Source organism: Lolium perenne, chromosome 2, assembly GCF_019359855.2.
Source record: "Lolium perenne isolate Kyuss_39 chromosome 2, Kyuss_2.0, whole genome shotgun sequence".
NCBI classification, from domain to species: domain Eukaryota; kingdom Viridiplantae; phylum Streptophyta; class Magnoliopsida; order Poales; family Poaceae; genus Lolium; species Lolium perenne.
Genome location: NC_067245.2, coordinates 311,440,350 through 311,512,438, shown reverse-complemented (window position 1 = coordinate 311,512,438; position 72,089 = coordinate 311,440,350). Strand labels below are relative to the sequence as shown.

Genomic DNA, 72,089 nt, shown 5'->3' with positions numbered 1-72,089 from the left:
CGCGTCGAGAAAGAAGGATCGTATCGTGTCGAAATTCCGATTTCGTCGGGATCGTCGGCGGTCGATTCCGATTTTTCAAGCTATACATTGTCAACCGAATCAGGAGAAGAAGAAACTTCATCGTCATGCTACATCAGCACCAGGGCAAGAGAAAAACTTGCCAAGATCTTTAGTGACATGTCGTTTGAGTCATCTGCGGACTCATATATAAGCGATGGCTCAAGCAGTGTCGACAGCTACAACTTCATCGACAAATCTACTACAATGGGCAAGGTCTTCACCAATCTCAACGATGGTGTCACCAAACCCAGCATAGATCTGAACACAAAATATCATCAGATTTATGTCATTGGAGAGCCAAGTCATGACCAAGAGGAAACATCTGAGGCTTTCGACGATCTGGGAAATCCATACGTCGATCCCTCCGATTTGCGGCGAGGCCTAGGCAATAAATACGTCGGGCAACAGCCGCGTCACAGAGTCCAACTCCCGCAAACAGCATGGGATAGAGCCGCGAGAGCTATGGATGGCACAGAGCCAATGGCCACCACAGCCACGCCAGAGGAGCTACAAGCATATCAATATAGACTCGCACGAGCCGCAAGAGAGTTGGAAAAACAGGCAGCTGAGTTAAACAGAAGAAAGGAGGTAGCCTCTGCATCCAGCAGAAGAAGGGCAGAGTTGAGTCGACAATCTAGAACTTCGGGTGATAGCCACAGGGAGGCTCGGAACAGAGCAAGATCAAGGTTACAACACATACCCGAAGGAGAAAGAGAGCACCTGGTCCAAAACCTCGACATGTCTTTTATGTCGATAGACACAAGAGGAAACATCATCCCTAAGACACCAGAGGCTGGGTATATGGCGACACAAGCTTTTATCCTCGCATCTAAACCACCTCCAGGAGATCCAAGGGAAACACTGTACAACATGGTGATAGCAGGAGTTGGAGCCATGGGGACGGCGTTTGTATCAACACCTTCCGAAGGAACAGCAAGGCAAAATAGTCCATGACCTGCGGCAGCAGCTCCTGAAGGACCAAGTGGAGCAAGGGACACGGCAGCACAAGCAAGAGTCGACAGAGCGCGACAAAGCAGAAGGGAACATCGGCAGTCCCCAGAGTTAAACAACGAGGATATGTGTGGTTTGCCGTGCTTCACGAGGAGAGTGCGGAAAACTCGAGTACCTTCGGGATTCAAGTTACCTGATAATTTCAAAAAATTCGATGGCCTTCAAGATCCAGAGGATTGGCTAGTGGATTACCTCGAGACAGTGAAGCTTATAGGAGGGACCAGAGCAACAGCTATGCAAAGCATCCAGGTGCATCTGAGTGGAGCCGCACGGTCCTGGATAAAGAAACTTCCTGCAAGATCTATCGATAGCTGGGAAAGCTTCGAGGACGTGTTCGTCAAGAACTTCAGGTCCACGTGCAAGAAACCTGCGTCGTTAGAGGAGTTGAGAGCATGCCGACAAAAGCCAGACGAGCCGATGAGAAAATATATCCAAAGGTGGAACATCATCAAAAACTCGGCAGAAAATATATCTGACGAAAGAGCGATAGATGCGTTTGTCGCAGGAATCAGGCATGGAGATTTTGTCGAGGACTTGGGGAGGACCAACCCAAAGACAGTATCCGCGTTAATGGAAATAGCAAACAGATGGGCAGATGGAGAAGATGTTGTTCACAACAAACGGCACAGGTCGCCAGAGGAGGACCGTGGTCGAAATTATCAACCGAGGCGACGATTTCCCCGGTAGTACCCGAGCTATGATGCTCCAGGACAAATTTCGGCAGGCTTTCGGGCAAACACAGGAGGAAACAACAGAGATGATTATCAGAAAAGCAATGAGCAGCGAGGCGATAATAGAGATGATTCTCGAAACAACAGGCAAAATAGCGGGCCTAGGTTCCCGAGGCCTTTCGTGTCTCCTGAAGAGATGATGAATGGGCCGTGTCAGATGCACTTTTTCCTCGACAGCAACGGAAAAAGACAGTCAGGACATCTGCAGAAAGACTGTCGCAATTTTCAGGCAATGTTAAGGTGGGCAGAACATGCTAATGCTCGGGCAGCACAGAGAAATCCTCGAGAACCCAGGAGTGAGATTCACTTGCCACCTCCTCCTGCGATTACGGAAGACAATCGACATCAGCTCAGAATAGCGGCAGCACCTCCACCACCACCTTACGTTGATCCTAACTCCAACGGAGCGGTGTCGATGATTCAGAAGGGAAGGCCATCCAATAGGGCTCAGAAAGTAATCTCGCGACAGGTGTTCATGGCAGAAAAAATGCCTCCACCAACAGTCGAGTATCTTAATTGGTCAGGGCAAGATATTGGTTTCACCATAGCAGATCATCCGCAGCAAGTTCCTCGACCAGGGTAGTCAGCACTTATCCTACCAGCAGTCATTGCGGGATTTGATGTCTCTCGAGTATTCATAGATGGTGGCAGCAGCCTAAACCTTATGTATGCAGATACATTGAGAAAGATGAACATATCCCTAGCAAACTTGAAGCCAACAGACACAAGGTTCCATGGTATCACACCGGAGAAACCAAGTTATCCACTGGGGAAGATTAATCTCGACGTTCAGTTTGGAACCCGAGAGAATTATAGAATCGAGAAGCTGGAGTTTGAAGTTGTGGATTTTCCGTCGCAGTATCACGCTTTGTTGGGACGACCAGCATATGCTAGATTTATGGCGGTACCACATTATACATACCTGTTGTGGAGGATGCCTGAACCTAAGGGACCAATCACAGTCAAAGGAAGCTTCGCCTTAGCCGATAAGTGCGATAAGGATTTTCATCGGATATCAGAAACTTTCGGGATGCAAGCTGAGTATTTGGCGTCAAGGAGTATGACTGACTACGACGTGCTGCCAGACGTTGGAAGGCCAAATAAAGAATCAACTTTCAATACTGAGAAAAATTCTAAGGAGGTGCAGATTCACCCGACAGACCCGAAAAAGACGACGTCCATCGCAAACGACATGGACCTCGCATAGGAAAGCGCGCTCGTCGAGTTCCTCCGTGAGAACTGGAAAATCTTCGCATGGTGTCCAGCTGACATGCCAGGAGTACCCAGGGAACTTGCCGAGCACCACCTAAACTTGGATCCACTAGCGAGACCAATCAAACAACCTTTGCGGCGTTTTTCGGAACCAAACCGCAAGGCTATCTTTGTCGTAAATAGATCGACTACGAGAAGCTGGTTTTATAAAGGAGCTGCATACAGAGGCCACATGGGTAGCAAATCCTGTGTTGGTGCCGAAGAAAAACACTAAGGTCCTTCGCATGTGCGTCGACTTTACGTGCCTCAATAAACATTGTCCAAAGGATCACTTTCCCCTCCCGAGGATCGATCAAATTATCGACTCCACGGCTGGATGTGAACGTCTTTCCTTCCTGGACGCATATTCTGGTTATAACCAGATCAGATTGAAAGAAGAAGATGAAGTAAAGACAGCGTTCATCACACCGTATGGCGTGTTTTGCTACAGAACAATGCCCTTTGGTCTGAAAAACGCGGGAGCAACATATCAGAGGATGATGCAGAAGTGTTTGGCGACACAGATTGGGAAAAACGTGCAAGTATACATCGACGATGTCATCATAACATCAAAAAAGGGGGCGACATTGATCGAGGATCTCAAGGAAACCTTTGACAACCTCGACAAATTCTGCCTCAAGCTGAACACGACGAAGTGCTCTTTTGGCGTCCCAGCAGGAGAACTTCTGGGGTTCCTAGTTTCAGCAAGAGGGATTGAAGCAAATCCCGACAAAATACAAGCTAACGTAACAATGAGGAAGCCAACGAAGTTGAAAGAAATACAGCAGCTAATTGGGCGAGTCGCAGCTTTGAGCAGATTCGTCGCCAGGCTGGGAGAAAAAGCGTTACCATTTTACGCTCTGATAAAGCAAGGGGAGAAATTCTAGTGGAACGAAGAGGCCGACAGAGCTTTCGAGGATCTGAAGCGCACAATCTCGACACCACCAATCTTGGTGGCACCGAAGGAAAAGGAACCTCTCCTGCTGTACATTGCAGCCACGCCCCAAGTGGTTAGCACGGTGCTAGTTGTTGAAAGAGAAGAAGAAGGAAAACTCCATGGAGTGCAAAGGCCAGTATATTTCATCAGTGAAGTTTTATCGCCTTCCAAACAGCGGTACCCGCAGTACCAGAAACTAGCATATGGAGTAATTGCAACGGCAAGGAAGTTGCGCCACTATTTTTTGGCACACCCGATAATAGTAGTAAACGAAGCACCACTTTCAAATATACTGAACAATCCAGAAGCTACAGGGCGTGTCTCCCTTTGGGGAATAGAACTTTCCCCTCAGGACATCACGTATGAAAAAAGAAAGGCAATCAAGTCGCAAGTTCTGCCAGATTTCATTGCAGAGTGGATGGAGCTGCATAACACGGTACCCCCAGATTTGTCGAGAACCTGGACCATGAACTTCGATGGGTCCAAGAGAGTAGAAGGAGCTGGCGCAGGAGTGGTACTTATATCACCTGAAGGCGACAAGTTAAAATACGTCCTCCGGATGACGTTCCCTAACGCATCCAACAATGAAGCAGAATATGAAGCCCTCATACACGGGATGAAGATGGCGAAAGCTTGTGGTGCAACTCGATTAAAAATCTTTGGCGACTCACAATTGGTGGCTCAGCAAGTTATGAACCAATGTGACGCAGTCAATGATAGCATGATGGCATACAAGGAGGTGTACAATGAGCTCGAGAAGCTGTTTGATGGGTGCGAGGTAAATCACATCAGTAGATTGAGTAATGATGAAGCCGACGTTCTCGCAAACATCGGGTCGCAGTGCCTCCCAATCCCACCAGGAGTATTTTGGGAAGAAATAGCGGAGAGATCTGATGTCTACGGGAGCTTCTATTCTTGTAGACAGTGTTGGGCCTCCAAGAGCAGAGGTTTGTAGAACAGCAGCAAGTTTCCCTTAAGTGGATCACCCAAGGTTTATCGATCTCAGGGAGGAAGAGGTCAAAGATATCCCTCTCATGCAACCCTGCAACCACAAAGCAAGAAGTCTCTTGTGTCCCCAACACACCTAATAGGTGCACTAGTTCGGCGAAGAGATAGTGAAATACAGGTGGTATGAATAAGCAGTAGCAACGGCACCAGAAAAGTGCTTTGCCCAAGACAGTAAACAAGCAGTAGTAACGCAGCAGTAGTAACGCAGTAAAACAGTAAACAAGCGAGATTCGATGCTTGGAAGCAAGGCCCAGGGATCCTGCTTTCACTAGTGGACACTCTCAACAATGATCACATAATAGGACTACTCTACACTCTTTTGTTGGATGATGAACACCATTGCGTAGGATTACACGGACCCTCAATGCCGGAGTTAACAAGCTCCACAATTCAATGTTCATATTTAAATAACCTTAGAGTGCATGAAAGATCAACACGACTAAACCAAGTACTAACATAGCATGCACACTGTCACCTTCACACTATGTAGGAGGAATAGATCACATCAATACCATCATAGCAATAGTTAACTTCATAATCTACAAGAGATCATAATCATAGCATACGCCAAGTACTAACACGGATGCACACACTGTCACCATTACACCGTGCAGGAGGAATAAAACTACTTTAATAACATCACTAGAGTAGCACATAGATGAATAGTGATACAAAACTCATATGAATCTCAATCATGTAAAGCAGCTCATGAGATTATTGTATTGAGGTACATGGGAGAGAGATGAACCACATAGCTACAGCGGAGCCCTCAGCCTCGGGGGTGGATTACTCCCTCCTCATCATGGAGGCAGCGATGGCGGTGAAGATGGCGGTGGAGACGGCGGTGGAGATGGCTCCGGGGGCAATTCCCCGTCTCGGCAGGGTGCCGGAACAGAGAGTTCTGTCCCCCGAATTGGAGTTTCGCGACGGTGGCGGCGCCCCTGGAGTCTTTCTGGAGTTTCTTCAATTGGTACTGCGTTTTTAGGTCGAAAGGGGTTTTATAGGCGAAGAGGCGGCGCAGGAGGGCTGACAGGGTGGCCTCACCCTAGGCCGGCACGGCCAGGGTTTGGCCCGCGCCGCCTTATGGTGTGGTGGCCCCCTGGCCCCTCTCCGACTCTTCTTCGGTGTTCTGGAGCCTTCCGGGAAAAATAGGAGGTTTGGCGTTGATTTCGTCCAATTCCGAGAATATTGCCCGAACAGCCTTTCTGGAACCAAAAACAGCGAGAAAAAGAATCGGCCTTTCGGCATCTCGTCAATAGGTTAGTTCCGGAAAACGCATAATAATGACATAAAGTGTGAACAAAACATGTCGGTATTGTCATAAAACAAGCATGGAACATCAGAAATTATAGATACGTTGGAGACGTATCAAGATCCACGAAGCCGAAAAAGGTGCAGAAAAAAGCAAAGGAAGAAAAAACTTCGGCGCCCCTCAAAGAAACTACGGAGGACGAAGAAGACCAAGAGCTTGTGATGATGGTAGAAGTTCCTTGGATGCAAGCATATATATCATATATCCTCAGGAAAGAAATACCCGACGATCTAGTTGAGGCAAGGCGAGTTATTCGACGATCCAAAGCTTTCACAGTGATCAAAGGGGAGTTATACAAGCGAAGTATTTCAGGCGTCCTGCAAAGGTGTGTCACACCCGAAGAAGGAAGAATAATTCTGAAGGATGTACACGAAGGAATATGTGGCCACCACGCAAGTAGTCGAGCTATTGCAGCCAAGGTTTTTCGGGCATGATTCTATTGGTTGACAGCAATCGAGGATGCCAAGGAAATAGTACGAACCTGCGACGCGTGTCAAAGATTTGCCGCAAAACCTCACTCTCCAGCGGCAGAATTAACACCAATACCATTGTCGTGGCCCTTTGCCCAATGGGGACTTGATATGGTGGGCAAGTTGCACAAAGCTTCGCCATGAGGATATGAGTACTTGCTGGTCGCTGTCGACAAATTCACCAAGTGGGTAGAAGCTAAGCCAATAAATTCACCAGATGCAGCGTCGGCAATAAAATTCGTGAAAGGGCTCGTTTTTCGGTTTGGAGTGCCTCATAGCATTGTCACAGATAACGGTTCAAACTTTACGTCCAAGGAATTCAAGGAATACTGCGCAGAAGTAGGCATTAAATTGCACTTTGCGTCAGTTGGGCACCCGCAAACCAACGGCCAAGTCGAGAAAGCCAATGGTATCATCTGCAACGGCCTCAAGAAGCGCCTGCTAGGACCACTTGAAAAAGCTCGACATACATGGCCAGAGGAATTGCCAAGTGTTTTGTGGAGTATCCGAACAACACCAAATACGGCGACACAAGAAACTCCGTTTTTTCTCGTCCACGGAGCCGAAGAAGTATTACCAATCGAAATAGAGCATGATTCTCCAAGAGTAACAGAGTATGACGAAGAAACATCACAAAAAGCTCGGGAGGATGATATGGACGCACTCGACGAAGCTCGAGACGAAGTACTTTCACGAGTCACCAAATACCAGCAGGACCTCAAAAACTACCACAGTCGACGGTTAAGGCCCAGGTCTTTCCAGGTCGGGGATTTGGTCCTACGGTTAAATAAAAAAAGTACTGAGAAGCTCGAATCACCATGGTTGGGGCCTTACGTCGTCACGGAAGTCCTCGACGGAGGAGCATACAGGATCAAGGACAAGAAGACAGGGGCTCCCGAGAAAAACCCCTGGAACGTGGCGCAGCTCAGGCGGTTCTACGCCTAGAGTTGAAATATAGTCCTCCTCTGTAAAAATACAATGTACTGAAACGCCCGCGAGTTTTCAGACGCACTCTTTTCCTTTTCGGGGCACCGAGTGGGGCCGGAAAGGTTTTTAATGAGGCGGGCTCGCGGTGCTGCAATATAATAAAGATAGTGGAGATATACTTCTTATTCTTCGACACACTCGGGGGCTCAACGCCTTCAAGTCTTAAAATACGTACAATATAGACAAACTAGACTTACCGAAATATTTCGCCTTGGTACGCTAATACCTCGCCAAATATAAACATCGGAAGCTAACAATTATAAATATAGTGTACACGTCAAAATCTTATTGCTTTGGTCCAAGAACCTCGCAACAAAAAATATAGAACTTCGACACTAAGATACTCGGGGGCTTGCAACCCATCAATGGGAAAAATAAAGACATTTTCTTACAACAAGAGGAAAAATCTTCGAGATAACAAAATAGTATAAACTCCAACCAAAGGCTCGGGGGCTCGGTGATCAAAAATAGAAAAATACAGAGTTGACAGCTTTACAATATAGATTGTGTTTACAAATACACAAAGATGTATCAATGATGGAAATATAGCAAGAAGAGGAAAAAGTTTTCAAGGGAAACCTAGCACATGGTCTATGGTTATTCGCTCAGTAGAAGGACGAGTACTATGCTCAGCATAGCTTCCCTTCACGAAGAACTCAGAATCCATCCGAAGAAGTTCATCCATCATATCTTCGGCAACAGGAGTCACCAAATCATCAATCTTACCCATATTTCTCTTTTTCTTTGCCATCTTCGCCAGGCAAGTAGGAACAATTTGATCTATGGGCAATTTCGGATGGCAAATTTTTATCATCATCATGGCAAATCTTGCGCCAGCAGAAAGTTGAGCCCGCACAAAGCCATGGATTCGAGGAGCATCCCGAAATTTTTCCATTAAAGTTGGAAGGGTCTCTGGCATCTTGTTCCGAGGGAACATGGTTCCATAAACTAAGAACAAAGTCTTCGTACAGAAGTCAAGGAAGTCACGGACCTGAGCCGCGCGATCTTGAAATCTGACGATTTGGCGGGTGCGCTCAGGAGTAACCCAAAAGTTCGATCCATGTTGCGCAGCCAGTCTCAGCAAAACAGTGGTTCGAGCTTCAACACGTTGGTCTTCGGCAGCAGTATCCAGAAATGAACCTGGCACAGCAAACAAAATATCAAGGAACGAATAGCAGAGAACAACATCCAACATGGTTATGAGCAGGAAACATACCTGTCATGTCCAAATTGGCGTCAGTCATTAGCTGAAGCATATAGTTCTCGCGAGAAGAAGTTTCAGCAGCCTCAGCAACAGCAGCGTCCTTCGCAGCGATGGCTTCTTTTGCTGTCGAAGTTCTTGCAAATCTTCCGACAAATGTTTGCTTGAAGAACCCTCGAGGGGGTTATCATCGATTAGCATTTTCTTCGAGAAGGAAGAAGCAGGCGAAGCATCGGCAGAGCAAGGATTGGTCGAATAGTTATCAAATATTAACTGGAAAAGAAAAGTCCTAGGATCAATGATAGTGCCAGGAGGAATTTCATTGATTTCTAGAAAATTTACATGGACATTACAAAAGAAGTTCTCCAAAAGGACTACCAGGATAATTGTCGCCACAGCTAAAGTGGCGACAAGGGCAAAAGAAACAGAGAAAGCAAAGAAAAGAAAAGAAAAAAAAGAGGCATGCAACTAGACCTCCGGCCTTGATGAGCTAGGAGTTGCAGATGGCTTGATCCCAAGATAGGCCAGGATTTTCTTCGTGTTGGGCTTGGCTGCCTTGATCAGCGACCGCCATTTTGTTTGCTCTATCTGCTCAGTGTCGCCAACCTTCATCCAGTCAACAGTTTGTTGGCTGTCAGCGACCAAGGCAACAATGTTCTCGACAGCAACCTTCATGTTCTCCTGGCGCATCTTCAGTCCAAGATCCTCCGGTGGGTTGAAGTCCTTGGCAAGGGCAAGGAAAGTCTTAGGCTTCTCTTTCTTCGAGAAGAAGTAGGGGAATAGCTTCGACAACCCTGCGTCAGCATTTACCACACCTTCGCGAATTTCTTGGCCATGAAACTCCAGATAAGAAAGTGCGTCAAGCAGAGGATCATTGGTGGGATTCTCAAGATCAAACTCTTGGCTTGTTTGACCTGCCATAGAAAATATATGTTAATCGACAGCAAGTAAAAACAAAAGAAAGCAAGTCCTAAGAAAAATAGAAGAGATCGACAAAGTTACCGAGGAAGCGCCGATTTTGCGTGTTCAAGTGCTTGAGGATTCCCTTTTCACGAGTAGCCTGCGCGGCCTTGTGCTCGTTTAAAGCAGCTTCGGCATCCTCAAGTATCTTCTGCAGTTCTTCGACATTAGCAGCTTTCGCCTTGGCCTCATCAGCCTCTGCGTTGGCTCGGCTAGCATCAAGTTCGGCTTTCTTGCGAGCCGTCTCACTTTGCTCCAGTTTCTGAGCAAGAGTGTCGGCAAGCTTGTTGGCCTCTGCAAGTTTCTCTGTCAAAATAGAAAAGAACCGTCAAAATTGCGACAAAAATAGGAGCAAGAAGTTAGAAACAATGGCAGCAAAAAAGTTATTACCTTCAATCCTACTGGCATACTCACGGTATCCAATGAATTGGGATCCGATGCGAACAAGCTCTTTGATCATGGGCTGTCAAAGAAGAACAAAGATAGAAAACATCGGTATGAGAAAAATGTGAAGGCATAAAGAAGCAAACAGAGGAAATGCAGATACTGGCAAGAAAATTAAAAAACTTACATCATCTAAGAGCGGATTAGAAGAGCTACCCAATTGAGGGGCAGGCTCAACGATTGTTTCAACCCTTGTCCTTTTTGGTGAAGGAGCAAGGGGGCTTGAAGGAGGAGTGGTGGTGACGACGTTTTGTTGAGGAGGCGAGGATTCTTCTCCCTCAACTGGCGTCTCCGAAACAATTAAAGTATGTGACGTGCTCGTCCGAGGAGCCACGTCACGAGTTGGTACTTCTTCCTCATCATCACTGTGATTAAAGATCGACAGCATAAAAAGCAAGATGAGACAAAAATCTTCGAGTACAGAAATAAGGGGAAATCAAGGTGACTTACGAGCTGACGAGGGATTCGAGATATGGATCATAAGTTGCCTTCTGACGTGAAGGATCAACTTCTTCGGCTTTGGAGGTGCCGGAATCTTCGACATCATTCCTCTTCCTTTTGTTCTTTGGAGAAACAGCAGGAGGAGGAGATAGTGCCGACGCAGTGCCTTCAGAGGCAGCATCTTTTCCAGAAGATCCCGCAGATTTTAGAGAATCCACGGGTTCATTCACAAAAGAGGGGGCCTCCTGGTTGTCATCAGTGACAATGGCCCTTTCCTCGACTTCTCCACCTTCAGGAAGAGGAGGAAGCGAGACAAGGTCTGGATGGTTCTGTGCAAAATAAAAATAAAGTTGGGGAAGATATCAGAAAAGGAGTTACAAAAAAGGATAGCAACGCAATAACAAAACAATCGACAAAGATTACCTTGGGAAGTGGATTGGCGGCGCTGAATGGTTTTACACGACAAGAAGAAGGGACAGGATCTTTTTTGCTGAGAGACGAGATTTTTCGGACAAGCTTTTCCAAGTCCTTGAGCTCCAAATCCACCGACAGCCGATCTGCGTCCTTCTCGCCAGCATATTTCCAGAGAGGATATTTGCGAGCCTGAAGTGGCTGCACTCTAGTCCTAAGAAAGTATGCAGTGATTTGGATACCCGATAACTCTTTGCCGCGAGTATTTTGCAACTCGTGAATGCGAGCCATCAAGGTTTCTATCGACGCCTTTTCTTCTTCGGTAGCCTCTGCGTCCCAGGAGCGGCGGCGAAAGATTTTCTCGGCGCCATCAAAAGGAGGGATATTGTCCTCAGCACATCCATGGTTCTCCTCCTGAATGTACAACCACTTCTTGCGCCACCCTTGAACAGAGTCAGGGAGTTTGACGTCGAAGTAGTCGACAGTGGGCCGAACAGAAATTACAACGCCGCCTATATTATAGGCGACATTGGGCGAGCCATTACGGCGGCAGAAGAAAATGCGCTTCTATAGCGCCCAGTTAGGCTGGACGCCAAGGAAGGCCTCGCAAAGAGTGATGAAAATGGAGATATGGAGGATCGAATTTGGCGTGAGGTGGTGGAGTTGCAGACCGTAGATAAAAAGCAGTCCGCGGAGAAAAGGATGAATGGGGTGGAAAGACCGCGGATGAGGTGGTCGACAAAACTTACCCGGTACCCCATTGGAGGGGTTGGGTAGCTCTCCTCACTGGGGAAGCATAGTGCCTTGGGTTTCTTGCTGATCCCCAGCTTCTTCAGCATGTTGATGTCCTGAGTGGAAATCTTTGATCTTTCCCACTCTGCCGTCCCCAGATCCACGGCGGCCATGGAGGATTCCGGCGTGCTGTGCCTTGTCAATCGACGCGGTGGCATCAACAATGGCGCAGGGTTTGCAGCTTGGAGACGAGGAGCTAAGGTGGTTGTGGGTCGCAGGAGGAAATTTGCAGATGAGAGCAGGAGAACGGCGCGAGCGGAAGTGCTCAAGGAGGAAGAAGATGATCTTATATAGGGGTGCGGTGAAACGACGAACCGTTGGATAAGGAAAATGTGTGGCAGATGGTAGCCACGTGGAAACGAGGGTAAAAAAGTAATTCAACATTGGAGAAGTTACGGTACGTGCGCCAGAAAAAGCGGAGGACGTGTGTCCCCCACTTGCACGACATGTCAAGATAGTGGATCAATTGGGCCCGCAAGGCAGTGGGAGAAGGCTTCTCGCGATTTTGGGTTCGCAATCGTGGCTATCGTCAGCAATAACATTACCTTGGCAGAGGAAAAAATTCGACTCTACAATTTCATAAAAGGCGACATGGAAAATAATGCTGAGCCTTTGATCAAATACAAGTTTTTGATCAAATGCTCGGGGGGCTACTTTGGAAAAAAGGAAAAGATCCAGAAGGACAAGATAGAAATGGCGTGAGCCTATGACCAAATACAAATATTTGTTCATAGCCTCAGGGGCTACTCCCATCGGGAGCGCTGTTCGCGCACCCGAGAAATTATAAAACTTCGGGAGATAAAAGAAAATATAGCGGCATAAGGCGTGGAGCCTACACCCAAGTACAAGTCCTTGGCTGTAGCCTCGGGGGCTACTCCCATCGGGAACGCTGCTCGCGTGCCCGATGAAATCATAAAAAAAAAGAGAGAGAAGAAGAAAGAAAAAAGAAAAAGAAAAATAGCAGAGGAAAAAAGTATATTTCGAGTTATAAATAACTCTGCATATACTCCCATCGGGAGAGCAATATAAGTCATCTTTGACTCGATAAAATGTGCCAATCCAACAGCCGAAAAAACACTCGACAATATATTCTCAGAACGCCAAAGTTGCGATCAATTTCTGAATGCCGCAAATTTGCGAAGGTAAGACCCCAGATCCATTCTGCTGGGCGTGGCATCGCCGAAGACTGCGCTCTACTACTTTTATCCGTATCAACAGATACGAAGAAAAATCCTAACGGACGCGTTAGGTACCCGATAAATTTTACTGGGACTCGACAGAATGGTAAGACCTTAAGCGGCACCTGTCGAAGTTTACACCAGTATCCCGAGATCATGTCCAGGGACGTGATCTTGAAGTAGGTTTTTGCGGATTGCCACTAGAGTAGTTAACTAGTACCTGATCCGTCAGATGAACTAGCCCCAATTACCATTATCCCTGTACAATATAGAAGTTTATGAGAAGAAATATAGAAAAGTTAAAGTTGTCGAATAAAAATAAACAGTGGAGATTTTCCTTGACCCTACGATTCAAGCAAAATCTCGGGGGCTACTGACATAGGCATCCCAAATGGGCCTGCCGAAGATAGTACCCGGGGTTTACTGAAGGTGAAGGAGATATGCCCTAGAGGCAATAATAAAGTGGTTATTATTTATATCTTTATGTTTATGATAAATGTTTATATATCATGCTATAATTGTATTAACCGAAACATTAGTACATGTGTGATATGTAGACAACAAGAAGTCCCTAGTATGCCTCTTAAACTAGCTTGTTGATTAATGGATGATTAGTTTCATAATCATGAACATTGGATGTTATTAATAACAAGGTTATATCATTATATGAATGATGTAATGGACACACCCAATTAAGCGTAGCATAAGATCTCGTCATTAAGTTATTTGCTATAAGCTTTCGATACATAGTTACCTAGTCCTTATGACCATGAGATCATGTAAATCACTTATACCGGAAAGGTACTTTGATTACATCAAATGCCACTGCGTAAATGGGTGGTTATAAAGGTGGGATTAAGTATCCGGAAAGTATGAGTTGAGGCATATGGATCAACAGTGGGATTTGTCCATCCCGATGACGGATAGATATACTCTGGGCCCTCTCGGTGGAATGTCGTCTAATGTCTTGCAAGCATATGAATAAGTTCATAAGAGACCACATACCACGGTACGAGTAAAGAGTACTTGTCAGGAGACGAGGTTGAACAAGGTATAGAGTGATACCGATGATCAAACCTCGGACAAGTAAAATATCGCGTGACAAAGGGAATTGGTATCGTATGTGAATGGTTCATTCGATCACTGAAGTCATCGTTGAATATGTGGGAGCCATTATGGATCTCCAGATCCCGCTATTGGTTATTGGTCGGAGTGAGTACTCAACCATGTCCGCATAGTTCACGAACCGTAGGGTGACACACTTAAAGTTGGATGTTGAAATGGTAGAACTTGAATATGGAATGGAGTTCGAATATTTGTTCGGAGTCCTGGATGAGAACCCGGACATCACGAGGAGTTCCGGAATGGTCCGGAGAATAAGATTCATATATAGGAAGTCATATTCCAAGTTTGGAAATGATCCGGTGCATTTATGGCAGGTTCTAGAAGGTTCTAGAAAAGTCCGGAAGAAATCACCATGGAAAGTAGAGTCCCGGAGGGACTCCACCTTGCATGGCCAGCCAACCCTAAAGGGGAGGAGTCCAAGGTGGACTCCCCTAGGGTGGCCGGCCAACCCCCCTCATGGAAGGGGGGAATCCCACCCCAAGTGGGATTCCCACCTTGGGTAGGTTTCCCTACATATGGGAGGTTTCATTGTTGGGGTCTTATTCGAAGACTTGGATACCAACACTTGGGGATTTCCACCTATATAATGAGGAGGAGAGGGAGGGGGCTGACCACTCTTTGGCTCAGCCTTGGCCGCACCCCTTAGAGGGCCGGTGCCCAACCCCCCTCTCTGCCCAAACCCTAGCTTCTTCTCCTCCTCCACTTCTCCCGCATATGCTTAGCGAAGCTCCGCCGGAGATCTCCACCGCCACCGCCACCACGCCGTCGTGCTGCCGGATTCAAGGAGGAGCTACTACTTCCGCTGCCCGCTGGAACGGGGAGAAGGACGTCGTCTTCATCAACAACCGAACGTGTGACCGAGTACGGAGGTGCTGCCCGTTCGTGGCGCCGGAACCGATCGTGATCAAGATCTTCTATGCGCTTTTGCAAGCGGCAAGTGAACGTCTACCGCAGCAACAAGAGCCTCCTCTTGTAGGCTTTGGAATCTCTTCAAGGGTGAGACTCGATAAACCCCTCGTTGCTACCGTCTTCTAGATTGCATCTTGGCTTGGATTGCGTGTTCGCGGTAGGAAATTTTTTGTTTTCTATGCAACGTTGTCCTACAGTGGTATCAGAGCCGTGTCTATGCATAGATGGTTGCACGAGTAGAACACAATGGTTTTGTGGGCGTTGATGCTCTTGTTATCTTTAGTTTGAGTACTTTGCATCTTTGTGGCATAGTGGGATGAAGCGGCCCGGACTAACTTTACATGACCGCGTTCATGAGACTTGTTCCTCGTTCGACATGCAACTTGTATTGCATAAGAGGCTTTGCGGGTGTCTGTCTCTCCTACTATAGTGAAGATTCAACTTACTCTTCTATTGAAAACATTAGTATCACCGTTGTGGTTCATGTTCGTAGGTAGATTAGATCTCTCTCGAAAACCCTAAACCACGTAAAATATGCAAACCAAATTAGAGACGTCTAACTTGTTTTTGCAGGGTTTGGTGATGTGATATGGCCATGATATGATGATGAATATGTATGAGATGATCATTATTGTATTGTGGCAACCGGCAGGAGCCTTATGGTTGTCTTTAATTTTCATGTTGAGTAGTATTTCAAAGTAGTTGTAATAGTTGCTACATGAGGTGAACAACCATGAAGACGGCGCCATGGACCTTGACGCTACGCCGACGATGATGGAGATCATGCCCGAAGATGATGGAGATCATGTCCGTGCTTTGGAGATGAAGATCAAAGGCGCAAAGACAAAAGGGCCATATCATATCACATATGAACTGCATGTGATGTCAATCCTTTTATGCATCTTATTTTGCTTAGATCGCGACGGTAGCATTATAAGATGATCCCTCACATTAATATCAAGATAATAAAGTGTTCTCCCCTCGTATGCACCGTTGTAACAGTTCGTCGTTTCGAAGCATCTCGTGATGATCGGATGTGATAGATTCAACGATTCACATACAACGGGTGTAAGCCATGTTGCACACGCGGAATACTTGGGTTTGCTTGACGAGCCTAGCATGTACAGACATGGCCTCGGGACAATGGAAACCGAAAGGTTGAACACGAGTCATATGGATGATATGATCAACATGTTGATGTTCACCATTGAAACTACATCATCTCACGTGATGATCGGTTTTGGTGTAGTGGATTTGGATCGTGTACCACTTTACAACTATGAGGGATGTTGTATTAAGTGGGAGTTCATTAGTAATTAGATTAAAACATGAACTAATTATCATAAACATAGTCTTAGTAGTATTTTGAATTAATTTTGTAGTATTGGCATCCGTTTACTACTATGCTCTAGTCTTATAATTGAGATAGAAATACTGTTAAAATCTGACAAGAAACTTTACGGATTGGTACCGTATTGTTAAAGAATCAAGAATTGATTAAGTCCTATTGCAAACTTTTAGTAAACCTCACATTATTGATTCAAAGAGCTATGGTTTCAATTAGTACCTAAAGTTATCTTGTCTCCGTGAAACTTGAAGTTCAAATCTGTTTGAAAAGTAAGGAGCTGAAAATTTAGTTTTCAGAAATAATCAAGGTATGCGATATATGTTATATCTAAGACCTTATTGCAAGATGATAGAATATAATTTGGTGAGACTACATGAACTCATAAGTTTTATGGGAATGTACGAAGGTTGAAGATGCAAGGCGTCACAATCCTCCAACTATTGGGGCACTAACGATATTCGCATATCCATGAAGTGACCATCCTTAATATGCACCGTTACTAAAACTCGTCGTTTCGAAGCATCACGTGATGATCGGGTGTGATAGATTCTACGTGTGCATACAACGGGTGCAAGCTAGATTTGCACATGCAAATACCAAGGTTAAAACTTTACAAGCCTAGCATGTACAGACATGGTCTCGGAAAGTCGTCATGATATGATGGATAAAATTATGAGTGAAATTGTTCATCATATTACAAAGTTACTAATAGTGAAATCTGGAACACTTGTCATATGATGATCAACTTCAAAGTAAGAACCTCAAGGTTATTGGTATTTGACCAACAAACCTAGAAGTTATTAATGTTGAAGTGTTTTTCTGAATAATGAGGAAAGCTAAAAGAGAAACTGCAAAAGATATTTTGGCAAAAAGAAAAGAAAAGACTAGAAAGTCTAGCTCAGGTGTATATAAATGATATACATGTTATGGTTGTATTCCTAGTTAAGTCACACAATGAAATTCTTGGGTATTAGTACCATATTGGTTGGTATGAAGTGTCATACAAAACAACGCAATACAAGAATACAATGGCCTAAGTGACTGACAAGGAATATGATAGAAATGCACGTCTGGAACAAAATAAAGTGTTATTATGTTCGTCGTTGGCATTCTATCTAGCCCTTAGAATTTATAATAAAGAACTTAATAATTGTTATTTTGCTCTGGTCAAATGAAAACAATGAGTTGTTTAAATTATGACATTACTCCATGTAAAATGGATAAGTTATTATAAATCTTAATGGTGAAACACACATACATAACACTGACGCTAAAAATGCCATAAGGCAAATGATTTGAATTCCACTTATTTGTGGAACCGCAATTTAGGTCAAGTTAGAAAGGATCGCATGAAGGAACTCCATGCAAATGGATTTTTGGAGTCATTCGATTTGTTGAATCGTTTGGCACTTGCAAAATCTTTTCTGAAAGGTAATGACTGAAATACCGTTCATAGGCCGAAGAGTTGAACGGGCAACTAACTTAGTGAAAACATACATAATGATATATGTGGTTCACTGGGAATAGTTGTGTGCGGAAGATTCTTCTACTTCATGAAAACTTTCAAACAATGAATTGAGTATATATGTGGATATATTCAATAAGGAAAAGTTTGAAACATTTGAATAGGATTCAAATAAATTTCAGCATGAAGTGGAAATCATCGTAATAGAAAAGTCAAATATCTATGCTTGGATCATGGTGAAAATATTTGAATTACGAGTTTTAGCGAACATCTAAGAAAGTTATGAAATTGTTCTACAACTTACGTTTCTTGGAGTATCATAGTGATGATGAAGTATCCAAGAGATATATCCAAACTTTGTTGGATCAATGATGAGATAAAATATTGATGCCATTATATTTTTGTGGATTATGCTTTAGTGACTACCGCTTTTACACTGAATAGAGCATCATCATGATCCGTTGAAATGACACCATACGAGTTATGGCATGGGTATGAAACCTGACAGTCTTTTCTTAAATTTTGGTATGCATAGCATAAGTAAATAAGTTTACAACCAAAATCGGATGAATGTCTTTGTTGGTTATCCCAGATATTTGATTGGGAATTCTTCCCACGAGACAAAGACAAAAGTGTTTGTCAATGTTTCTTATTTCCAAGAAATTGTTTCTAGTGAAGTATTTGAGTGGGAGGACAATAGAACTTGATAAGGTTTATGAACCTGAGCATAATGATCAGAGTAGCGCAGCATCGGAAACTGGTTCCGGAAGCGACCGCGACGATCATGGCTCCCATGACTACAAAGTGTTTTAGCCATGGAGATCGAAGTACATATTGAACCTTGTAGGTATGGTTTACTTTGTGATCAAATAAATGATTTGTGGACAAAGGATTGATTTTGAACAATGATAAACCAACTACAAACAAAGAAGTTATGATGGGCCCTGACTCCGTTAAAATGGCTATACGCCATGAAATCCAAGATAGATGAATACTTTTTGAAAGTAAATGGATCTATGAAATTGATGGACTTGGATGAAATATCCTTGAAGAAGCTCAACTTGTCGAAAAGTTGTTTACGACAAAGTTTAAAGAGTTGACTACGATAAGATTAGATCTTCCGTAGCAATGCTTATAGTCTATGTGGATTATTCTAGTAATCACTACATATTTCTTTTATGAGATATGTTAGTAGGATGGCAAAATACACTACTTAACAGAAGTGTGTATTAAAGGTGTATACTAGATACAAACCAAGAGTTTTGCTGGTCCGTGGAATACTAGATAGGTATACGAACTTCAATTGGATGAAGTAAGTATCGCGGAGTTAGAATCTTCACCAGATGAAATAGTCAAAGAGTTTTTGATTTCATCAGAGACGATGAAGAAACTTGCATTTGCAAGAAATTAAGTGGGAGCGCTAAGACATATTTATAATACTTTATGTAGGTGACATATAGTTGGTTATAAATAATGTAATTATATACTTGATTAAAAGGATTCATTGAGAAATTAACTTTAATGAAAGGATATGGACTGAAACAAATTTAGTGTCAAGATCTATGAAGATAGATTAAAACACATAAATAAGTTTAAGTCAAAGTACATAGAATAGATATTGAAATAGTTCAATATAGAAATATTAAGAAAATATTCTTATCATGTTAAAGTTTTAACAAGACTTGAGTGTATCTGACACTCAATGAGTAAAAACACATGAGTGATTATAGATCACAAATAATATGTACACAATCAGATATCATGTGCTATAAAGTGTTATGAGCATATACCAGAATGTTTCATATGATGATCATTGGACGACAGTAAGAATATCCTTGAGTACTTTAGAAGAACTAAGGATATATATATATATATTTTTGTATGAAGAAATGACAAACAAATCACTGTAAGGTGTTACACCGATATTGATTTTGTCACATATAAAATATAATTTCAATCTCAAATTAGACTAAGTATTGTTTAAAAGGTAGCACAATGAGCTAGAAGTTGTCTATGCTAAATTTAGAAGAGTTCTAAATATTGTGACGGATTCTACAAAAGAAGACAGAGTATGTCATTGTTTTGACAATGACAAAGAATGTTAAGTCAAGAGGTTCTTTGAGAACTTGGTGTAGTTCCGACAGAGTCAGAACCTTGAAGCTATATTGTGTGTGACAATATTAGTGACATATTTCAGACCGCGGAATTAAGGTTCCACCAGAAGACCAAACATAATTAATGCCAACTCATTTGGAAATGAATGATGCGTTGAGACGCAAATGAATTACAAAATACATACGTTTCTGAGCGCGTCAGATCCGTTGACTAAAAACCTCTCCCGTGAGCAATACATGATAAAGCACCGGAAGGCCAAGGTGTTATATCTTTACAAATGTAAACTAGATTATTGACTCTAGTGCAAGTGGGAGACTGAAGGAGATATGCCCTAGAGGCAATAATAAAGTGGTTATTATTTATATCTTTATGTTTATGATAAATGTTTATATATCATGCTATAATTGTATTAACCGAAACATTAGTACATGTGTGATATGTAGACAACAAGAAGTCCCTAGTATGCCTCTTAAACTAGCTTGTTGATTAATGGATGATTAGTTTCATAATCATGAACATTGGATGTTATTAATAACAAGGTTATATCATTATATGAATGATGTAATGGACACACCCAATTAAGCGTAGCATAAGATCTCGTCATTAAGTTATTTGCTATAAGCTTTCGATACATAGTTACCTAGTCCTTATGACCATGAGATCATGTAAATCACTTATACCGGAAAGGTACTTTGATTACATCAAACGCCACTGCGTAAATGGGTGATAAAGGTGGGATTAAGTATCCGGAAAGTATGAGTTGAGGCATATGGATCAACAGTGGGATTTGTCCATCCCGATGACGGATAGATATACTCTGGGCCCTCTCGGTGGAATGTCGTCTAATGTCTTGCAAGCATATGAATAAGTTCATAAGAGACCACATACCACGGTACGAGTAAAGAGTACTTGTCAGGAGACGAGGTTGAACAAGGTATAGAGTGATACCGATGATCAAACCTCGGACAAGTAAAATATCGCGTGACAAAGGGAATTGGTATCATATGTGAATGGTTCATTCGATCACTGAAGTCATCGTTGAATATGTGGGAGCCATTATGGATCTCCAGATCCCGCTATTGGTTATTGGTTGGAGTGAGTACTCAACCATGTCCGCATAGTTCACGAACCGTAGGGTGACACACTTAAAGTTGGATGTTGAAATGGTAGAACTTGAATATGGAATGGAGTTCGAATATTTGTTCGGAGTCCTGGATGAGATCCCGGACATCACGAGGAGTTCCGGAATGGTCCGGAGAATAAGATTCATATATAGGAAGTCATATTCCAAGTTTGGAAATGATCCGGTGCATTTATGGCAGGTTCTAGAAGGTTCTAGAAAAGTCCGGAAGAAATCACCATGGAAAGTAGAGTCCCGGAGGGACTCCACCTTGCATGGCCAGCCAACCCTAAAGGGGAGGAGTCCAAGGTGGACTCCCCTAGGGTGGCCGGCCAACCCCCCTCATGGAAGGGGGGAATCCCACCCCAAGTGGGATTCCCACCTTGGGTAGGTTTCCCTACATATGGGAGGTTTCATTGTTGGGGTCTTATTCGAAGACTTGGATACCAACACTTGGGGATTTCCACCTATATAATGAGGAGGAGAGGGAGGGGGCTGACCACTTGTCAACACCCGGATTTTTAAGTCCCGATGCCTATTATGCCGTACATCGCAATCCCAGGAATAATGTTTTTGCGAGACATAATAGTAAGTAGCATAGAGTCATCATTTATTACAACACATATTGTCTTACAACCATAGATCACATGATCCAATATTACACGAATATATTGTTCAACATCACAAATAGTAGCGGAAGCGAAGTAGTAGTGGACGATCTATTCCACAGGCAACGCTTGACGTTAGAAGACGATCCTAGTTATCGTAGACGTCCTGTTGTCCGTCATCCTGATACTGGTGCTCTCCTTCATAGTCTGGCATTTGAATAGCCAGGGCAAAGCCATGAGTACTTTTTAAAGTACTCGCAAACTAACTCTAAGATAAATACTCATTAAGTGAAAGGGGGTGCTAAGCTCTAGGTTTGTTTGCATAAAGCCAAGTTTTAGTTTCATAAATCTTTGGTAAAGCCTTATCATGTGCTAGACTAACTCAAGTGGGAACATTAGTGTCATTCCCACAACTCATTATGGATCACCATAATGTCACCTTTCAAGCCACCATTCATTTCTAGAATCAAAACATTTTAATGATAACGGAGATAGTATGGCCTTTCCAATCGTCCGTAACCGTGGACACGGCTATTCGAATAGGTTTAACACTCTGCAGAGGTTGTACTCTTGTGCCACAACTTTTGATTACATCCGTCGAGGGTAACCTCGAATCATCGTAACACAGTACGCGGATCATCAATCGAAACCTTTCACTTATATATGCTAGTATGAGCACCTCTCCCCATGAGCTTGGCCTCCCGGTGGAAACCGCAGTTAACCCGGGAACTGCACAGGGCTTGGGCCATACATTCACCTCATTTCAACATCAATCCACAAGTAACGGAGGCAGCCGCAGCGTAACCCCTATGATGTTTGTTCAGAGGGAACCCATACTAAAATACACAAGCTTCTAGTTAAGCCCTACCCATAATCAGGTATTGTGGGGGTACTTGTATAATTGGAAGGGGATCGCATTCAAACTCAATCATCTATTTTATCAAAAATCACCATCTCCTCAAGGTCACATTCACCTTCAAAATCTTTCACTTTAGTTCATTTCACAAATGTTCCCATCTAGAGTAGTCAATTTTAGTTCTTAGCGATAGCAACTAGTCATGAGGGGGTGCTATCTAGCTTTATTTGCTTAGGCTAACTTTGATACTCTTGTTCTATTCCAGACAAGTAAATCATAAATCAAAAAGTACTTTGAAATAAATAAGCAAAAGCAAAAGCAAGTAAAAACATGGGATAGGTAATATATAAAAGTAAAGGGTAAGGATGCCTTTGCTCTTGTAGAGCTAAGCACTTGTTTTCAGCAAGGGTTAGCTTGCCTTGAGCTGGGTAGTTATCGAAGTTCTCTTCTTCTTCCTGAGAGTAGCCCTCCTCCTCTTGGTACTCCTCGTTACTAGCGTCTATATACGAATACGAGGTATAAATACTAAACCAAGCTCACATACTAAACTAGAGGCACTCAAAATAGTTCACACACTAGTCCTATCATCAATCAAACATGGCATGGTGGATTATTGGATTTGTCTTTATTTGAAAGAAAAATAATTTCCTCTCATCATTCCTCAAAGTTAAATTTGGTAGGTAGGTCTTTAAAGAAATCATTTCTTTTCACTACCTCTTATTAAGATTTAATCTCTTCATATAATAATAAGGTATGAAATATAGGTTGACACAAAGTCAACATTTCATATCTATTATATGTGAGTTCAATTTAATTGAAGTGCTATACTTCACCTAGTTTTAAAACTTAACATTTAAATGAATTAAAATCTCTAAGTAGTAATTCTCAAGGGTTCATTAGCCTAAGTCATTCCCCCTGGTTATTAGTACTTAGGATCAAAATTTAAATGAGAGGTAATTCTCATATTAGGGTTGAGTTTGAATTCCACTTTAAAAAGCTCTAGAAATGACTACATAGCCATTTTATTTGATCTAGTCCATGATCATACAAACAACAGGGCTATGTTATTGCATAATCAATTAGAGGACATCATTTGTGATTTATTAGAATTGGAATTACTTAAAAATCTATTCTGGTTGAATTTTAAATAAAGTTTGAATGTGCAAAAGTCCCTGTCTTGTCTTTTTTGTCAAATTAAATCTACAAATAAAATGGAGATGGGGCCAGTGGCATTGGATAGATAAAGTCATGGGCTTTCCAACGGTATAAAGTTTGCTAGATTTGGTTTGGTAGAATTCAAATTATTCAAATTTTACTAAACATTCAGCAGAGCAATTTGAATAAAGAATAAACTGGATTTGAAATTTGTGGGCTTAGGCGGGAAGAGTTATTGGGCCGAAACGAAATTCAACAGCACTTCGCAGCCCAACACGCGTCGGGCGCGCTCGGGCCGCGCTGACAGGGTGGGGGCCACCTGTCGGCGCCTCTTTAAACGCCGAAGCGGTATTTTCTATCTCGACCGTAGGATTAGAAAGAGGATCGACGGCGGGTGAGCGTCGTCGTCACCGACGGGATTCCGACGAGGTCACGGCGGCAGTAGGGGGTCGGAGAGCCTACCAGGCCGATGCAGGTCTCAGGCAGTATGCGCGGTGAAGGTGTAGTAGATGGGGAAGAGCTTGGGAGCAGCGGCGGCGCTCGGGGTGGCGCCAATCGTCGACGGTGAGCTGCGTCCCCCGGCGGCTCCGATCTTGAAATTGCTTCTCCTCCGGCGGCAATCGAACGAGCTATGGTGGTGAGGAAGATCAGTGGTGAGAGGGGAGTCGATTGGTGTGAGGAGAGCTTGCTGGGAGGGCCTCTATTTATAGTGTCGATGGGTGCCGCGGGGTGCTGCAAGGGCGCGGCCATGGCGTGGCGTTTCCAGCGAGCGAAAGGGCAAGCGAAGGACTGCTACGGCTAGCCGGTGTACTGGAGATGCTCAACCTGTATCGAGACAGAGAAAAGGGTGATGGGAGAGCTCGAGCGCTGGCAATGTCTATCACGGGGCGCGCGGCATCATTTGGTCTAGGGCGACGGCGACGGTGCAGGGCAGGCACGGGCGTTCGTCTAGCGTGTAGAGGGTGCAGAGGCGATGCTCGACGCGGTGATAGGGATGCAGGGCGAGGACGGTAGCGGTCGAGTGCGTGGCGTCCTGGCGCGTCCAGGGCGTGATCACCACGCCGGCTGGCACGTCCTGGCACGTTTTGGACGCGCTGCTGCTGGCCAATGCCAAGCCTTGGCGAGCTGGGGCTGCGTACCGTTGGCGTCCTTGTCTTTGCAGGGATGCTCGAGGACATGGAGAAACGACGAGGGAGAGGCCAGGGAGAGGAGTGCCAAAGGTGGCCGGCATGGCATTGTTTGGCAGGTTTTAGGGTTTCTCCTCGACTTTAATCGACCATGCAAGTACTGGGCTAGAGGCAGGGGTGTAGGGGAGGCTGATGATCACATTGCAAAAGTGGTTTAGGCTCAAATCTGCTGGACAATAGCATGTAACACAAATTCCAGATGCTGCCTGCCACCTGTTCGACAAAATGCCCGCATGAAACTTTCTTTTGAATTTTGAAAATCTCTTTGGTGAATCTCATTTATATAATTATTGTGATGTATTGGTGGTGGTGGCACTCAATTTGGAAGTGATTTGCAACATTTCAAATTTGAGGTGATCTTCTTCTCTCTCTCGGGTTCCCTCTTTGCCCTCTTATTCTGGTCAACCTAGTCAACTTTAGGGAGGGTGGTCAACATCAAAGTTACTCATCTTGACATGGTCTTGGATGACCTGGCTTTAGTTGACCTTGCTTAGTTTAAGATTTGAGAAATACAGAGGGGTAAAGTAGTGAAGAAAATAATTTTGGGTTAAGTGACCATTATCACATGTATGATGAAATCTTGATTCCTTTTGATTTGATTCTTGCTCCAAGGATGCAAAAGTGTTAGTTTATCACATTGAAGCATTTTAGAAGCAATGGGGCAAGCAATCTTGGCCTTGGTTGAGGATTTGCTAAAAAGCATATTGTGTATGTGAGTGAGAAATGAGTTTTTCTCATCTTCTCCATTTCCCCTCAAATTAGGGTTTAGTGATCTTGCTTAGGGTTCACATAACAATATTTAATCATACTAACACTCATCATGGCAATTGCACAAAAGAATATCACTCAAATGCATATATCTATATGTGGCACTATATGCATGGAAAAAGTTTTTGTTAATTGCAAAATTTGGGTTTGGGGAATTTCTCTTTCTTGTTTATTATGGTTGAAACTTGGGATGTTACAAACCCTTCCCCCTTACAAAAGATCTCATCCCGAGATCTGAGAAAACTAGGTACTAAAGAGATCTGGGTACTCAGTCCTCATAAAGTCTTCTCTCTCCCAAGTGGCTTCTTCTTCGGTGTGATTACTCCATTGGATCTTCAGAAACTTGATACTTCGAGTACGGGTGGTTCTGAAGGCTTCTTCCAGGATGCGAATAGGTACTTCGCGGTAGGTCAGATCTGAGTTGATATCCACAGCTCGATGGTCGATGTTCTTGAAAACCTCGGTCTTCTCAGGTACTTCTAAACACTTCCGGAGTAGCGAGATGTGAAACACATTGTGCACCGCTGACATTTCTTCCGGTAACTCCAGCTGATAAGATACTTCTCCTCGGCGGCTCAGGACTTTGAAAGGTCCGACATATCGAGGTGCAAGCTTTCCTCTAAGCTGGAATCTCTGCATTCCTTTAAGAGGGGACACCTTGAGATATACGAAATCTCCGATATCGAAGGTCATCTCTCTGCGTCTCTTGTCGGCGTAGCTCTTCTGTCTTGATTGGGCTGTCTTGAGGTACTCACGAATCTTGTGAACCTTCTCTTCGGCTTCTCGGAGAATATCTGGTCCAAAGATTTGACTCTCTCCTACTTCCGACCAATTCAGAGGGGTACGGCACTTCCTTCCATACAGTGCTTCGAAGGGGGCCATCTGCAAGCTGGCTTGGTAGCTGTTGTTGTACGAGAATTCTGCGTACGGCAAGCAGTCTTCCCACTTAGATCCATACTCTAGCACACATGCTCTCAACATATCTTCTAATATTTGGTTGACTCTTTCTGTCTGTCCATCTGTCTGCGGGTGATAGGCTGTGCTGAAATTCAGGCGAGTTCCGAGTCCTTCATGGACTTTCTGCCAGAATCGGGAGGTGAATTGGGATCCTCTGTCGGATACTATCGACTTCGGGGTTCCGTGCAGGCTGACTATCCTTGAGATATATAGCTCTGCGAGTCTCGGTCCTTGATAGGTGGTCTTGACGGGGATGAAGTGGGCGACTTTGGTCAGTCTGTCGACCACTACCCAGATGGAATCATTTCCTTTACTAGACTTGGGCAGTCCGGTGATGAAGTCCATTCCTACGGAATCCCACTTCCATTCGGGAATCAGAGGGGTTGCAACGATCTGCGGGGCGTTGGTGTTCTGCTTTGACTCTTTGACAGATGTCACACTTGGCGATGTAGCTTCCAATTTCTCTCTTCATTCCATGCCACCAGAATTGTTCCTTCAAATCCTGGTACATCTTGGTTCCTCCGGGGTGAATGGAGTATAGGGTGTCGTGAGCTTCTTTCAGGATAACTTGCTTCAATTCTGAGTCTGACGGTACGCAAAGGCGCTTGTTATACCATAGCACTCCTTCTTCATCTACGGTGAATCCTGGTGCTTTTCCGGCGGCTATTTGGTTCTTGATTCCGTCAATGCTAGCATTTCCTTTCTGAGCTTCTTTGATCTGACTAATCAGGGTGGGTTGGAGTTCAATGTCACGAGGTATCCTTCGCTAACCAGTTCAAGTCTAAACTGTTCAAACTCTTCAAACAGGCTAGGTTGCTCAATTGCTAACAGGGAGTTCAACTGACACGGCAGTCTACTCAGAGCATCTGCTACCACATTGGCCTTGCCGGGGTGATAATGGATTTCCATGTCGTAATCCTTGATTAACTCTATCCATCTGCGCTGTCTCATATTCAGCTCCTTCGGGTGAAGATATACTTCGTGCTCTTGTGATCCGAGTAAACCTCGCATCGATTACCCATGAGGTAATGACGCCATACTTTCAGCGCTAACACCACCGCTGCTAGCTCTAAATCATGGGTTGGGTAGTTCTGTTCATGCGGCTTCAGCTGTCTTGATAGGTAAGATATCACTTTGCCTTCTTGCATCAGCACACATCCAAGACCAATCTTGGAGGCGCCACAGTACACATCGAAGGGCTTGGTAATATCCGGCATCACCAATATTGGGGCTGTTGTCAATCTTAACTTGAGCTGTTGAAAGCTCTCTTCACACTTGTCGGTCCATTCGAACTTCCGGTCCTTCTTCAACAATTGGGTCATCGGTCTTGCTATACTCGAGAACCCTTCAACGAATCGGCGGTAATATCCCGCCAATCCAAGAAAAGCACGGACTTCGGTCTGAGTGGTTGGGGCTTTCCATTCTTCAACAGTCTTGATTTTTGCGGGGTCAACGGCAATTCCTCCGGCTGACAAGATGTGACCCAAGAATCCTACTTCTTTCAACCAGAATTCACACTTGCTGAACTTGGCATACAACTGATGTTCCTGAAGGGTATCTAGGACCACTTCCAAATGTTGCTCATGTTCTTCCTCGGACTTGGAGTAAATGAGGATGTCGTCGATGAAAACAACGACAAACTTGTCCAGGAAGTTCATAAAGATCTTATTCATGAGATTCATGAAGTAAGCGGGGGCATTGGTCAATCCAAATGACATGACATTGTACTCATACAATCCATATCTGGTGGTAAAGGCAGTTTTGGGGATATCGGTGGCACGAATCTTCAACTGATGGTATCCTGTCCGCAGATCAATCTTTGAGAATACTCGGGCTCCGGTCAGCTGGTCAAACAGATCTTCTATCTTGGGCAACGGATACTTGTTCTTAATGGTGACATCGTTAAGCTTACGATAGTCCGTAACCAAACGAGTGGCACCGTCCTTTTTATCCACAAACAAAACTGGCGATCTCCAGGGTGACGCACTTGGTTGAATCAGACCTTTGAATAGCATATCATCCAGCTGCTTCTTCAGTTCCACTAACTCTGCCGGGTTCATGCTGTAGGCTCTCTGGGCTATAGGTCCGGTTCCGGGGATTAACTCGATGATAAACTCGATATCCCGATCTGGGGGCATACCGGGTAGATCATCCGGGAACACATCAGGATATCGACAAACGACCCTGATCTGATCCAAGGTGGGTTTGGCTAGGCTTTGGTTACAGGTAAATTTTCGGGGCATCTTTTCAGATATGTGTTCGACTATTATTCCGGTGCTACTAGTCATGGTGATGGCCTTCTTGGCACAATCAATCAGTCCATGATGTTTCGCCATCCAGTCCATTCCCAGGACTACTTCCAAACCTTTGGCTCCCAAAACAATCAAATTTGCATAGAATTCTATTTCATGTATTCTGATTGGCACATCTTTGCAAATTTTTCTAGCTTTAGTTGTTGATCCAGGTATTTGAACTATCATGACATGCTTCAAACTGATGGGTTGAATCTTACTAGTGCATGCAAAATCTTTGGTAATGAATGAATGCGATGCTCCAGAATCAAACAGCACTCTTGCGGGTATTGAGTTAACAGAGAACATACCCAGCACAACGTCTGGGGCTTCCTGAGCTTCTTCTGCATTCATGTGGTAGAGGCGGCCGTTGCGGTTGTTCGGGTTGTTGGGGGCGAACTTCTTGTTGTTGGTGACACGACGCTGCTGCTGCGCAGGGCCCGAGGTGTTGGCGGCAGTCTTGGCGAGCTTCTTGGGGCACTCATAGGAGAAGTGCCCAGCTACTCCGCACTCGTAGCAGTTGTAGGTTGACTTGTCCTTGGGGGTGATGGGAACAGCGTTGCTCCCAGTCCTTGGAGCAGGGTTGGAGTTATTGTTGGGGGCGCGAGGTGGGGCGCGGTTGAAGTTGCTGTTGTTGTTGTTGTAGTTGTTGTGTCCTCCTGACCTGGGGTTTCCTTCACTCCGGTTCTGATAACTCGGACGTGGATTCTGCATCGGGGGCTTGTTGTTTCTTGGGGCGAACCCTCCACCTGAGTTGGGGCGATACTTGTGGTTGTTGCTGGGCCCACTCTGGTTCATCATACGGCGCTTGCGGTTCTCATTGGCTTGGTGTATCTTCCCCTCCATCTGAATGGCGGAGTCAACGAGGGCTTCTAAGTCAGCAAAGGGGATATTGATCAGTACAGTCTGCATCTCATCATGCAGTCCATTCAGAAACCTCTCCTTCCTCTTCTCGACGGTGTCCGTCTCATCCGGGGCGTACCTTGACAAAGTGAGGAACTTGTCGCGGTATTCTACCACGGTCATTCTGCCTTGCTTCAATTCCCTGAACTCATCCCTCATCTTCTTAATCAAACCCGGGGGCACATGATACTTGCTAAACTTGAGTTTGAAGTCTTCCCAAGTCATCAGGTTCCCCGCATGTAAGGCGCGGGTACTTGTCCACCAGGCACGTGCAGGTCCAGCCAGATAGTGGGTGGCGAACAACACCTTCTCGTTGTCCTCCACTCCGGCAACCTCGAGATTGTTCTCCATAGTCTGGAGCCAATCATCAGCATCGAGGGGTTCCTCTGTCTTGTTGAACACAGGTGGGTTAGTGTTCTGGAAGTTTTTCAGCTTTGACCCTGGGTGGTCGTGGTTTCCGTGGCCTTGATTGCCCTGAGCAAGTTGTTGAAGTGCAGCTAGGTTGGCTTGCCGTTCAGCTCTCTCAACTTCTCTATCAGCCAACATCTGTTGCAGCATCTGCAGCATTGCCTCCTGAGTCATGTTGCGAGTTGGGGGTGCCATCTGAACAGTGATAGGGATCATGAGATAAGAGGGAAATGTCTATGGCTCATTTTGGGATAAAATACAATTTAAACTTGATTCATAATAATAATAATATTACACACACACAAACATAGTCATGGAGGTAGCACATATTACAAGCCAAATGTTCAGGAGGGTTTTAAGAACCCTTTCAACAAACTACGATACATGGGGCGGGTACAAAGGACCAATACATAACACGGGGGCAAGTGCTCAGACGGGACTACTCGCCATCGACGTTGATAGGGTAGACATTGTCTACCCCGGCATCGAGGTGCTCGTGGCCATCCTCGTAAGGGTGGAACTCCAGGTCGTCGTCTTCCTCCTCCTCGTAGTCGTCGTCGTTGCTGACGTAGGAGTAGCCGTCCCCCTGGATGTTCTCCCCTTCACCTTCGCCTTCCAGCTCCTGGATCTGCTCAGCTTGTGCAGCGATGGTCGCCTTCAGAGTGGCGATCCTGGCCTTCAGGCGGTTGATGGCGTGATCCTTCTTCTGGTTGGCACGGTGGAGTGCCCTGCGTTCTCCGGCGATGACCTTGATGGTCTCCGCCTGCTGCGCCAACTGGATGTGAGTGTGGTTGGCGTATTCGCGGGAGTTGTCGAGGTCGATGCGGGTCTCACTCAGCATGAAGTCAAGATGATCAACATGGTGGCGAAGCTGCGGGTGTGACGGCAGGTTCATTGGCACTCCGAGTGAGTTGTGCCTTGCATAGTGCACAAAGCGACTGTCGGTGAAGTCCATGAAGTTTTGCCCGCACAGACGTGCGAGTCCTTCCTGAAGTCCCCTTGCGAGACCATCCGCCCAGTTGTTCTCCCTGAAGGAGAACTGGATCCTTGCGCTCATTGGGAGCGTGAACCTTCCACGAAGGTCCACCATGATCACCCACTGAAGTTGACCCCCAGGTTGGTCATTCAGCATTCCGCCAAAGACTTCCGGTGGTGGGCGCCCGAGGAACTCTGAGAGGGAGAAGAGGTCCCTCTCGAAGATGATCTCTCCACCGTTCCCCAACTGATAGAACTCAGTCTGGAGAAAGGGCTGCGCGTCCACGACGTGATCCATCTGTAGAGAGATGAGATGATTAAGTTAGATAAGTGCAAGTGTTCCAAATTTTAATTCACTTAGAAGAAGGGCATGAATTTAAAGTTTGTAAAAGACTCTTCAAGGTAAGAAGGTGAATAAGGTTTTCATAACTAGTCAAATCATGGAATTTGAAACTAAGTTTTTGAGCGTCCATTCTAACTAGGGTTTCCTAAGGTCAAACAATGGCTCTGATACCAACTTGTCAACACCCGGATTTTTAAGTCCCGATGCCTATTATGCCGTACATCGCAATCCCAGGAATAATGTTTTTGCGAGACATAATAGTAAGTAGCATAGAGTCATCATTTATTACAACACATATTGTCTTACAACCATAGATCACATGATCCAATATTACACGAATATATTGTTCAACATCACAAATAGTAGCGGAAGCGAAGTAGTAGTGGACGATCTATTCCACAGGCAATGCTTGACGTTCGAAGACGATCCTAGTTATCGTAGACGTCCTGTTGTCCGTCATCCTGATACTGGTGCTCTCCTTCATAGTCTGGCATTTGAATAGCCAGGGCAAAGCCATGAGTACTTTTTAAAGTACTCGCAAACTAACTCTAAGATAAATACTCATTAAGTGAAAGGGGGTGCTAAGCTCTAGGTTTGTTTGCATAAAGCCAAGTTTTAGTTTCATAAATCTTTGGTAAAGCCTTATCATGTGCTAGACTAACTCAAGTGGGAACATTAGTGTCATTCCCACAACTCATTATGGATCACCATAATGTCACCTTTCAAGCCACCATTCATTTCTAGAATCAAAACATTTTAATGATAACGGAGATAGTATGGCCTTTCCAATCGTCCGTAACCGTGGACACGGCTATTCGAATAGGTTTAACACTCTGCAGAGGTTGTACTCTTGTGCCACAACTTTTGATTACATCCGTCGAGGGTAACCTCGAATCATCGTAACACAGTACGCGGATCATCAATTGAAACCTTTCACTTATATATGCTAGTATGAGCACCTCTCCCCATGAGCTTGGCCTCCCGGTGGAAACCGCAGTTAACCCGGGAACTGCACAGGGCTTGGGCCGTACATTCACCTCATTTCAACATCAATCCACAAGTAACGGAGGCAGCCGCAGCGTAACCCCTATGATGTTTGTTCAGAGGGAACCCATACTAAAATACACAAGCTTCTAGTTAAGCCCTACCCATAATCAGGTATTGTGGGGGTACTTGTATAATTGGAAGGGGATCGCATTCAAACTCAATCATCTATTTTATCAAAAATCACCATCTCCTCAAGGTCACATTCACCTTCAAAATCTTTCACTTTAGTTCATTTCACAAATGTTCCCATCTAGAGTAGTCAATTTTAGTTCTTAGCGATAGCAACTAGTCATGAGGGGGTGCTATCTAGCTTTATTTGCTTAGGCTAACTTTGATACTCTTGTTCTATTCCAGACAAGTAAATCATAAATCAAAAAGTACTTTGAAATAAATAAGCAAAAGCAAAAGCAAGTAAAAACATGGGATAGGTAATATATAAAAGTAAAGGGTAAGGATGCCTTTGCTCTTGTAGAGCTAAGCACTTGTTTTCAGCAAGGGTTAGCTTGCCTTGAGCTGGGTAGTTATCGAAGTTCTCTTCTTCTTCACGAGAGTAGCCCTCCTCCTCTTGGTACTCCTCGTTACTAGCGTCTATATACGAATACGAGGTATAAATACTAAACCAAGCTCACATACTAAACTAGAGGCACTCAAAATAGTTCACACACTAGTCCTATCATCAATCAAACATGGCATGGTGGATTATTGGATTTGTCTTTATTTGAAAGAAAAATAATTTCCTCTCATCATTCCTCAAAGTTAAATTTGGTAGGTAGGTCTTTAAAGAAATCATTTCTTTTCACTACCTCTTATTAAGATTTAATCTCTTCATATAATAATAAGGTATGAAATATAGGTTGACACAAAGTCAACATTTCATATCTATTATATGTGAGTTCAATTTAATTGAAGTGCTATACTTCACCTAGTTTTAAAACTTAACATTTAAATGAATTAAAATCTCTAAGTAGTAATTCTCAAGGGTTCATTAGCCTAAGTCATTCCCCCTGGTTATTAGTACTTAGGATCAAAATTTAAATGAGAGGTAATTCTCATATTAGGGTTGAGTTTGAATTCCACTTTAAAAAGCTCTAGAAATGACTACATAGCCATTTTATTTGATCTAGTCCATGATCATACAAACAACAGGGCTATGTTATTGCATAATCAATTAGAGGACATCATTTGTGATTTATTAGAATTGGAATTACTTAAAAATCTATTCTGGTTGAATTTTAAATAAAGTTTGAATGTGCAAAAGTCCCTGTCTTGTCTTTTTTGTCAAATTAAATCTACAAAGAAAATGGAGATGGGGCCAGTGGCATTGGATAGATAAAGTCATGGGCTTTCCAACAGTATAAAGTTTGCTAGATTTGGTTTGGTAGAATTCAAATTATTCAAATTTTACTAAACATTCAGCAGAGCAATTTGAATAAAGAATAAACTGGATTTGAAATTTGTGGGCTTAGGCGGGAAGAGTTATTGGGCCGAAACGAAATTCAACAGCACTTCGCAGCCCAACACGCGTTGGGCGCGCTCGGGCCGCGCTGACAGGGTGGGGGCCACCTGTCGGCGCCTCTTTAAACGCCGAAGCGGTATTTTCTATCTCGACCGTAGGATTAGAAAGAGGATCGACGGCGGGTGAGCGTCGTCGTCACCGACGGGATTCCGACGAGGTCACGGCGGCAGTAGGGGGTCGGAGAGCCTACCAGGCCGATGCAGGTCTCGGGCGATATGCGCGGTGAAGGTGTAGTAGATGGGGAAGAGCTTGGGAGCAGCGGCGGCGCTCGGGGTGGCGCCAATCGTCGACGGTGAGCTGCGTCCCCCGGCGGCTCCGATCTTGAAATTGCTTCTCCTCCGGCGGCAATCGAACGAGCTATGGTGGTGAGGAAGATCAGTGGTGAGAGGGGAGTCGATTGGTGTGAGGAGAGCTTGCTGGGAGGGCCTCTATTTATAGTGTCGATGGGTGCCGCGGGGTGCTGCAAGGGCGCGGCCATGGCGTGGCGTTTCCAGCGAGCGAAAGGGCAAGCGAAGGACTGCTACGGCTAGCCGGTGTACTGGAGATGCTCAACCTGTATCGAGACAGAGAAAAGGGTGATGGGAGAGCTCGAGCGCTGGCAATGTCTATCACGGGGCGCGCGGCATCATTTGGTCTAGGGCGACGGCGACGGTGCAGGGCAGGCACGGGCGTTCGTCTAGCGTGTAGAGGGTGCAGAGGCGATGCTCGACGCGGTGATAGGGATGCAGGGCGAGGACGGTAGCGGTCGAGTGCGTGGCGTCCTGGCGCGTCCAGGGCGTGATCACCACGCCGGCTGGCACGTCCTGGCACGTTTTGGACGCGCTGCTGCTGGCCAATGCCAAGCCTTGGCGAGCTGGGGCTGCGTACCGTTGGCGTCCTTGTGCTGCAGGGATGCTCGAGGACATGGAGAAACGACGAGGGAGAGGCCAGGGAGAGGAGTGCCAAAGGTGGCCGGCATGGCATTGTTTGGCAGGTTTTAGGGTTTCTCCTCGACTTTAATCGACCATGCAAGTACTGGGCTAGAGGCAGGGGGTGTAGGGGAGGCTGATGATCACATTGCAAAAGTGGTTTAGGCTCAAATCTGCTGGACAATAGCATGTAACACAAATTCCAGATGTCGCCGCCACCTGTTCGACAAAATGCCCGCATGAAACTTTCTTTTGAATTTTGAAAATCTCTTTGGTGAATCTCATTTATATAATTATTGTGATGTATTGGTGGTGGTGGCACTCAATTTGGAAGTGATTTGCAACATTTCAAATTTGAGGTGATCTTCTTCTCTCTCTCGGGTTCCCTCTTTGCCCTCTTATTCTGGTCAACCTAGTCAACTTTAGGGAGGGTGGTCAACATCAAAGTTACTCATCTTGACATGGTCTTGGATGACCTGGCGTTAGTTGACCTTGCTTAGTTTAAGATTTGAGAAATACAGAGGGGTAAAGTAGTGAAGAAAATAATTTTGGGTTAAGTGACCATTATCACATGTATGATGAAATCTTGATTCCTTTTGATTTGATTCTTGCTCCAAGGATGCAAAAGTGTTAGTTTATCACATTGAAGCATTTTAGAAGCAATGGGGCAAGCAATCTTGGCCTTGGTTGAGGATTTGCTAAAAAGCATATTGTGTATGTGAGTGAGAAATGAGTTTTTCTCATCTTCTCCATTTCCCCTCAAATTAGGGTTTAGTGATCTTGCTTAGGGTTCACATAACAATATTTAATCATACTAACACTCATCATGGCAATTGCACAAAAGAATATCACTCAAATGCATATATCTATATGTGGCACTATATGCATGGAAAAAGTTTTTGTTAATTGCAAAATTTGGGTTTGGGGAATTTCTCTTTCTTGTTTATTATGGTTGAAACTTGGGATGTTACACCACTCTTTGGCTCAGCCTTGGCCGCACCCCTTAGAGGGCCGGCGCCCAACCCCCCTCTCTCCCCAAACCCTAGCTTCTTCTCCTCCTCCACTTCTCCCGCATATGCTTAGCGAAGCTCCGCCGGAGATCTCCACTGCCACCGCCACCACGCCGTCGTGCTGCCGGATTCAAGGAGGAGCTACTACTTCCGCTGCCCGCTGGAACGGGGAGAAGGATGTCGTCTTCATCAACAACCGAACGTGTGACCGAGTATGGAGGTGCTGCCCGTTCGTGGCGCCGGAACCGATCGTGATCAAGATCTTCTACGCGCTTTTGCAAGCGGCAAGTGAACGTCTACCGTAGCAACAAGAGCCTCCTCTTGTAGGCTTTGGAATCTCTTCAAGGGTGAGACTCGATAAACCCCTCGTTGCTACCGTCTTCTAGATTGCATCTTGGCTTGGATTGCGTGTTCGCGGTAGGAAATTTTTTGTTTTCTATGCAACGTTGTCCTACAGAAGGCCCACTACCCGAAGAATAAGAAGATTCGGAAGCCCAAGATATTATTAAGGAAAGCTAGAGTTGTAATAGAAAGTCTTATTTGTAATCTTGCGGGATGAGTTAGAAACCTTCCCGGACTTTGTAACTTGTACAGCACGAATCCCTCGGCTCCGCCTCCTATATAAGGGGGAGTCGAGGGACGCAGAGATCATCGAATCATTGTTCTCAAACCCTAGTTTTGTAATCGTCGAGTACTTTTCGGCTGAAACCTTCGAGATCTACTTGCCCTCTACTTCCAACTAAACCCTAGTCTACAATCCGTAGGCATTGACAAGTTAATACCTTGTCACCTGTATCGGTCTATCTTTGGTAAAGGTGGGGATAGAGGTCCGTCACGGTCTACCATTAGATACAGGAGAGGGTAGACTTATTAATGGTCTATGAAGGATTGTAAGGGTTGTCCGGATCGTTCTATGTATGGTGTATAGGATAGGGCATATGAAGTGTTCGGAACGGTCTACCTTAAGGGTAAAGGTGAGAACAAATACCTGGTCGGTCTCTCCATAGATAAAGGACATGACAGACTTACAAAAGGGCGGGTATGTGAGGTCGCGGAGAAGGCGGTGTGAGCTTGGATCTTATTTCTGGCCTCACACCAAGGAAGTGTGGACGGGGACAAGTTCCTGCGGCTGGCAAAAAGGATAAGGTCTCTTATGGGAAAAGTAACGCACCTCTGCAGAGTGTATCAAATTGTGGCTTGTCACTCCCAGTTCCGGGGAGGGAACTACGAACGCGATAGGAAAGGAACTCCATGAAGTTCTGGTCAACCTGTGAAGACTTGCGGGCATAGTTTTCAGAATAAAATCAATCTTTTGAAGAAATGTTTTTGAAACATGCATTGACCTGAGATTTCCTGATCAACGGTCATAGCTAGTGCATCAAACACCTTTTCTCTTTTAAACTTGCTGAGTAGCTCTGTACTCACTTTCTTTCGACACCCTTGCTAGACTGTGATATGGAAGTGGAGGCCAACGACGGAGCGCCGGAAGGAGGCTACGAGCTGGTCTATGAAGAACCTGATCTGTCCGGAGGGGTGGAAGGGGTAGACTATGGGATAGTCTACGGGCCCGATGACAATGAGACGAAGGAATAGTGACATACCTTAGTATCATAGATCCGAGCAGTGTAGAACTTACTTAAATAAGTTGCTGAGCTCTCTTTCATCTATATGTGAGTTGTAATAGTACTTAAGTAATATCTTAGGGTGTTCTTGATACGTCCAATTTGCATCACTATTTTATATCATAATTTGCTGTTATTCATTGATATATTTCATATTGGGACACAAAACTTATGTTATTTCATCTATTTTGCATGTTTCATCATTATTGGAGGATCGAACACCGGAGCCAGGATTCTGCTGGAAAAAGCACCGTCAGAACGCAATATTTCGGAAGATCAACTCTGGAAGGAAATTATACCAAAAATCCTATTTTTCAAGATGACGAAGGAAGCCAGAAGGGGGAGCCAGGAGCAGCCAGGGTGGGCCCACACCCTAGGGCGGCGCGGCCCAAGCCCTGGCCGCGCCGGCCTGTGGTCTGGGGGGCCCACGACCCTTTTCGCCTCCTTTTCTTCGCCAAACCCTTCGTCCCGAAGACCTAAGCCACAGAGGGTACCTCGCGAAGAGTTACAGCCGCCTCTGCGGGGCGGAGAACACCAGAGAGAAAAGAGCTCTCCGGCGGGCAGGAATCCGCTGGGGAAATTCCCTCCGGGAGGGGGAAATCGACGCCATCGTCACCGTCATCGAGCTGGACATCATCGCCATCACCATCATCATCATCTCCACCATCATCACCGCCGTCATCACCGCTGGACACCGTCACCGCCGTAGCAATTTGGGTTTGATCTTGATTGTTTGATAGGGGAAACTCTCCCGGTATCGATTCCTACTTGTTGTTGATGCTATTGAGTGAAACCATTGAACCAAGTTTATGTTCAGATTGTTATTCATCATCATATCACCTCTGATCATGTTCCATATGATGTCTCGTGAGTAGTTCGTTTAGTTCTTGAGGACATGGGTGAAGTCTAAATGTTAGTAGTGAACTATGGTTGAGTAATATTCAATGGTGTGATATTTAAGTTGTGGTGTTATTCTTCTAGTGGTGTCATGTGAACGTCGACTACATGACACTTCACCATTTATGGGCCTAGGGGAATGCATCTTGTATTCGTTTGCTAATTGCGGGGTTGCCGGAGTGACAGAAACCTAAACCCCCGTTGGTATATCGATGCAGGAGGGATCGCAGGATCTCAGAGTTTAAGGCTGTGGTTAGATTTATTCTTAATTACTTTCTTGTAGTTGCGGATGCTTGCAAGGGGTATAATCACAAGTATGTATTAGTCCTAGGAAGGGCGGTACATTAGCATAGGTTCACCCACACAACACTTATCACAACAATGAAGATTATTTAGCCGTATGTAGCGAAAGCACTAGACTAAAATCCCGTGTGTCCTCGAGAACGCTTGGTCATTATAAGTAAACAAACCGGCTTGTCCTTTGTGCTAAAAAGGATTGGGCCACTCGCTGCAATTATTACTCTCGCACTTTACATACTCGTACTTTATTCAACTGTTACATCAAAACCCCCTGAATACTTGTCTGTGAGCATTTACAGTGAATCCTTCATCGAAACTGCTTGTCAACACCTTCTGCTCCTCGTTGGGATCGACATTCTTACTTATCGAAGATACTACGATACACCCCCTATACTTGTGGGTCATCAAGACTATTTTCTGGCGCCGTTGCCGGGGAGCGAAGCGCTATTGGTAAGTGGAATTGGTAAGGAAAACCTTTACTGTTGTGCTGATTTTATTTCTGCCTGCTGCTATAAGTCATTATGGAGAGATCTTCTCTTCATTTTCTATTTGGGAAATCTACTACTACTGCAACGGTAGTGGATGAAGCGCCAGGTGAGGAAGTGATACCATATAAAATACCTATGAAAATTATTGAACGTGTTATGGATAACCGCTATGAAGGGGATGGAACTGTCCACCCCGGTGATCATTTACTGTTTTTGCATGAATTATGCGGGTTATTCAAATGTGCAGGTATTGCTATGGATGAAGTGAGGAAGAAACTATTCTCTTTATCGCTGTCCGGTAAGGCGGCGCATTGGTATAAATTACTGGATAATGGGGATTCTCTTGAATGGAATGATATTGTGCCCCGGTTTTATTCTAAGTTCTATCCTCCAAGTGAAATTCATAAGGATCGGAATCGCATATATAATTTTTGGCCTCATGATGGAGAGAGTATTGCCCAAGCTTGGGGGAGATTGAAGTCTTTAATGCTCAAATGCCCCATTCATGAGCTTCCTGGTAATGTTATTATTGATAATTTCTACGCAAGACTTTCTTTTCAAGACAAGACCTTGCTGGATACTTCTTGTTTTGGATCATTTACACGCAACAAGGAAGAGTTTAAAAGGGACCTTCTTGATCGAATCCAAGAAAATCTTTTGAAGGTTGGGAGAACGACAAGGATAGAGAATCAGGTATAATTTATGATTATAAATGCATTGAAGCTTTTATGGATACTGATAAATTTCGTAATATGAGTGCTACATATGGTCTTGATTCTCAAGTTGCTGTAAATCTTTATAAAGCTTTTGCCTCTCATTATGAATTGCCAAAGAAGAATTTTGATAAGTATCATGAACCGTATAAAGATAAAATTGATTCATCTATTAATAAATGTGTAGTGGTTGAAACTGCTGATAATGTTATTCCTGAAGCTTATATTGAAAAAACTCCTTTCCCTGCCAAAATGAAAGAGTACTGTTATAAATAGTGCGGTTCATAAAAGTGAAAAGAAACCTGTAGAACCCGAAGAACAAATAAAAATTGAACCTGCTTTGTTGCAATAGTTAAAGATCTTGTGACTGAAAATGTGGAGGATGGTCATATTATTTTCTCGTGAAGATGCTTCTAATATTGTTTCACATCCTAATAAACCCAAACAAGCTAGTGTTCCTATGATGTCTGTTAGAATTGGTGATCATTGCTATTATGGATTATGTGATATTGGTGCAAGTGTTAGTGCTATTCCGTATGAGCTTTACACGGAGATTATGCACGAAATTGATTCTTGTGAACTTGAAGATATTGATGTGGTTATTCAGCTGGCTAATAGAGAAACTATTTCTCCAATTGGTATTGTTCGAGATGTGGAAGTTTTATGCGGTAAGATTAAATATCCTGCTGACTTTTTGGTACTTGGTTCTCACGCTAGTGATTATTGTCCTATTATTTTTGGTAGACCTTTTCTAAATACTTGTGGAGCTATTATAGATTGCAAGAAAGAGAAAATTTTGACTAAATTTGCTGGTGAATCTTATGAGTTTAACTTCTCTAAATTTACTAAAACTCCTTATAAAGCTGATTTGCCTAGTAATGATATTAAAATGGAGCAATGTGCATCTATTGTTCTTGTTCCTAATAATCCTTTGCAGCAACATTTAGAGGATAGCGAGAGCGAAATTTTTAGGAAAGAAAGAGATGAGCTTGAGGAAATTTTTCTTCGCCAACCTATTCTCAAGCATGATTTACCGGTGGAAGATTTGGGTACAACACCGCCACCAAAGGAAGATCCTGTTTTTGATTTAAAGCCTTTACCTGATAATCTTAAATATGCTCATATTGATGATAAGAAAATATATCCTGTTATTATTAGTTCTAAGCTTTCAGAGATTGAGGAAGAAAGGTTATTGGAAATATTGAAGAAGCATCGAGGCGCTATTGGTTACACTCTTGATGATTTGAAGGGGATTTCTCCTTCTATTTGCCAACATGCTATTAATATGGAAGATGATGCAAAGCCTGTTGTTGAACCTCAGCGTCGTCTAATTCCAAAGATGAAGGAAGTGGTAAGGAATGAGGTATTACGACTCCTTGAAGCTGGTATTATATATCCTATTGCTGATAGTAGATGGGTTAGTCCCGTGCACCGTGTTCCCAAGAAAGGAGGTATGGACTGTTGTGCCTAATGATAATGATGAGCTCATTCCTCAAAGAGTAGTTGTAGGGTATAGAATGTGCATTGATTTTCGAAAAGTTAATAAGGTTACTAAGAAAGATCATTACCCTTTACCATTTATTGATCAAATGCTAGAAAGATTGTCTAAAAATACTCATTTTTGCTTTCTTGATGGTTATTCTGGGTTTTCACAAATTGCTGTTAAAGCTAAAGATCAAGAGAAAACCACTTTTACTTGTCCCTATGGAACTTATGCTTATAGACGCATGCCTTTTGGTTTATGTAATGCTCCTGCTACTTTTCAAAGATGCATGTCTGCTATTTTTCATGGTTTTTGTGAAAGTATTGTAGAGGTATTCATGGATGATTTTTCCGTCTATGGGAATTCTTTTGATAGTTGCTTGCGAAACCTTGATAAAGTTTTGCAGAGATGTGAAGAAACTAACCTTGTTCTTAATTGGGAGAAATGCCACTTTATGGTTAATGAAGGAATTGTATTGGAACATAAAATTTCTGAGAGAGGTATTGAAGTTGATAGAGCTAAAGTTGAAGCAATTGAGAAGATGCCCTATCCGAGGGACGTTAAAGGTATTCGTAGTGTTCTTGGTCATGCTGGGTTTTATAGGAGATTTATTAAAGATTTCTCCAAGATTTCAAAACCTCTTACTAATCTTCTTCAAAAAGATGTACCATTTGTTTTTGATGATGATTGTAAGGAAGCTTTTGAAACTCTTAAGAAAGCCTTAACAACTGCTCCTATAGTTGAACCTCCTGATTGGAACTTACCCTTTGAAATTATGTGTGATGCTAGTGATTTTATTTGTAGGCGCTGTTCTTGGACAGCGGGTAGATAAAAAACTGAATGTTATTCATTATGCTAGTAAAACTCTTGATGCTGCTCAAAGAAATTATGCTACAACTGAAAAAGAATTATTAGCTGTAGTCTTTGCTTGTGATAAATTCAGATCTTATATTGTTGATTCAAAAGTTACCATTCATACTGATCATGCTGCAATTAGATACCTAATGACAAAGAAAGATGCTAAGCCTAGGCTTATTAGATGGGTGCTTCTTTTGCAAGAATTTGATCTACATATTGTAGACAGGAAAGGTGCTGATAATCCTGTTGCTGACAATTTGTCTAGATTGGAAAATATTGCTTATGATCCTGTTCCTGTTAATGATAGTTTTCCAAATGAACAATTGGCTATAATAAAGGTGAGCTCGCGAGACAGTCCTTGGTATGCTGATTATGCTAACTTTATTGTTTCCAAGTACTTGCCTCCAACCTTTTCAGCTCAGCAAAGGAGGAAATTCTTTTATGATTTGAGGCATTATTTCTGGGATGACCCACACTTATATAAAGAAGGAGTGGATGGTATTATGCGAAGATGTGTTCCCGAATATGAACAACAGGAGATATTGAGTAAATGTCATGGTAGTGCTTATGGAGGACATCACGCCGGAGAAAGAACCACGCAAAAGGTTCTACAATCAGGTTTTTATTGGCCAACTCTCTTCAAGGATGCGAGAAAGTTTATTTTATCTTGTGATGAATGCCAAAGGGTTGGTAATATCTCCAGACGCAATGAAATGCCTATGAATTATACTCTTGTTATTGAACCGTTTGATTGTTGGGGATTTGACTTCATGGGACCTTTTCCGTCTTCAGAAGGTAACACTCATATACTCGTTGCTGTTGATTATGTTACTAAATGGGTGGAAGCTATACCTACAAAAAGTGCTGATGGTGAGACCTCTTTAAGAATGCTCTTAGAAATTATTTTTCCTAGATTTGGAGTACCTAGATATATTATGACCGATGGAGGTTCTCACTTTATTCATGGAGGTTTTAGAAAAACTCTTGCTAGGTATGGTATTAATCATAGAATTGCTTCTGCTTATCATCCTCAAACTAGTGGTCAAGTAGAATTAATAAATAGAGAGATTAAATCTATCTTGCAAAAGACTGTTAATAAAACCAGAAAGAATTGGGCTAGTAAATTGAAGGATGCACTTTGGGCTTATAGAACTGCTTATAAAAATCCCATGGGAATGTCACCTTATAAAATGGTTTATGGGAAAGCTTGTCATTTACCTTTAGAACTAGAGCACAAAGCTTATTGGGCTGTTAGAGAATTAAATAAAGATCCTAAACTTGCCGGTGATAAGAGATTGTTGCAATTGAGTTCTCTAGATGAATGGAGAAGTGAAGCTTATGAAAATGCTAAACTCTTTAAAGAGAAAGTTAAAAAATGGCATGATAGGAGGATTATCAAAAGAGAATTTAATATTGGGGATAAAGTCCTATTGTATCGGTCTCGTCTCGCATTCTTTGCAGGAAATTACTCTCGAAATGGGAAGGACCATATGTTGTCGAGGAGGTGTATCGTTCAGGAGCAATCAAAATTAGCTCTCTCCAAGGCAATGCTACGCAAGTGGTGAATGGACAAAGACTCAAGCATTATATCTCGGGTGATTCTTATAATGTTGATGTTGATATTATTCAAGTGGAAACACCGGAGGATTTCATCAAAGGGCAAATTGACAATCCGCGTAACTCGACTTTGAATAGGTAATGATCGGTAATGAAAAGTACGCAATTTACTTTCCGAACTATATTTTTGCTGTTTTTGGAAAATATGAGAAATTACGAGTTCGAAACGGAGTGGAAAGGACGCACGAGGGCGCGGCACCATAGGCCGGCGCGGCCAAGCCTGGGCCCGCGCCGCCCTATGGTTTGGCCGTCCCGTCGCCTCTTTCCGACTCTGGTTCGATCTGGTACTTTCCTTATGTCGTGAAAAATTTTGCTATATAATCCCCCGGACCCCTGGAGGTCCGTATATCGTGTTTTCGACGTGTTTTGTTTCGAGCTGTTTCTGCCAGGATCTGTTTTCAGTCTAGAAGCACCATGGTTTCCAAGAACAAGGGCAAGGAGTTTCCGGATGAAGATGATCGAGATCTTGGGTGGAAAGAGGAAGACAAGGACGTCAAGAAAGAAGATGAAGAAGAGGAGGAGGAAGACTCGCACGCAAACCCGCGTGCTACCATCGCAAGCATCAAGGTGGTGGACAACCCTTTTAGTGCAAACAAGAGCGCAAGAATTCGCACTGGAGGAGCAGTCCCACGTCACTACCTAGCTCCGAAAACATCTCCATCAGGCACTCATCACCCCTTCCACAATCTAATTTTCAATAATCAAATTGAAGGGACTCCCAAGGCGGCATTGCCTAGCCAGTGGGATATAGATCGCTCTAACACTGCAGGAGAGAAGGAGCACGAGGCTGAAGAGTGGGGAAATAACTCCAGGAGCTGGGACTCGCCATCAGATAGACTCTTTAACCGCGTCGAGCACAACTCAGAGATGATTCGCAATCTCATACACAGGATTGACGAGCTTCAGGAGCTTATTGAGAAGCTTGTCAGGAATTCATTACCACCATCGCCAAAGGAGTAATTCATCATCGGTATTGGCATCCCCTTGGTTTGTTCCAAGCTTGGGGGAGTGCCGCGGTATCACATTATCACTACCTTTTACTTTTATTGTCAAGTAGTGTCATATCATGAGTAGGGAAGTTATCGTATAAGATGGGTTGCAGTTGGAAGTGTCTCTCCTTTAGTTGGTTATCTATGTATCCCTTGGTGTGAGTTATCGTTATGAAATATTAATGAGAAGTCCTATCATTTACATATTGCACATCTTATTTTAGTTTGCAATCTCTATGATTCATCTTGTTGTTAGTATTGGTATCACTTTGGGAGCATTGAATAAATCTATTTGGTTTTGGCAAACTTAGCATTGGTCAATAGCAACAACACTTTGAGGTTTAAATAGAAAAGAGAAATACATGTAGTTGTTTCATTGTCTTTCTTGTTAGCTCATAGCTTATTATTCTGAAGTTAAAATTGTTTGTGCTTATAAGGAAGATGCATGATTGTTTCTACCATATGTATATTTGTTTGTTTCCTCGGCTCTTATGCTTGCTAATTAACCTTGCTAGCCAAAGACCAGACCGAGAGGGAATACTTCTCGTGCATCCAAACCTTAACCCAAACCTATGCCATTTGTGTCCACCATACCTACCTACTACATGGTATTTTCTGCCATTCCAAGTAAATACTTCATGTGCTACCTTTAAACAATTCAAAACTTAGTATCTCTTATTTGTGTTAATGTTTCATAGCTCATGAGGAAGTATGTGGTGTTTTATCTTTCAATCTTGTTGGGCAACTTCCACCAATGGACTAGTGGCTTCATCCGCTTATCCAATAATTTTGCAAAAAGAGCTGGCAATGGGATTCCCAGTCCCAAATTAATCAAACTAAATAGACACTCCTCCATGGTATGTGATTGATGGACGGCACCCGAAGGATTCGGTTAGCCATGGCTTGTGTAAGCAAAGGTTGGGGGGAGTGTCATCATCATAATAAAACAAAGTAAAAGGCACTCCTTCATGGTATGAGATTGTTGGCGAGCACCCGAGGATTCGGTTAGCCATGGTTTGTGAAAGAAAGGTTGGAAGGAGTGCCACACAAAATGAAAATAATATGGGAGCCGCTCTTAGGAGGTTGTCTGGCAAGGGGGTTAGAGTACCCGCTACCAGTCGTTGACAACAACAAACACCTCTCAAAATGTTACTTTTATTATCTCTATATGATTTCAAAACTGAAAAAGCTCTAGCACATGATTTAATCCCTGCTTCCCTCTGTGAAGGGCCTGTCTTTTACTTTATGTTGAGTCAGTAAACCTATTTCTCTCCATCTCAAGCAAGCATTTGAGTAGTTGTGATCAAACCATTATATTGTGATTTGCTACATCATGTCTTTTATTCTTCCTTGTTTAGTACAAGTTTTATCTGAATGAATATAGCTTTGCAAGTTATCAATGATCATGAGAAGACCATTATGATTGAGTATGCAATTTGTGCCTTATAAACTTTAACATGAGAGCGCTGCTCAATGAGATAAATATAATCATTAATTGTTCTCTGACCAAGAACGAAGTTTGCCATCACCAATCATGATTTCTCATGCACCTTTACTTGTGATTACCTTATACTTGTTTCAATATGAGTTATAAGAGGTTGTCTACTATAATGTCCTGTGTGAATGAATATGATGCTTCTTGTCCGTATTTTATTTATCGACTCTTCACTCCATAAACATGTGGTCATGTCTATCGAGCTCAGTTTCGCTTGGGGACAAGCGAAGTCTAAGCTTGGGGGGAGTTGATACGTCCAATTTGCATCACTATTTTATATCATAATTTGCTGTTATTCATTGATATATTTCATATTGGGACACAAAACTTATGTTATTTCATCTATTTTGCATGTTTCATCATTATTGGAGGATCGAACACCGGAGCCGGGATTCTCGTTTGGAAAAAGCACCGTCAGAACGCAATAGTTCGGAAGATCAACTCTGGAAGGAAATTATACCAAAAATCCTATTTTTCAAGATGACGAAGGAAGCCAGAAGGGGGAGCCAGGAGCAGCCAGGGTGGGCCCACACCCTAGGGCGGCGGCGCGGCCCAAGCCCTGGCGCGCCGGCCTGTGGTGGAGGGCCCACGACCCTTTTCGCCTCCTTTTCTTCGCCAAACCCTTCGTCCCGAAGACCTAAGCCACAGAGGGTACCTCGCGAAGAGTTACAGCCGCCTCTGCGGGGCGGAGAACACCAGAGAGAAAAGAGCTCTCCGGCGGGCAGGAATCCGGCTGGGAAATTCCCTCCGGGAGGGGAAATCGACGCCATCGTCACCGTCATCGAGCTGGACATCATCGCCATCACCATCATCATCATCTCCACCATCATCACCGCCGTCATCACCGCTGGACACCGTCACCGCCGTAGCAATTTGGGTTTGATCTTGATTGTTTGATAGGGGAAACTCTCCCGGTATCGATTCCTACTTGTTGTTGATGCTATTGAGTGAAACCATTGAACCAAGTTTATGTTCAGATTGTTATTCATCATCATATCACCTCTGATCATGTTCCATATGATGTCTCGTGAGTAGTTCGTTTAGTTCTTGAGGACATGGGTGAAGTCTAAATGTTAGTAGTGAACTATGGTTGAGTAATATTCAATGGTGTGATATTTAAGTTGTGGTGTTATTCTTCTAGTGGTGTCATGTGAACGTCGACTACATGACACTTCACCATTTATGGGCCTAGGGGAATGCATCTTGTATTCGTTTGCTAATTGCGGGGTTGCCGGAGTGACAGAAACCTAAACCCCCGTTGGTATATCGATGCAGGAGGGATCGCAGGATCTCAGAGTTTAAGGCTGTGGTTAGATTTATTCTTAATTACTTTCTTGTAGTTGCGGATGCTTGCAAGGGGTATAATCACAAGTATGTATTAGTCCTAGGAAGGGCGGTACATTAGCATAGGTTCACCCACACAACACTTATCACAACAATGAAGATTATTTAGCCGTATGTAGCGAAAGCACTAGACTAAAATCCCGTGTGTCCTCGAGAACGCTTGGTCATTATAAGTAAACAAACCGGCTTGTCCTTTGTGCTAAAAAGGATTGGGCCACTCGCTGCAATTATTACTCTCGCACTTTACATACTCGTACTTTATTCAACTGTTACATCAAAACCCCCTGAATACTTGTCTGTGAGCATTTACAGTGAATCCTTCATCGAAACTGCTTGTCAACACCTTCTGCTCCTCGTTGGGATCGACATTCTTACTTATCGAAGATACTACGATACACCCCCTATACTTGTGGGTCATCAGTTCTCATCGGACCTGTGAGAATACCAACTTGTTAAGACTATGTTTGTAATAATATCTGGAGTGTTATGACCTGCAATGTTTCTGTTGTACCACTCTGAGGGATGTGACATTTGTGAAGAAGTCCCTTCACGAAGATCATATCAACGACTTGTATAGTACAACATGTAGTGGTATGCTGGGTCACCGCATCTGTCGAGGCGGACACTTAGCTTTGAGAAGAGTGGTATTGTTGACGTTGCAGTCTCTCCATCGCATGGGTCTGACATGCATGTTGTTCCTTTTGGCGATGGGTTGCTAAGTCAAGTTTGTTGGCAACGAATGTCGTGGTATCGTCACGGCATATGCCATAGGGTGGCTAAAGAGAGTGATTCCCGATATGGTCTACGGTGGTATCCGGATGCGGGTATGGGCACGAGCGACACGGCGACGTACCCAGGTTCGAGGCCCTCGTGTGGAGGTAACACCTCTACTCCTGCTCTAGAGTGTATAAGCTATATCACAGTACAATGGTGCTCCTTGAGCTGTGTCCGGCTGCGATGGAAGGCTAGAGGTAGACGAAGGTCTCTCTCCTCGAGCGGTGCTAAGTGTAGAACTGAGAAGTAATTGATCCTCCCTGCGCGTAGGAGGGGTTGGCCAGCTTATATAGACGCTGGCACTTTACATAGAAGTCCCTATGACCTACTGGCCGGCTCCGGCTTTGCCGCTCCTTCCCGAGGCGCCAACGTCAGCGCCGTAGAGGCTTGTCCGTCCTTCCTGCTGAAGTCAGCGGCGACAGGACGTGCCAGGCGACGTGGAGGAGGTGTCCCTGTCGATTCATGCCGAGGATCTGTTGGCGGAATCGCCGGACGTAGTGGCAGTAGTGCTGCCGCCGCTGCTCGATCCAGAAGTCATCTGGAGGCTGGCCATGTACGTGAACGGGTTCACAGGCCGCGCGATCTCCTCCTCGCCCTCGAGCATCCTCACCACGCTGCTCATCGCCGGCCTCAGCTCCGGCTGGTACTGCACGCACCACAGCGCCACCTTGCACATCCTCTCGGCCTTCTCCCTGTCCTCGGCCCGTATCCCGGACGCCGCCATGACGTCGTCGAACCGGCCCTGGTCGAACCTCTGCCACACCCACTTCGGGTACCACTCCTGGCTGATCATCGTGTCCGGCCCTGCCGCCGCCGCGTGCTGGGACTGGGCGGCCTCGAGGTAGTTGCGCCGTCTCCCGAGTATCTCGAACACGAGCATGCCGAAGCTGTACACGTCGCACTTGTGGGTCACAGGGAGCGGCAGCCACAGCTCCGGCGCCGCGTAACCGGGCGTGCCCCGCGCGCCGGTCATGGTCAGGTGGCTGTTGTCGCGGTTGCAGAGCCTGGCGAGACCGAAGTCGGCTACCTTTGGGGAGTAGTCCGCCGCGAGCAGCACGTTGCCCGGCTTGATGTCGTAGTGGATGATCCGGTGCTGGCACTCCTCGTGCAGGTACCGGATCCCCTTCGCCGTGCCGACGACGATGCCGTGCAGCGTGTCGAACGCGAGCACGTGGGCGCCACCGGCGGCGGCGTTGAAGAGAACGCGGTCGAGGGAGCCGTTCTCGAGGTACTCGTAGACGAGCGCCTTGGTGGTGGCGTCGAAGCAGAAGCCGTAAAGGCGGACGAGGTTGATGTGGTACGTGCGCCCCGCTGTGCCGACCTCCGCCATGAACTGCTCCTCGGCGCGACGGTCGAGCGTGCCGTTGAGCACCTTCACGGCCACGAGCACGCCGTTCGGAAACCTGCCGCGGTACACCACGCCGAAGCCGCCGGAACCGACCCGCTCCGCGTAGCCCCCCGTGAACTCACGCAGGTTCTCCGGCGTGAACCGCGCGGGCTTCTCGCGCAGGATGCCGTCCAGGAAGCGGTTCACCGACTCTAGCTCGACGTTGTGCGTCGCCGGCAGGTGACCTGCTGCGCTCTGTGTCTGTATGGCTTGCAGCCTCTCGCGCTCCGCGTGCCGTTCTCGGTTCACCTCGACGCATCTGGTGATGTGCCTGAAGGCCATGAGGACGACGACGCCACCCACGATGATCCCAGCTGCATGAATGTGCAGATTATTAAGAATCTAGAAAGAAGTGAAGAACCCAAAAGTTGAGAACATAAGATTGATTCATGCTTACCTAAGGCGAGAGAGTTCATCTCGCGGCCTAATTAAGAAGTTATTCGTGATCAGACAGATGGTTCCCGCGTTCGACGTTTACTCCACAGTTCGTTGTAGTAGTCCTGCACCTTCATTTCGAAAGACTTTTCGTGGCATGATTGAAAAGGAAGCAGCTTGATCCATGATTCCTAATTGAATATGCTGTCTCTGAAGACACGTACTGTAGGAGTACCACACCTCGGATCATCAACAATGAATTTCCACGCGGTTTAATCTAAGTATATATATCGTGACAGCCTTATCACATCACACAAGTAAGCGCATACTGTCCAATCAGAACTAGTACATATGTCATACAGATGACACCATCTTTGACCACAGAAAAACCAAAGTTATGGTCAAATGTATGTATTGTGAGCCTAATGCAGATGTCAGGTAACTTATTTTTTCGGTTTTGCTAATTTCTTAACGGTTTTGCTAGTTGTATGTTGAAAGAGAATTAAGTTAGAGGTAGGTGACGCGTAAAACGAAAATTGGAGCTTGCAATTGGACGTGGGCTTGCAATTGCAGCCATCCAATTTTGTTGTAAGTCGAGCGAGAATTAGTCAAGTCCATTTTTGGATTGGGGAATTGCTATTTTGAAGTCACCACAGAGAACAACTTGACCAAAATGTAGTACCATGCCCGACCACAAGTGCCAAAAAGGCCTTTGGTGGTCTTATTGGCGCATACCACGGTGAGGTCCTCAACTGGGGTGAAGTCGTAACAAGATTATTAAGCTTAAGTTGGGTTAAGAGAGCAAAAGGTATTAGCACCATCACCGTCCTCCCCGAGGCACGACAGCCAGGCGGATCCTCTAGTGCTACACGTGGCTTCAGTTATTCATGGCGAGCCCTAGTTGTGAGAAAACTCATCGGGTAGACGCACATGCATGCCTCACTTGCACAGTTAGTATACTTCCCAGTTCCTACTAAAACTCTAGTGTCAAACAAGATCTGAAAGATCTCCGCTTAGAAAACGCATCCTTCACTATCATAAGACCATTTCAAAATTATAAATCAGTAGACTTTGTTGTCACTTGTGATAGAGTTTTAGTCCTGGGGTATTTGTTATGTAATAGCTCCTACCATACCCCTTTCTTATTGAGTAGTTTAAAAGGTTATTTGCTTAATAAACATCTAACCATTATGCCCAGAACCTCAATTCCTAGCCCCCTTAATTCTTGGGTCTACAAACTAGTATATTGTATACTTAGACTTCTTGGCGTCTCTTCAATCCACTCAACGAGCTTTTGGCCCTTTGCGTCAATGTGATATTTTTTTGTGTGTCTTGCCACAGACGTGCGCATGCTACACTTATCCTCTCTACTTTCAGTGGAGGCGCGAAAATAGGCAGTGCCATCTAGGTTCCGAAGTACTCAAGTTACTTTAGGGATATAAAATTCGTATTTCTAGCGTTCCAAAAATTCCGAACAAAAGTTTTGCATGTAGAGGACGCACCTATGTATGTGCATGCCATTTTTCATACTGAAATTAAAAAATATGTAGCATAGAGGAAAATGACAAGTTTCAGATGAATAGTACGAAGGAAATTCATCGCGCACAGTCATTTTTGCAACTTAGGGTCGGGCTGCCAGACTAAGTTTAATCGGGTACTACGGGAAAAAACGGCATTGCCGTGCAGCAAATCATTGCCGTGCGCCCATGTACGGTAAAGACATCTTTGCCGGGCGCAGCAAGCAGCACACACGGCAAAGAAAATTTGCACGGCAACTTCTGAAGGTAGCGCACGGCAACGAAACACTGCACGGCAAAGTCCGAAGACAGCGCACGGCAAAGAAATGTCGACGGCAAAGACCCAAAACGCTGCACGGCAAAGAAATACTGCACGACAAAGGCTCTGGGCGTTGCCGTGGCACACCCTTTGCCGTGCGAGCAGCTAGGTTGCACGGCAACATTGCCTTTGCCGTGCGTTTCTTTCTTTGCCGTGCGCCAACAGGCATTTTCTTTATTTTTCTTTCTATTTTATTTCATCTAATACTTTTATTTTTTTTAATTAGTTTTACTTTTTGATGACTATTTATTAGTGTTACTTAAGACAATGTGCAATACAAAATTACTCTCCATGTTCATCTGCCCACATATATCAGGGTTTTGGAGCAATCCGCGCTTCGGAAAATCTGCTAAGTGTTATCGCCCAAATGTGAGGAAGGTCACACCGGGGAGCTACTTTTGCACCATTACACCGTCCACCACACTTTCACACATATTATAGATCCACATGCAAGATTTGGTGGGATTTCGGTGCTCCGGCGGTCGTTCTCCCCCTCCTCCCCCAAAAAACAACGGTATGTGTGCCCCGGCGGGTCTACCCCCCTAGATTTCTCCGTGCGAGGGTGCACCAATGTACTTTTTCATTGTTTTAGGTTTATTTAGGATATATACACATGGAAAACCAAGATTGGGACCCTTTGGCACATGGTAGCCTCCGGCATACCCGCAGCTAGAGCCATTATCACACGAGGGTGTGCCTGATCTACTGGTTAGGGTTAGGTTTGATGGGATTCGTAGCATAGAAAACAAAAAATTCCCTACCGCAAGAACGAATAACAAGCCAAGATCCAATCTAGTAGATGGTAGCAACGAGAAGATCATGAGACTAACCCTCGAAGATTTCCAAAGCATACGAGATTAGATCTCATTGTTGATGTAGTCGATCACTTGCCGCTTGCAAAAGCGCGTAGAAGATCTTGACGGTGCCACAATCGGGCAGCACCTCCGTACTCGGTCACACGTTCGGTGTTGATGACGACGTCCTTCTCCCCGTTCCAGCGGGCAGCGGATGTAGTAAATCCTCCTCGGAATCCCGACAGCACGACGGCGTGGTGTCGGTGGTGGTGGAGATCTCCGGCAGGGCTTCGCCTAAGCACCGTGGGAGAAGATGGAGGAGGGGAGAGGCTAGGGTTTGGGAGAGAGGGGGTGGCTAGGGGCGCCGGCCAGGGGGCCCCTTTGGTGGTGCGGCCAGGTGTAAGGCTGCCCCCTTCCTCTCCTCCTCATTATATAGGTGGAATCCCTAAGGCTTGCCCAAAGGTTCGAATAAGACCCCAATTCAAAACCTTCCATATGGACGAAACCTAGGGGGACAAGGACTTCTCCCTTTCCCCCCTTGTTGGCCGGCCAAGGAGGTGGAGTCCACCATGGACTCCACCCTCCCACTTGGTTGGCTGGTTAGGGTTGGTGGAGTCCAACCGGGACTCCACCTTCCATGGTGATTTCTTCCGGAAAGTTCTAGAACATTCTAGCGCCTTCCATAAATGCACCGGAACATTTCCAAACTTGGAAAGTGACTTCCTATATATGAATCTTATTCTCCGTACCATTTCGGACCTCCTCGTGATGTCCTGGATCCCATCCGAGACTCCGAACAAAATTGGAACTCCATTCCATATTCCACATCTACTTAAAACGACATCAAACCTTAAGTGTGTCACCCTACGGTTCGTGAACTATGTAGACATGGTCGAGACTCCTCTCCGACCAATAACCAATAGCGGGATCTGGAGATCCATAATGGCTCCCACACATTCAACGATAACTTAGTGATCGATTGAACCATTTACATACGATACCGATTCCCTTTGTCACGTGATACTTTACTTGTCCGAGGTTCGATCATCGGTATCTCCATACCTTGTTCAACCTCGTTACCGACAAATACTCTTTACTCGTACCGTGGTATGTCATCTCTTGTGAACTATTCACATGCTTGCAAGCTAATTAGACGACATTCCACCGAGAGAGCCCAGAGTATATCTATCCGTCATCGGGATGGACAAATCCCACTCTTGATCCATATGCTTCAACTCACATTTTCCGAATACTTAATCCCATCTTTATAACCACCCATTTACGCAGTGGCGTTTGATGTAATCAAAGCATCCTTCCAGTGTAAGTGATTTACATGATCTCATGGTCGAAGGACTTAGGTAACTATGTATCGAAAGCTTATAGCAAGTTGAACTTAATGACTTGATCTTATGCTATGCTTACTATGGGTGTGTCCATCACATCATTCACCTAATGATATGATCTTGTTATTAATAACATCCGATGTTCATGATCAGGAAATCATGATCATCTATTAATCAACAAGCTAGTTAAATGAGAGGCTTACTAGGGACTCTGGTTGTTTACACAACACACATGTATCAATGTTTCCGGTTAATACAATTATAGCATGGAGTGTAAACATTTATCATGAACACTAAGATATTACAATAATTATTTTATTATTGCCTCTCGGGCATATCTCCAATAGTCTCCCACTTGCACTAGAGTCAATAATCTAGTTTACATATGTAAAGATATAACACCTTGGCCTTCTGGTGCTTATCATGTTTTGCTTACGGGAGAAGTTTCAGTCAACGGATCTGACACGCTCAGAAACGTATGTATTTTGCAATTCATTTGCGTCTCAACGCATCACTCATTTTCCAAATGAGTCGGCATTAATCATATATGTTCAGTCTTCTGGTGGAACCTTAATTCCGCGGTCTGAAATATGTCACTAATATTGTCATACACAATATAGCTTCAAAGTTCTGACACTATCGGAACTACACCAAGTTCTCAAAGAACTCCTTGACTTTAACATCCTCAGTCATTGTCAAAACAATGATATACTCTGCCTTCGTTTGTAGAATCCGTCACAATATTTAGAACTCATCTAAATCTAGCATAGACTTCTTCTAGCTCATTGTGCTACCTTTTAATCAACACTTAGCCTAATTGAGATTTTATATGTGACCAAACTAATATCGGTGCAACACCTTACAACGATTTGTTTGTCATTTCCCCATACAAAACTAATATCCTTGGTTCTTCTAAAGCACTTAGGGATATTCTTACTGTTGTTCAATGATCATCACATGAATCAGTCTAGTATATGCTCCTAACTCTTTAGAGCACATGACATCTGATTGTGTACATATTATTCGTGATCTAAAATCACTCATGTGTTTTTACTCATTGAGTGTCAGATACACTCAAGTCTTGTTTAAACCTTCACATGAAAAGAACACCTTCTTAATATTTTTATATTGAACTACTTCAATATTCATTCTATGTACTTTGACTTAAACTTATTATGCGTTTCAATATATCTTCATAGATCTTGACGCTAAATATGTTTCAGTCCATATCCTTTCATTGAAGTTAATTCTCAATGAAACCTTTTAATCAAGTATATAATTTACATCATTTATAATCAATGATATGTCATCCACATATAATATTATAACTATGTCTCAGCGCTCCCACTTAATTTCTTGCAAATGCAAGCTTCTCCATCGTTTCTGATGAAATCATAACTCTTTGATTATTTCATCCGGTGAAGATTCCAACTCAATGATACTCACTTCATCCAGTGAAGTTTGTATGCCTTTTTAGTATTCTACGGACTAGCAAAACTCTCAGTTGTATCTTGTATACACCTTTAATACACACTTCTGTTAAGTAATGTATTTTGCCATCCTACTAGCATATCTCATAAAAGAAATATGTAGCAATTACTAGAACAATCCGCATAGACTATAAGCATCGCTGCTGAAGATCTAATCTTATCGCAGTCAACTCTTTGAACTTTGTCATAAACAACTTTTCGACAAGTCGAGCTTCTTCAAGGATATTCCATCCAAGTCCATCAATTTTATAGATACATTTACTTTCAAAAAGTATTCACCTATCTTGGATTTTATGGCTCTTAGCCATTTAACAGAGTCAGGGCCCATCATAGCTTCTTTGTATGTAGATGGTTTATCATTGTTCAAAATCAATCCTTTGTCCACAAATCATTTATTTGATCACAAAGTAAACCATACCTACAAGGTTCAATAGGTACTTCGATCTCCATGACTATAACTCTTTATAGACATGGGAGCTATGATCTTCGTGGCCGCTTCCGGAACCATTTCCGATGTTGCGCTACTCTGATCATCATGCTCAGGTTCATAAACCTTATCAAGTTCCATTGTCCTCCCACTCAAAATACTTCGCTAGAAACAATTTCTTGTAAATAAGTAAGAAACATTGACAAACACTTTTGTCTTTATCTCCATAGTGGAAGGAATTCCCAATCAATTCTCTGGGATAACCAACAAAGACATTCATCCGATTTTGGTTGTAAACTTATTTACTTATGCTATGCATACCAAAATTTAAGAAAGGACTATTAGGGTTTATACCCATGCCATAACTCGTATGATGTCATTTCAACGGATTTATGATGATGCTCTATTTAGTGTAAAAGCGGTAGTCTCTAAAGCATAATCCACAAAATATAATGGCATCAAATATATCATCATTAATCCAACAAAGTTTGGATACGTCTCTCGAACACTCCATCATAACTATGGTGTTCCGAGAAACGTGAGTTGTAGAACAATTTCATAACTCTCTTAGATGTTCACTAAATATCGTAATTCAAATATTTCCACCATGATCCAATCATAGATATTTGACTTTTCTATTACGATGATTTCTACTTCATACTGAAATTTATTTGAATCCATTCAAATGTTTCAAACTTCTTCCTTATTGAATAAATATATCCTTATATATACACTCAATTCATTGTTCGAAGTTTTCATGAAGTAGAAGAATCTCCCGCACACAACTATGCCCATTGAACCACATACATCATCATGTATGTTTCCACTAAGTTAGTGGCCCGTTCAACTCTTGGCCTATGAACGGTATTTCAGTCATTTTCTTTTAGAAAAGATTTGCAAGTGCCAAATGATTCAAAAATCAAATGACTCCAAAAATCCATTTGCATGGAGTTTCTTCATGCGTTCCTTTCTAATATGACCTAAATGGCAGTTCCACAAATAAGTGGATTTCAAATCATTTGCCTTACGGCATATTAGCGTCAGTGTTATGTATGTGTGTTTCACCATTAAGATTTATAATAACTTATCCATCGTACATGGAGTAAGGTCATAATTTGAACAACTCATTGTTTTTATTTGACCAGAGCTAAATAACAATTATGAAGTTCTTTATTATAAATCTCAAGAACTAGGTAGAATGCCAACGACGAACACAATAACACTTTATTTTGTTCCAAACGTGCATTTCTACCACATTCCTTATCAGTCACTTAGGCCATTGTATTCTTGTATTGCGTTGTGTTGTATGACATCTCATACCAACCAATCTGGTACAAATACCCAAGAACTTCATTGTGTGACCAATCAAGGAATACATTCATAACATGTATATCATCTATATATACCTGAGCTAGACTTTCTAGTCTTTTCTTTCTTTCTGCCAAAATCTTTTGTAGTTTCTCTTTTAGTTTTCCTCATTCTCAGAAAACACTTCACCTTCAATAACTTCTAGGTCCATTGGTCAAATACCAATAACCTTGAGGTTCTTACTTTGAAGTTGATCATCATATGACAAGTGTTTCAGATTTCACTATTAGTAACTTTGTAATGTGATGAACAATTTCACTCATAATCATGACGACTTTCCGAGACCATGTCTGTACATGCTAGGCTCGTAAAGTTTAACCTCAGTATTCGCATGTGCAAACCTGGCTTGCACCCGTTGTATGCACACATAGAATCTATAACACCCGATCATCACGTGATGCTTCGAAACGATGAGTCTTAGCAACGGTGTATACTAAGGACGACACTTCATGAATATGTGAATATCGTTAGTGCCCAACTAGTTGGAGGATTGGGACGCCTGGCGTCTTCAACCTTCGTACATTCCCATAAAACTTATGAGTTTATGTAGTCTCACTAGATTATATTCTATCATCTTGCAATAAGGTCTTAGATATCACATATATCTCATACCTTGCTTATTTCTGAAAACAAAATTTCCAGCTCCTTACTTTTCAAATGGATTTGAACTTCAAGTTTCACAGAGACAAGATGACTTTAGGTACTAATTGAAACCATTGCTCTTTGAATCAACAATGTGAGGTTTACTAAAAGTTTGCAATAAGACTTAATCATTTCTTGATTCTTTAACAATACGGTACCAGTCAGTAAAGTTTCTTGTCATACTTAATAGTATTTCTATCTCAATTACAAGACTAGCGCATGGTAGATAACGGATGCCAATTCTACAAATTTAATTCAAAATACTATTCAGACTAAGTTCATGATAATTAGTTCATGTTTTAATCTAATTACTAATGAACTCCCACTTAATACGACATCCCTCATAGTTGTTTAGTGGCACACGATCCATATCCACTACACCAAAACCGATCATCACGTGAGATGATGTAGCTTCAATGGTGAACATCAACATGTTGATCATATCATCCATATGACTTGTGTTCAACCTTTCGGTTTCCTGTGTTCCGAGGCCATGTCTGTACATGCTAGGCTCATCAAGCAAACCCAAGTATTTCCGCGTGTGCAACATGGCTTACACCCGTTGTATGTGAACGTAGAATCTATCACATCCGATCATCACGAGATGCTTCAAAACGACGAACTGTAGCAACGGTGCATACGAGGGGAGAACACTTTATTATCTTGATATTAATGTGAGGGATCATCTTATAATGCTATCGTCGCGATCTAAGCAAGATAAGATGCATAAATGATTAACATCACATGCAATTCATATGTGATATGATATGGCCCTTTAGTCTTTGCGCCTTTGATCTTCATCTCCAAAGCACGGACATGATCTCCATCATCAACGGGCGTAGCGTCAAGGTCCATGGCGCCGTCTTCATGGTTGTCCACCACGTGTAGCAACTATTACAACTACTTTGAAATAATGCTACTACATGAAATATAAAGACAACCATAAGGCTACTGCCGGTTGCCACAATACAATAATGATCATCTCATACATATTCATCATCACATCATGGCCATATCACATCACCAAACCCTACAAAAACAAGTTAGACGCCTCTAATTTGGTTTGCATATTTTACGTGGTTTAGGGTTTTCGAGTAAGATCCAATCTACCTACGAACATGAACCACAACGGTGATACTAGTGTTGTCAAATAGAAAGAGTAGATTGAATCTTCACTATGGTGAGAGAGACAGACACCCGCAAAGCCACTTATGCAATACAAGTTGCATGTCGAGCGTGGAGCAAGTCTCATGAACGCGGTCATGTAAAGTTAGCCCGGGCCGCTTCATCCCACCATCCCGCAAGATGCAAAGTACACTAACTAAAGACAACAAAAGCATCAACGCCCACAAAACCATTGTGTTCTACTCGTGCAACCAATCTATGCATAGACACGGCTCTGATACCACTGATGGGATTCGTAGCATAGAAAACAAAAAATTTCCTACCGCAAGAACGAATAACAAGCCAAGATCCAATCTAGTAGATGGTAGCAACGAGAAGATCATGGGACTAACCCTCGAAGATTTCCAAAGCCTACGAGATTAGATCTCGTTGTTGATGTAGTCGATCACTTGCCGCTTGCAAAAGCGTGTAGAAGATCTTGACGGTGCCACAATCGGGCAGCACCTCCGTACTCGGTCACACGTTCGGTGTTGATGACGACGTCCTTCTCCCCGTTCCAGCGGGCAGCGGATGTAGTAGATCCTCCTCGGAATCCCGACAGCACGATGGCGTGGTGTCGGTGGTGGTGGAGATCGCCGGCAGGGCTTCGCCTAAGCACCGTGGGAGAAGATGGAGGAGGGGAGAGGCTAGGGTTTGGGAGAGAGGGGGTGGCTAGGGGCGCCGGCCAGGGGGCCCCTTTGGTGGTGCGGCCAGGTGTAAGGCTGCCCCTCCCTCTCCTTCTCATTATATAGGTGGAATCCCTAAGGCTTGCCCAAAGGTTCGAATAAGACCCCAATTCAAAACCTTCCATATGGACGAAACCTAGGGGGACAAGGACTTCTCCCTTTCCCCCCTTGTTGGCCGGCCAAGGAGGTGGAGTTCACCATGGACTCCACCCTCCCACTTGGTTGGCTGGTTAGGGTTGGTGGAGTCCAACCGGGACTCCACCTTCCATGGTGATTTCTTCCGGAAAGTTCTAGAACATTCTAGCGCCTTCCATAAATGCACCGGAACATTTCCAAACTTGGAAAGTGACTTCCTATATATGAATCTTATTCTCCGGACCATTCTGGACCTCCTCGTGATGTCCTGGATCCCATCCGAGACTCCGAACAAAATTGGAACTCCATTCCATATTCCACATCTACTTAAAACGACATCAAACCTTAAGTGTGTCACCCTACGGTTCATGAACTATGTAGACATGGTCGAGACTCCTCTCCAACCAATAACCAATAGCGGGATCTGGAGATCCATAATGGCTCCCACACATTCAACGATAACTTAGTGATCGATTGAACCATTTACATACGATACCGATTCCCTTTGTCACGCGATACTTTACTTGTCCGAGGTTCGATCATCGGTATCTCCATACCTTGTACAACCTCGTTACCGACAAGTACTCTTTACTCGTACCGTGGTATGTCATCTCTTGTGAACTATTCACATGCTTGCAAGCTAATTAGACGACATTCCACCGAGAGGGCCCAGAGTATATCTATCCGTCATCGGGGTGGACAAATCCCACTCTTGATCCATATGCTTCAACTCACACTTTCCGAATACTTAATCCCATCTTTATAACCACCCATTTACGCAGTGGCGTTTGATGTAATCAAAGCATCCTTCCGGTGTAAGTGATTTACATGATCTCATGGTCGAAGGACTTAGGTAACTATGTATCGAAAGCTTATAGCAAGTTGAACTTAATGACTTGATCTTATGCTATGCTTACTATGGGTGTGTCCATCACATCATTCACCTAATGATATGATCTTGTTATTAATAACATCCGATGTTCATGATCAGGAAACCATGATCATCTATTAATCAACAAGCTAGTTAAATGAGAGGCTTACTAGGGACTCTGGTTGTTTACACAACACACATGTATCAATGTTTCCGGTTAATACAATTATAGCATGGAGTGTAAACATTTATCATGAACACTAAGATATTACAATAACTATTTTATTATTGCCTCTCGGGCATATCTCCAACAAGGTTTAGGGTTAGGGTTAGGATTTAGGGGTAGGGCAAGGGTTTAGGGTCAAGGTTAGGATTTAGGGTTAGGTATAGGTTTAGGGTTTAGGGTTAGGGTTAGGGTTTAAGATGCAGGGTTTTGTAGCTCCCGTGTCAGCACGTGTAGTTAATGGTTTAGGGTCTAGGGGTTTAGGGCTCGAAGCCTCCCCAGTTTAGGATTTAGGGTTTAGGGGAGCTACTTTTGCACCATTACACCTTCCACCACACTTTCACACATATCATAGGTCCACATGCAAGATTTGGTGGGATGCCGGTGCTCCGGCGGTCGTTCTCCCCCTCCTCCCCCCAAAAACAGCGGTATGTGTGCCCCGGCGGGTCTACCCCCCTAGATTTCTCCGTGCGAGGGTGCACCAATGTACTTTTACATTGTTTTAGGTTTGTTTAGGACATATACACATGGAAAACCAAGATTGGGACCCTTTGGCACATGGTAGCCTCCGGCATACCCGCATCTAGAGCCATTATCACACGAGGGTGTGCCTAATCTACTGGTTAGGGTTAGGTTTAGGGTTAGGGTTAGGATTTAGGGGTAGGGCTAGGGTTTAGGGTCAAGGTTAGGATTTAGGGTTAGGTATAGGTTTAGGGTTTAGGGATAGGGTTAGGGTTTATGATGCAGGGTTTTGCAGCTCCCGTGTCAGCACGTGTAGTTAATGGTTTAGGGTCTAGGGGTTTAGGGCTCGAAGCCTCCCCAATTTAGGGTTTAGGGTTTAGGGGAGCTACTTTTGCACCATTACACCTTCCACCACATTTTCACACGTATCATAGGTCCACATGCAAGATTTGGTGGGATTCCGGTGCTCCGGCAGTCGTTCTCCCCCTCCTCCCCCCAAAAACAGCGGTATGTGTGCCCCGGCAGGTCTACCCCCCTATATTTCTCTGTGCGAGGGTGCACCAATGTACTTTTTTATTGTTTTAGGTTTGTTTAGGACATATACACATGGAAAACCAAGATTGGGACCCTTTGGCACATGGTAGCCTCCGGCATATATACCCGCAGCTAGAGCCATTATCACACGAGGGTGTGCCTGATCTACTAGTTAGGGTTAGGTTTAGGATTAGGGTTAGGATTTATGGGTAGGGCTAGGATTTAGGGTCAAGGTTAGGATTTATGGTAAGGTATAGGTTTAGGGTTTAGGGTTTAGGGTTAGGGTTTATGATGCAGGGTTTTGCAGCTCCCGTGTCAGCACGTGTAGTTAATGGTTTAGGGTCTAGGGGTTTAGGGCTTGAAGCCTCCCCAGTTTAGGGTTTAGGGTTTAGGGGAGCTACTTTTGCACCATTAAACCTTCCACCACACTTTAACACATATCATGGGTCCACATGCAAGATTTGGTGGGATTCCGGTGCTCCGGAGGTCGTTCCCCCCTCCCCCCCCCCCCAAAAAAACAGCGGTATGTGTGCCCCGGCGGGTCTACCCCCCTAGATTTCTCTGTGCGAGGGTGCACCAATGTACTTTTTCATTGTTTTAGGTTTGTTTAGGACATATACACATGGAAAACCAAGATTGGGACCCTTTGGCACATGGTAGCCTCCGGCATATATACCCGCAGCTAGAGCCATTATCACACGAGGGTGTGCCTGATCTACTGGTTAGGGTTAGGTTTAGGGTTAGGGTTAGGATTTAGGGGTAGGGCTAGGGTTTAGGGTCAAGGTTAGGATTTAGGGTTAGGTATAGGTTTAGGGTCTAGGGTTAGGGTTAGGGTTTATGATGCAGGGTTTTGCAGCTCCCGTGTCAGCACATGTAGTTAATGGTTTAGGGTCTAGGGGTTTAGGGCTCGAAGCCTCCCCAGTTTAGGGTTTAGGGTTTAGGGGAGCTACTTTTGTACCATTACACCTTCCACCACACTTTCACACATATCATAGGTCTACATGCAAGATTTGGTGGGATTCCGGTGCTCCGGCGGTCGTTCTCCCCCTCCTTCCCCCAAAACAAAGTGGTATGTAAAGTTGCCCCGTAGTCTACCCCTAGATTTCTCTGTGCGAGGGTGCACCAATGTACTTTTTCATTGTTTTAGGTTTGTTTAGGACATATACACATGGAAAACCAAGATTGGGACCCTTTGGCACATGGTAGCCTCTGGCATATATACCCGCAGCTAGAGCCATTATCACACGAGGGTGTGCCTGATCTACTGGTTAGAGTTAGGTTTAGGGTTAGGGTTAGGATTTAGGGGTAGGGCTAGGGTTTAGGGTCAAATTTAGTGTTTATGGTTAGGTGTAGGTTTAGGGTTTAGGGTTAGTGTTAGGGTTTATGATGCAGGGTTTTGCAGCTCCCGTGTCAGCACGTGTAGTTAATGGTTTAGGGTCTAGGGGTTTAGGGCTCGAAGCCTCCCCAGTTTAGGGTTTAGGGTTTAGGGGAGCTACTTTTGCACCATTACACCTTCCACCATACTTTCACACATATCATAGGTCCACATGCAAGATTTGGTGGGATTCCGGTGCTCCGGCGGTCGTTCTCCCCCTCCTTCCCCCAAAAACAGCGGTATGTGTGCCCCGGCGGGTCTACCCCCCTAGATTTCTCTGTGCGAGGGTGCACCAATGTACTTTTTCATTGTTTTAGGTTTGTTTAGGACATATACACATGGAAAACCAAGATTGGGACCCTTTGGCACATGGTAGCCTCCGGCATATATACCCGCAGCTAGAGCCATTATCACACGAGGGTGTGCCTGATCTACTGGTTAGGGTTAGGGTTAGGATTTAGGGGTAGGGCTAGCATTTAGGGCCAAGGTTCGGATTTATGGTTAGGTATAGGTTTAGGGGTTAGGGTTAGGGTTTATGATGCAGGGTTTTGCAGATCCCGTGTCAGCACGTGTAGTTAATGGTTTAGGGTCTAGGGGTTTAGGGCTCGAAGCCTCCCCAGTTTAGGGTTTAGGGTTTAGGGTTTAGGGGAGCTACTTTTGCACCATTACACCTTCCACCACACTTTCACACATATCATAGGTCCACATGCAAGATTTGGTGGGATTCCGGTGCTTCAGTGGTCGTTCTCCCCCTCCTCCCCCCAAAAACAGCGGTATGTGTGCCCCGGCGGGTCTACCCCCCTAGATTTCTCTGTGCGAGGGTGCACCAATGTACTTTTTCATTGTTTTAGGTTTGTTTAGGACATATACACATGGAAAACCAAGATTGGGACCCTTTGGCACATGGTAGCCTCCGGCATATATACCCGCAGCTAGAGCCATTATCACACGAGGGTGTGCCTGATCTACTGGTTAGGGTTAGGTTTAGGGTTAGGGTTAGGATTTAGGGGTAGGGCTAGGGTTTAGGGTCAAGGTTAGGATTTATGGTAAGGTATAGGTTTAGGGTTTAGGGTTTAGGGTTAGGGTTTATGATGCAGGGTTTTGCAGCTCCCGTGTCAGCACGTGTAGTTAATGGTTTAGGGTCTAGGGGTTTAGGGCTCGAAGCCTCCCCAGTTTAGGGTTTAGGGTTTAGGGGAGCTACTTTTGCACCATTACACCTTCCACCACACTTTAACACATATCATGGGTCCACATGCAAGATTTGGTGGGATTCCGGTGCTCCGGAGGTCGTTCTCCCCCTCCTCCCCCCAAAAACAGCGGTATGTGTGCCCCGGCGGGTCTACCCCCTAGATTTCTCCGTGCGAGGGTGTACCAATGTACTTTTTCATTGTTTTAGGTTTGTTTAGGACATATACACATGGAAAACGAAGATTGGGACCTTTGGCACATGGTAGCCTCCGGCATATATACCCGCAACTAGAGCCATTATCACACGAGGGTGTGCCTGATCTACTGGTTTGGGTTAGGGTTAGGATTTAGGGGTAGGGCTAGGGTTTAGGGTCAAGGTTAGGATTTATGGTTAGGTATAGGTTTAGGGTTTAGGGTTTAGGGTTAGGGTTTATGATGCAGGGTTTTGCAGCTCCCGTGCCAGCACGTGTAGTTAATGGTTTAGGGTCTAGGTGTTTAGTGCTCGAAGCCTCCCTAGTTTAGGGTTTAGGGTTCAAGGGAGCTACTTTTGCTCCATTACACCTTCCACCACACTTTAACACATATCATAGGTCCACATGCAAGATTTGGTGGGATTCCGGTGCTCCGGCGGTCGTTCTCCCCCTCCTCCCCCCCAAAAACAGCAGTATGTGTGCCCCGATGGGTCTACCCCCTAGATTTCTCCGTGGGCGGGTGCACCAATGTACTTTTTCATTGTTTTAGGTTTGTTTAGGACATATACACATGGAAAACAAAGATTGGGACCCTTTGGCACATGGTAGCCTCCGGCATACCCGCAACTAGAGCCATTATCACACGAGGGTGTGCCTGATCTACTGGTTAGGGTTAGGTTTAGGGTTAGGGTCAGGATTTAGGGGTAGGGCTAGGGTTTAGGGTCAAGGTTAGGATTTAGGGATAGGTATAGGTTTAGGGTTTAGGGTTAGGGTTTATGATGAAGGGTTTTGCAGCTCCCGTGTCAGCACGTGTAGTTAATATTTTAGCGTCTAGGGGTTTAGGGCTCAAAGCCTCCCTAGTTTAGGGTTTAGGGTTTAGGGGAGCTACTTTTGCACCATTACACCTTCCACCACACTTTCACACATATCATAGGTCCACATGCAAGATTTGGTGGGATTCCGGTGCTCCGGCGGTCGTTCTCCCCCTCCTCCCCCCAAAAACAGCGGTATGTGTGCCCCGGTGGGTCTACCCCCTAGATTTCTCCGAGCGAGGTTCGACCAATGTACTTTTTCATTGAAAAGCATGATACATACATTACTAAATAATACACATGTTGAAAAAACAGGTTTAATATAATTTTGAAATAATACTGAATGTTGTTCATAATTAAAATGGTAAAAAATTAAAAAAAAAGATTTGCCGTGCATAAGCGCACGACAAAGCAGCCTGCCGCACGGCAAAGGCACATTTGCGCATGGCAAAGGCTTGGCCGCACAGCAAAGGGCACTTTGTGCACGGCAAAGTCCTTTCCGCACGGCAAAGCGTCTTTGCCGCACGGCAAAGGCTTGCGCACGGCAAAGGGCAGCACATAACCCTAAAACGCGTCGATCCGACCAGGTGTTTCTGGCCAGATCGAACACGCGCCCGCGCCCACCCTCCTCCTCCCACACGCGCCGAGCGCCGCCACCCACCTCCTGCTCCTCTGCCCCTCCGGCCAGCCGCCGCCACCAGCCCCCACCGCCCACACAGCCGCCGCTGCTGGCCCCACCCTCGCCTCCGCTGCCCTGCCCACACCTTCGCCCTCTCCTCCGGCCACCCGCCGCATCCGGTCCCCTCCTCCCGCGCGCCATGGCTGCCGTGGCCGAGCTCTGTAGCTAGGCCGCCGCCGCCCCTGGTCCGTCCCTGGTATGCCCTTGGCCCTCCCTTGTCGACACCGCCTGGGTCGCCCCTGCCCTGCCCCTGCCACCCTTGCCCCCGTCGAGCCACCCTGCCCTGCCTCCGATCCCGCGTCGCTGCAGCCTGCCCTGCCTCCGATCCCGCGTCGCTGCTCAAGGTTAGTGATAATGTTAGTGTAGTATAGGATTTAGTTAATTTAATGTAGTATAAATTAGAAATTGGATTTTAGTTTAGTATAAATTAGAAATAGGATTTTAGTTTAGTATAAGATTTTAGTGTGTAGTATAAATTAGAAATAGGAATTTAGTTTTGAAAAAGGTGTTTATGATTCGGATATGTTAAAACTAGGCCCATATGGCAAAAATAAGATAATGTGCTGCAAGGAAATTCTTTATGGTGAAGTAATATTGTTATACCACTATTGTAAAAAATTCTTGTTCACTTGCATGACTATTTTATTTTTTCGTTATGCAGGCGATGCTTCGAGGTGGACACGAGGGCGGCATCGCGGGGGTGTTTGACGGGGCATCCCGGATCTTTTTCGGCAATTCTCTCAGAGGGTCGTTGGTCTTCTTCGCTGGCTGTCGATCACGCTTCGAGGGTGAGAATCCGTTCGCCTCTCTTCTACCTAGGTTTTTTGTGTGTCTCGATCACCAAGTCTGTCGCGATACCTAGGCGTCTCTTCCCGATCGTAAGGGTTACGCGGATAAATATGCATTAGTGGTTTCGCATATTATGAACCGTAACTCTTACGGCATTTATCGGGACAGCCGGCAGATGCGTAGTTAGGTACGTTCTCCCTGCTCTACCCCGATCCGAGATAGGATTTCGGTAGCGCCTCCCCGTTGTTCTCCGGATGCACACCCCTCTTGGCTTTTTGCCGAGATGTGTATCGGGAGAGCAGCGGTGAGGTGCTGCCGAAATTCTGTCTCGGATCGGGGTAGAGCTGGAAGAACGTACTCAATCTACGGATCCAGCGGCTGCTAGGAGCCCACCTAGTAGAGTTTCAGGTTGATGCACGCGTAAAAAAAATAAAGATATGATGCATTTATTTCCTATTTGATATAAATGCTATGTTTGTCTATTTTGGTGCTGATTAGAGGATGGATAATCGTGGCTGGATGTACGATGGCAGAATCAGTCAGTGGAACTATACTAATGAATGGGGAGAAAAGACCGAGCAGTTTGTGGATAGGGCGTTTGCCATCCCTAGCAGACCTAGAACAGTTTGGTGCCCTTGTAGTAAGTGCGCTAACGAAAAGCCACAGGACAAGGAAACTATGAGTATTCACCTGATCAAGTTTGGGTTCACACCGTCCTACAAGATTTGGACTTACCATGGAGAAAAGGCAAAGAAACGTGCTAGGAAGGAGGTGCGGCAGATTCAACCTAGGGGAGAATATGACACTGGTTTTGATAGGTGCTTAGAAAACTTGGCTAATGGTAATGTGCCTGAAAGCCCTCATGTAGAGGCAGAGACACCTCAGGATGCGGAGACAAGTGAGGACCCGGAGGAAAACACAAAGGAGTATTATGAGGTTCTGTTTGCTTTGCAGAAACCCCTACATGAAAATACAGAGGTTACCCAACTAGATGCCATCGCTCGCCTTATGGCCTTTAAGTGCCATAGGAACTTGTGCAGAGATGGGTTCGATGAACTTCTGGTCGTCATTGGCAGCATTCTACCGAAAGGGCACCTCTTGCCGCAAAACTTCTACTATTCTACCAAATTGCTCAGTGACCTTAAGATGTCATCTCAGCAGATACACACTTGTCCAAAGGGATGCATGCTATTCAGAGAGGAGCATGTTGACACAAATTATTGCATCAGATGCAATTCCTCTAGGTACTTTGAGGTAGACCGCAATGGTGATGGTCAGAAGAGGCAGACCACGATTGCCAAGAATATCCTCCGCTATCTTCCAGTCCTACCGAGGATCCAGCGGCTCTTCATGACCGAGGATACTGCCCAGCAGATGAGGTGGGCCGTGGAAGGAAACAGATACACCGACAAGATGATACATCCGTCGGATGGTAGTGCATGGAAGAACTTTGTCAAGAAATTTCCACTGAAAGGTGTGACCCGAGGAGCGTAGCGATTGCGATATCAACCGATGGGTTCAATCCATATGGTATGTCGGCTACAGATACGCTTGTTGGCCGGTGTTTGTTATTCCAATGAACCTACCCCAAGGCGTCTGCATGAGATCAGAGAACATGTTTGTGTCGATGATAATCCCAGGGCCCAAATACCCGGGTAAGAACATGAATGTGTACCTGGAACCGCTGGTGGATGACTTGGTTCGTGGCTGGGAAGGTCGCGGGATCCGAACATATGACGCATCAAAGAAGGAGTACTTCGATATGTATGTCTGGTACCACACGTCCCTGCATGACCTGCCAGCACGTGCTTTGTTCTGCGGGTGGTGTACACATGGGAAGTGGCCTTGCCCACAGTGCAGGCATGCCGTGACTTTCTTCTGGCTAAACAAGGGAGGCAAGTATTCATGCTTTGATGAAGCTCGACAGTTCCTTGAGTGGAGGCATGGATACAAGAGTGATGTAAATAGTTTCAAGAAAGGCCGTGTTGTCCGTGACCCGAAGCCAATTCTGAAGACCGAAACGGAAATCAAGGCCGAGTTAGATGCTCTTCAGCCTAGCCCTGATGGGAATGGTTTCTTGGGATATGGGGAGACACACCAATGGACTCACAAGCCGTGCTTATGGAAGCTCCCTTACTTTGAGTTTCTCGAGCTCCCGCATAACATTGATGTAATGCACACCGAGAAGAATATCAGTGAAGCCATTTGGAGCACCATTGTGGACACTGCGAAGACGAAGGAAAACATAAAGGCTCGAATTGATCAAGAAAGGTGGTGCGATAGGCCGGAGTTGAACATGCAGCCACCTCATGGTGCCAAAAAAACATGGACTAAGCCACACGCTCCGTTCTGCCTCACAAAGGCCCACAAAAGGGAGGTCTTCCAATGGATGAAGGACTCCTTGCTTTTCCCTGATGGGTTCGCAGCCAACTGGATGAGGAGTGTGAACTTGGAAACGTTGCGAGTACAAGGACTCAACAGTCATGACTACCACATATGGCTTGAGCGGATAATGCCGGTGATGATTCGAGGCTATGTCCCTGAGCAGACTTGGCGAGTGCTGTCGAGGTTGAGCTTTTTCTTCCGCCAGATTTGTGCTAGGGAGTTAGACACTAAAGTGATTGGAAAGCTGGATAAAGAGGCACCCGTGTTGCTTTGCGATCTAGAGAGGATCTTTCCTTCAGGGTTCTTTAATCCGATGCAACATATGATCTTGCACCTCGCGGACGAATGCTTAAAGGGGGCCGAATTGGGGCCATTGGCAGTTTCCGCCCGAGAGAGAAACACAGAAGCTTCGTCAAATGACATGCAATAAATGCAAGATCGAAGCATCCATAGCCGAGGCAGTCCTTAACCTGGAGGTGGCAAACTTCACCACAAAGCACTATGATCCCAACATTCCCACAAAGCACAACCCGGTCCTCCGTTACAATGCCACCAACAATGAAGAAGTACCCAAGCTTAGCATCTTCATAGGGCTTGGTGGCAAGTCAAGTGGCTCGAAGCCGTACAGAACGAACCTACATGAGCGGACCTTGATCCACTCATATGTCTTGAACACCATGGTAGAAGTGAAGCCATACATCAAGTAAGTGCTAACCATTTAGTTATTCGCAAACATTCACGGCCTTGATCCACTCGTATGTTCGTGGCTAACTCTTTCTCTTTTCATCGGTATAGGCAATTCACGGCTATACATTGGAAGAATACCCACAGGGAGCCTACCCTGGAAGAATCCAAGGAAATTTTCGATAAGGGCGGCGGTTTCGGTTTCAGTAGCTGGTTCTGTGGTTTGGTACTATTCTATCCAAATTAGCTTGCACTTCCGACATTTATCGGTCATTTCTCGTTCTAGACTTCTCGTGCTAAACTTGTAGGCAAGAACTAACAAAGAGATGAAGTCAGAGCTAAGAAAAATTGCTAGGGGCTTTGACCATTCCGTCGACACGTTCAATTCCTATGACGTGAACGGGTATCGCTTCCAGACCCATAAATACACAACAAGCCGGCCCAACGCGAAGACAATAAATAACAGGGTGGTATGTCAAGGTGATGATGGGCTCCATTACTATGGAAGAGTCGAGGGTATATACGAGCTGAATTACGTGTTTCACAAAGGGCTAAATCCCGTCGTCTTCAAATGTCATTGGTTCGACCCACGTCGGGTGAGACGGGATCCTGAAATTGGGTTGGTCGAAGTTGAAAGGAACTCTATTTATAAGGGAGATGATGTGTACATTTTGGCTACCCAGGCCTTTCAAGTATTCTATCTCCCGTACACGTGCAAAAACCCGACAAAACGTCTACATGGATGGGATGTTGTGATGACGGTACCTTCACGCAATAGGCCGCCCCCGCCAAACAAGGACGATTACCGCCGCGTAGACCCCTCAACAAAGAATGTCGAGTTTTATCAGGAAGAAGGGCTCCCCGGCCATTTCACAATCGGCTTGCCGGCTGTCAATGACATGGTCGTAGACGATGAACAAGAAGATGCGGTCATGGATGAAGAGAATGCAGAAGATGAAGCTGAGAATGTTTGTGCCCCGGAAGACCTGAGTTTGCTCGAGGCGTTCAGAGCAGGGATGGACCTCGATGAAGATGGACCACCTCCAGGTTTCATTGATGATTATTGGTTCGCCGAGCCTGATGACGATGGTGAAACATGCGGTCCAATTACGGATGGCGACACAGGCTACTGATCTATGTAGTAGTAATTGTGAGGCTAGCCTATTTGTAATAACTCTGTGTAATAGTGATTGTCCAGCTAGGTTATTTGTAAGAACTCCATGCTATGTTTGAGAGAACTCTATGCTAGCTATTTGTTGCTTCCACTAATGTTCATCTATTTGCATTATTGTTGCTTTCAGTAATATTCATCTACTTATTTGCTTTCACTAATATTCATCTCTTTACATTGCGTACTAATAAACCACTCTCTTCATTTGTGTTTGCAGGTGATTGAAACATGCCACCAAAAAAAGGGGTGGCGGTCTTAAAAAGAAGCTCGCGGACTTGGTAGATGTAGGG

At 44.6% G+C, this 72,089-nt stretch overlaps 1 protein-coding gene across 1 annotated transcript; it reads right to left on the bottom strand.

Annotated features, from left to right (window-relative positions):
* Positions 1 to 49,212: 49,212 nt before the first annotated feature.
* Positions 49,213 to 50,768, bottom strand: LOC127336840 (rust resistance kinase Lr10-like). The gene is made up of 2 exons (XM_051363704.2): positions 50,573 to 50,768; positions 49,213 to 50,489 (listed from the first exon to the last, which is right to left on the bottom strand). Exons 1-2 carry the CDS (start codon positions 50,589 to 50,591, stop codon positions 49,249 to 49,251), a joined length of 1,260 nt encoding a protein of 419 aa, XP_051219664.1. The 5' UTR covers positions 50,592 to 50,768; the 3' UTR covers positions 49,213 to 49,248.
* Positions 50,769 to 72,089: the final 21,321 nt, after the last annotated feature.